This window comes from Salmo salar, unplaced genomic scaffold (genome assembly GCF_905237065.1).
Source record: "Salmo salar unplaced genomic scaffold, Ssal_v3.1, whole genome shotgun sequence".
Taxonomy (NCBI): domain Eukaryota; kingdom Metazoa; phylum Chordata; class Actinopteri; order Salmoniformes; family Salmonidae; genus Salmo; species Salmo salar.
The window spans coordinates 938-73,026 of NW_025548054.1; the positions used below are offsets into that span (position 1 = coordinate 938).

General features: G+C 41.0%; 3 gene segments (V, D, J or C); all 3 read left to right on the plus strand.

Moving 5' to 3' along the window:
- The first annotated feature begins 13,583 nt into the window (after positions 1-13,583).
- LOC106596206 (Ig heavy chain V region-like) lies at positions 13,584-14,352 on the plus strand. The segment is given in 2 exon segments: positions 13,584-13,683; positions 13,783-14,352. Coding segments are annotated over 2 exon segments (357 nt in total).
- A 17,769-nt stretch (positions 14,353-32,121) lies between these two features.
- Positions 32,122-32,654, plus strand: LOC106596752 (Ig heavy chain V region-like). The segment is given in 2 exon segments: positions 32,122-32,240; positions 32,335-32,654. Coding segments are annotated over 2 exon segments (366 nt in total).
- Positions 32,655-57,700: 25,046 nt separating this feature from the next.
- LOC106606794 (Ig heavy chain V region-like) lies at positions 57,701-58,276 on the plus strand. The segment is given in 2 exon segments: positions 57,701-57,848; positions 57,948-58,276. Coding segments are annotated over 2 exon segments (357 nt in total).
- Positions 58,277-72,089: the final 13,813 nt, after the last annotated feature.

Genomic DNA, 72,089 nt, shown 5'->3' on the forward strand with positions numbered 1-72,089 from the left:
CCCCCCTACCCTAGAGAAGTTAAACTAATGACAATAGCCATACAAAAACCATCTTGTAGAGAAAGGAAGGACTTGCACAAACACATGACAAGGGGATAAATGAGGAACAATTCTAATGATGTATCAAATAATAACACAATGACACACCTGTTAAATACATGGTGCTAGTGTTGTTGATGCACCAACAGGGGGCACTCTCTCTCCATATGATTAAAATAAAGACCAGTACTGATGAAGGCGCTAATAATACATTTTATTGCAAGAAAGAAGTATAATTTGGATGTTGATTCAAAATGCTTTAGTTTGTTAAAACGAAAGTAGTGTCTTAAATATGTTTTCATCCACCACAAGTATTAACTAATGCTGTAAATCTAGTGTTTCATATTTACCCCCCCCATTCAAAAGATAACCGGAGAGGGTCTCTGAGTTTTCAGAGTGTAAAGGTTGTGTCCAGTAATAGTGGTGATGGTTCTGCAGTGTTTCTAACCCTATTATAGATCCCTCCCCCTTTACATCAATGCAAACCCTGGTTCTCTCCCTACTTAAACCATATCTGTCTGTCCTAGTACATCCCACTAAGTCCTGGAAAGTAGAGAAGAGCAGCTCCCACCAGTTCAGCTTCAACACAAACAATGTTCCCTGCATGTCTGCTGCTGCTGGCAGCTGCCTCTCTGTGAGTCTCTAGGGATTTTTGGAGGAAAGACAAAACAAAGGAAATTGCCTGTAGTATAAAACTGTCTTCAACACAACTACTAGAATTTATATAGTGTAAGTGTAACATGTTGCTATTTTGTGTATTTGACGTTGATCATTATTTTATTTCCCAGAGTTATTTTTAACTCACTCAGCCAGCCTCTATGACTGTCCAGCCAGGTCAACCACTGACCATCTCCTGTAAGGTCTCATATTCAGTTACCAGTGTTACTACAGTCTGGATTCGACATCCTGCTGGGAAAACATTGTAGTGTATTTGGTATATCAATAATGCTGGAGACACAGCTTATAAAGATTCACTGAAAAACAGCATCACATTGTTTTCAAAAGGAGTCTGCAGACTGAAGACACAGCTGTGTATTATTGTGCTCCCCTCCACAGGGATACAAATCAGCACCAGACCTGTACAAAAACCCACCTTCTGGGTAGATGAAGTGAAGGGACTCATAAACACAGAGATGTAGTTTACTTCTCAGTTGCAATTGAATATTCCTGAACTTATACATGGGAAATGTGTAAACAGATGTATCTTCTGTGTCCCTGCATTATGAGCAAAATGTTCACAAGCACCCACTGTATGAAACCCGTACTTATCACTGGTGACATACAATATCATCTATTAAGGACCATGATGGAAATGAATATCTGACTTCTGATGTAATTAAATAACTGGAGACCATTATCACTTCTGTCTTGTGATGCAAAATTATTGGCAATAGGTTTTGATAGTATCAATATTCATCCCACTGGACACAAACTGTCTGAATCAACGTTGTTTCCACGTCACTTTGTTTAAAATAATATGATTTTTTCCATCTGTTGACATTAAAACAAGGTGGAAAACTGATTGGATTTGCAAGAAGCCATTAATGTAAAGGAATTTCTGGAATGTGTATTTCTTCCAACTTTTAACCAAAATCCAAAAACATCGTTTTTTTTGTGTGTGTGTTTGAATTCACGTTAGATGACAACTGAATCAAATGTAAATCAAAACGAGTCATTAAACTGTTGTCTGTGCCCAGTGGTTAACTAATACTCACTAGTAACAATCTAGCTTAGTACAATAGAAATTGAATATAAAAATCTGGCATAGTTATCAAAGAAAAGTTTTGATATAGTTATAAAAGAAAGGTTTACTGCTATTCCCACACCTGCCTCTTCTCCCTATGCAGATTGTACCACACTCCTCTCTTCCTCTCTTCCTCCCCACCTCTCCCTTATATAAACAGTCTCTGTGTGTGTCCCTCTGTGTCCTCGAGAGTAGAGAGGAGCAGCTCCCATCAGTTCAGCTTCAAAATTAACCATGTTCCCTGCATGTCTGCTGCTGCTGCATTATGTGAGTCTCTCTGGATTTGGGGGGGAACTTGACACATATTTGGATTGGCAGAAATATAAACAATTCTAATGTATCTTTAAGGTTGTTTGTGAACAATGTTAATATATTTGTGTATTTTATCCATACAGGTATTTACTGTGATATCACACTAACACAGCCTGGTTCAATTGTTGTAAGGCCAGGATAATCCTTTTGTAAGGTTCTGTATTTATTTTCTTAGTAAACCTTGTGTTCTTGAACATAGCCTGTTGGGCTTGAAGAGTGTTTTTTGTGTTCTTGAACGTAGCCCTGTTTCTTTGTGTTCTTGAACGTAGCCCTGTTCTTGTGTTCTTGAAGAAGTGTTTCTTTGTGTTCTTGAACGTAGCCCTGTTTCTTTGTGTTCTTGAACGTAGCCCTGTCTATCATTTTTGTTCATTGATTTCACCTGTGTTAGTTACTCACCTGGTCTCATCAGCTCATTATTTAGTTCAGTTCATTCTGTTTGTGCTTTTCTGAGGTATTGTTCGTTTTGATTCTACTAAGCCTTTTCCTAGCTTGTTTGTGAAAACCAGTTATAGCATTCAGTCCTAGTTTTGATTCACTTGCCTGTTTGCCTTCCTTTGTATGACCATTGCTTGCCTGTGACCACGATTCCTGTCTTCTGTGAAGGTGAAATAAACACCTGCTGCGCTCTGTAATCTACACCTTTATCATCTCCTGTAAGACCTCTGGTTATACTCTTGCTAGCTATAGTACTAGCTGGATTCAACAGCATGAGGGCAATGGCATGGAGTGGATTGGATTGGTTATGGGGTTTGCGGAACTGGCAGTGGACGACCAGCATAATAGACCCACTTAAGAGCAAAATCGGCTACACAGTTGACACTTCCAGTAGCACAGCGTTTCTACAAGGGAAGAACTTTCAGGCTGAAGACACAGCCGTGCATTACTGTGCTCGCAATTCCCACAATGATACAAACCATGGCCAGATCTGTACAAACCCATTATCTGGGGACACATGGAACATGAAGAGCAAAGATGTGACCTTTAGTTCCAATTTCACACTCTAGGAGGCACTTATGGATTTCCCCTATATTGAAAAGCTTTCCACAATGTTATTCAATAAAGATATTCTTCAAGGGTTGATTCAGAGAACATGGTTTCTCTCGAGTACATTTCAGCAACAGATGGTACAGAAACATTGATCCCTATCATAATAAACTAATCAACAATTTGACATTGCATCCCTTCTAGATATCATTGTTGTAAGAGAGAGTGTTTTCAACTTACCCAGTAAAATAAAGATAAATATACATAAAAGATAAAGGTGAACTGTGGGTGTATGTCAAAGCTTCTTGTGATTGGTCCTCCCAGTAAGGAGGAGCTCATGCAAATACTCTAGTCCTCCATCTTTATTAATGTCTCTGTTGAAGGTTGATTCTGCTGAAGACTGTCTCAACTACCTTTAGAGAACTACACAGATCACCATGTTTCCTACAACAAGACTCCTCTTACTGACAGTATATCTAACAGGTGAGGATATGCAGCCTAAATATAAGCTTATCACGGAAATAAATCGACACATTAGCTTTTAGCTTCAAAACCCTCTTCAACATTCTATGTATTTCAACAGGTGTTCATGGTCAGACACTGACTGAGTCTGGACCAGTGGTTAAAAAACCTGGAGAATCCCACAAACTGACCTGCACAGCCTCTGGGTTCACATTCAGTAGCTATGGAATGAACTGGATCAGACAGGCTCCTGGGAAAGGACTGGAGTGGATTGCTTATAGCCATAGTACTACTGTTTACTACTCCCAGTCAGTCCAGGGTAGATTCACCATCTCCAGAGATGACTCCAGCAGTAAGCTGTACCTACAGATGAACAGCCTGAAGAGTGAGGACACAGCAGTGTATTACTGTGGCCGGTACACACAGTGAGAGATAGTGGTGAGAGAGCTGTACAAAAACCACTTCCCCATTTAACACAGACAACCAAATGTATTTATGATGAATGGTTTAATAGCACAAGCTCAGCCATACTTTAAACACATACATACATACATACATACATACATACATACATACATACATACATACAGTGAGGGAAAAAAGTATTTGATCACCTGCTGATTTTGTACGTTTGCCCACTGACAAAGAAATGCCAGTCTATAATTTTTATGGTAGGTTTATTTGAACAGTGAGAGACAGAATAACAACAAACAAATCCAGAAAAACTTATGTCAAAAATTATATAAATTGATTTGCATTTCAATGAAGGAAATAAGTATTTGACCCCTCTGCAAAACATGACTTAGTACTTGGTGGCAAAACCCTTGTTGGCAATCACAGAGGTCATGCTGGTCATTGACCATGCTGGTCATTTATGAACATTTGAACATCTTGGCCATGTGCTGTTATAATCTCCACCTGGCACAGCCAGAAGAGGACTGGCCACCCCTCATAGCCTGGTTCCTCTCTAGGTTTCTTCCTAGGTTTTGGCCTTTCTAGGGAGTTTTTCCTAGCCACCGTGCTTCTACACCTGCATTGCTTGCTGTTTGGAGTTTTAGGCTGGGTTTCTGTACAGCACTTTGAGATATCAGCTGATGTAAGAAGGGCTATATAAATACATTTGATTTGATGATTTGATCATACTTTTCTTGTAGTTGCCCACCAGGTTTGCACACATCTCAGGAGGGATTTTGTCCCACTCCTCTTTGCAGATCTTCTCCAAGTCATTAAGGTTTCGAGGCTGACGTTTGGCAACTCGAACCTTCAGCTCCCTCCACAGATTTTCTATGGGATTAAGGTCTGGAGACTGGCTAGGCCACTCCAGGACCTTAATGTGCTTCTTCTTGAGCCACTCCTTTGTTGCCTTGGCCGTTTGTTTTGGGTCATTGTCATGCTGGAATACCCATCCACGACCCATTTTCAATGCCCTGGCTGAGGGAAGGAGGGTCATAGGCAACATTCCTCCTCCTCCAAACACGGCGAGTTGAGTTGATGCCGAAGAGCTCCATTTTGGTCTCATCTGACCACAACACTTTCACCCAGTTGTTCTCTGAATCATTCAGATGTTCATTGGCAAACTTCAGACGGGCATGTATATGTGTTTTTTGAGCAGGGCGACCTTGCGGGCGCTGCAGGATTTCAGTCCTTCACGGCGTAGTGTGTTACCAATTGTTTTCTTGGTGACTATGGTCCCAGCTGCCTTGATCATTGACAAGATCCTCCCGTGTAGTTCTGGGCTGATTCCTCACCGTTCTCATGATCATTGCAACTCCACGAGGTGAGATCTTGCATGGAGCCCCAGGCCGAGGGAGATTGACAGTTCTTTTGTGTTTCTTCCATTTGCGAATAATCGCACCAACTGTTGTCACCTTCTCACCAAGCTGCTTGGCGATGGTCTTGTAGCCCATTCCAGCCTTGTGTAGGTCTACAATCTTGTCCCTGACATCCTTGGAGAGCTCTTTGGTCTTGGCCATGGTGGAGAGTTTAGAATCTGATTGATTGATTGCTTCTGTGGACAGGTGTCTTTTATACAGGTAACAAGCTGAGATTTGGAACACTCCCTTTAAGAGTGTGCTCCTAATCTCAGCTCGTTACCTGTATAAAAGACACCTGGGAGCCAGAAATCTTTCTGATTGAGAGGGGGTCAAATATTTATTTCCCTCATTAAAATGCAAATCAATTTAGAACATTTTTGACATGCGTTTTTCTGGATTATTCTATTCTAAACCCACCATTAAAATTATAGACTGATCATTTCTTTGTCATTGGGCAAACGTACAAAGTCAGCAGGGGATCAAATACTTTTTCCCTCACTGTACATACATACATCCATCCATACATACATCCATCCATCCATCCATCCATCCATCCATCCATCCATCCATCCATCCATCCATACATACATACATACATACATACATACATACATACATACATACATACATACATACATACATACATACATACATACATACAGTATATCATTTATAAATATAATGATTAGGTGGGCACTTATATTTGTCCTAATGTATTGGAAATGTGTTTTTTTGTTGATATTCCACTCCCGCTGAGACCCTCAGAGAGTGGGGACACGGACAGAATTACCAATAATAAGCACCCATGTCATTTGAGTCCCATAAAGAATGTTTAACCATTCTAAGGAGTTACTAGATATAATATCAGTTTCATCCCCTATAAGTCTAGTGTTAAAAACTGACATTTTATCACATAATATCCCCCCATTTTGCATTGATATTCCCAGTCCTTTTATACCTGACTGTCTTCATTATGCAAATGTAATCTAACTCTCTCCCCTCCTTTCCGTCATATAAACAGGCTCTATATGTGTGTCATAATACGTCCCTATAAAACCTCTTTGTATCTGAGAGTCCTAGTGCGTCCCTCTGTGTCCTGGAGAGTAGAGTAGAGCAGCTCCCACCAGTTCAGCTTCAACACAAACCATGTTCCCTGCATCTCTGCTGCAGCTTTCTCCTGTGAGTCTCTCTGGATTTTGGGGAAAGATAGAACAATAAGCGATGGCTTTGGTTTTGTTAAAACTTGAATATGTTTTTATTTGTAGTGAGTTACATTTTAAATGCTTTGTCCACAGGTATTTACTATGAAGAACTCACTCAGCCAGCCTCTATGACTGTCCAGCCAGGTCAACCACTGACCATCTCCTGTAAGGTCTCACATATGGAATAAACATATAGTTACTTGTGTCATAATTATTATGCTTTAAGTCACACAGAAACAGCATATTTTCCAACATTTTGGTCAAACTGTATAAGAAGTAAGTATTAATGCATCCATTCTATAGTCTAAGGATTTATGTTTGATAATCCATTCTGTTCCACACAGGCCCTGCTCTCCTTTTCTCAGTAGTGTCTGTTTCTCTCACACACCATCCCTCTCTCTTCCCCTCTGTGACCCTCACAGCTGTGTGTCACCACGCTTTGTTGAGCTCCAGTCTGTCACCTGGGTGTTTCAGGGTCCCAGTTTAGCATCTCTGATGATTCAGATAGACAGTTAAAGCAGTTAAGTAGCCCAGGGACTGTAGGGACGTTCCCTAAACACTTTCATGATCTAATTCTCACTACCTTGTTTCAGCTGAGGAGAAACTGACTTTTTCATAAGCCAGCTGAACAATGCGGTTTCTCACAGCTGCCCTGGGAAATTCCCCCTAAATACTTTAGTATGTCTTGGGGAGAATGTGTTTAAGAATGGGTTTTTATTTGTCGTGTCTATCAAAATGAGCATTGGGCACAGTAGTTCAAAGCTACCCAAGCATGACTGCCCCAGGATGCACCTGCACTCTGATAAAGGCGTTTCCTTAATAAAGCATCTTGATTAACCCTAAAAAGGACCAATATATCATTGTGAAAGTGCAGTAACATGTTTAAAAACAACACACAACAGTGATGTATTGCAGATGTGGGAGAAAATGAAAAATGATTAATTGAAAAAGTCATTGAGTGAAGTTTAGCCATCTAAGTGAAGTAGTTTGGTGAAAGTTGTTGACCATGTGACATTGAAACAATTGGAATACATTCTAGGGTACATTACTTGTTGTTCATTATTGTTTTTGATGTTGTTTTATGTGTTGTTGTAATATGATTTGATATCAACTATTTCATGACTCTTCTTAATACATGAAACATAATGTTCGAATTTGAGGCGTGAAGAAGACAAAAACATTTAATTTATTGTTTAAACAATACAGAAAATGTTTCCTGATTGACAGTGATCACTGATGTCTGGCTTTGTCTTAGAATGTATTTATTGCCGTGAAACCCCGCCACCCAACCATGATTGTCATGCAAATTCTGTCTCCCAAGTTTGTGTAATATGATTTTTCCTCCAATAGGTGAATTGTCTTCCATCCTGAAAAGATGACAGGCAAACTACACCTCCTCCTGGTCTTGCTGGGCCTCTGCAGTGTGTACTCAATAATCTAGCAATTTATTGGAACAAAGTATTTTACATATAGAGATAATTATAATATCCATTGAGTTATATCTCTCTGGTCACCCCCAAAGCCAATTCTTCCTTTGGCCGTCTCTCCTTCCAGTTCTCTGCTGCCAATGACTGGAACGAACTACAAAAATCACTGAAACTGGAAACACTTATCTCCCTCACTAGCTTTAAGCACCAGCTGTCAGAGCAGCTCACAGATCACTGCACCTGTACATAGCCCATCTATAATTTAGCCCAAACTACTACCTCTTCCCCTACTGTATTTATTTATTTATTTATTTATTTTGCTCCTTTGCACCCCATTATTTCTATTTCTACTTTGCACTTTCTTCCACTACAAATCTACCATTCCAGTGTTTTACTTGCTATATTGTATTTACTTTGACACCATGGCCTTTTTTGCCTTTACCTTATCTCACCTCATTTGCTCACATTGTATATATACTTATTTTTCTACTGTATTATTGATTTTATGTTTGTTTTACTCCATGTGTAACTCTGTGTTGTTGTATGTGTCGAACTGCTTTGCTTTATCTTGGCCAGGTCGCAATTGTAAATGGCAACTTGTTCTCAACTTGCCTACCTGGTTAAATAAAGGTGAAATAAAACAAATAAAAATAAAAATATATTTGTGATTTATTGTCTTCATTCTCTTTTCTCTATTAGGGGTGCATGGTCAGAGCATCAGTACAGCAGAGTCAACAGAGGGCAGTAGAGCATCAGTACAGCAGAGTCAACAGAGGGCAGTAGAGCATCAGTACAGCAGACTACAAACTGCACACATTCCACTGAGAACCAAATCAACCAGTAAACCATAAATTGAACTGCCATTAACATGAGCATTGTCCTATAGGCAAGAGTAGAGAGTTAGAAACATTGATGAAAGTGTCACTCCACAATACATACTGGTACATTAATTGACAATACAAAATGCAGAACCACATTGTGGACCACTCAGAGTTTTGAGTCATTGTAGGTAATCATATGTAAACAGTACAGTATGTAATTTGATATTCGCTATAATACATTATAAAACGGGTTGTTTGGATCTTGGATGCTGATTGGATAAGCAGCGTTCCAGGCCGTGCTGTATTGGCCGTTACAGACATACCAATGCCTGCTGACAGTTCCATCTGAAAATGATCACTGCACCTCCATAAGAATATCATGCTGTCTGAATCATCTCTTGTATTTATCTCAACTCGCACAATATTTCCCCTTGCCTCCAACCTAGCATTTAGTTTGGTATAGCAGGGGTTAAAATAAGCCTAGCTGTCTGCCTGTCAGACCTCAGAAGATTTGTTTCACTTTTAAAATGCAAATTCCCCTGTAGAGAGAATTTTCACGTTCCCCTGCTAAGATGTTGCATGCATCAACCAATGGTTGCGTGCCACGTCATCGACTGTGTCATCGACTGACAGATTTCCATAGAGATCCTATTAAATGACTAATTCCTAATTCTATATAGATTTCTATAACATACAATGTGGTTAGCGGATAGGTAAAATACCTATCCACGCATTGTAAGATTTGACAAGCATCAGCAACGCCTGGGCTATCGCTTTGGTTCGAACAACGCCAAATACCTGTCACTGTATTGAGCACATAGCACGCCCTCTTGTGCCTTATTGCTTAATTACATCATATATACACATGTATGCATAAACAAAAAAAAGTACAGGGTATGTGAGGTGTTGAATCTCATTAAGCAGTGTTCATTCATGACAGAAAGTATAAATGTAAAATGGCCTCTTTGTTTTATTATTGATTTTGCTTAACTGCCCCATTGGAAACAGGTCCTGTGAACAGTATTGTACTGTGTTTGTCACCCATGCCCTTTATATATTGGCTTTTCAATACATATTAATTATTTCCTTGACAAATGGATGTCTATACAGCATATGCCATACGAGTCCACAATTAAATTAAATCCTGACAAAATCATCATGTTCCCCCACAGTTACTCCAGTCATTGAGTCAGTTATGTGTGTGATGAGTAGGGCCTGGAGGTTTTTCTGACTAAGTGAACTGACCAACTTTTTTCTGGTCAGGTCATGTGATAAAGGACAACCCATGGCCCTAATGATGAGCCATAAATTGACATCTGACCTCAGAGTCATCAGTCCCTCCCCCATGACATCATGATGTAAATACAGATCCCTCAGAGTTCATATATACTTATGTTCTGCTCCTGACTTGTTGTCTTGTGTGGAGCAGCTGAGTTCATATTTTCACCCTTTGTATGACGGGAAAACTCTACCTTCTGCTGCTCTCTCTCTGTCTGACCTGTGAGTTCTGCTTGGTTTTACTCCTTATCATCTGTTCTTAATGACTGAACTTTGACGTTAGTTTGTTATAACCTAAATTTCTTTACCCGCCTCTTCTACTGTATCTTTATCTTTCCATCAGCTTTAAATGGTCAGAGTATGGAGTCCATTCCCTCTAGTCCAGTCCTGAAAAAGCCTGGAGATACTCTCAGCCTCTCCTGTAAGGGATCTGGCTTTACATTTAGTAGCCATGGCATGCACTGGATAAGACAACCTGCAGGAAAAGCATTGGACTGGATGGGATTAATCTACTATGATGCCAGCAAAACGATCTATTCAAAAAATATTGAAGGAAGTATAGAAGTCACCAGAGATAATTCTAACAGCATGGTTTATCTGAAGCTATTTGGTCTGAGAGCAGAGGACTCTGCTGTGTATTACTGTGCAAGACAGGCACATTGGTGTGAGTGAGTGGAGGATCTGTACAAAAACCCCTCAGAGAATCTAACTGGCAGCAGAGTCAACAGAAGGCAGTAGAGTATCAGTACAACAGAGTAACATCTACTGAAGTATAATATTCCCCTGAGAGTTAAAACAACAGAACTACTTGTACATCAACACAAGGCACATACACTACATGACCAAAAGTATGTGGACACCTGCTCATCGAATATCTCATTCCGAAATCATGGGCATTAATGTGGAGTCGGTCCCCCCTTTGCTGCTATACTCTTCTGGGAAGTCTTTCCACTAGATGTTGGAACATTGCTGCAGAGACATGCTTCCATTCAGCTACAATAGCATTAGTGTTGTTGGGCCCTGATGTTGGGCGATTAGGCCTGGCTCGCAGTCGGCGTTCCAATTCATCCCAAAGGTGGGGCTGCGGTCAGGGCTATGTGCAGGCCAGTCAATTTCTTCCACACTGATCTCGAACAAACCATTTCTGTATTGACCTCGCTTTGTGCATGGGGGCATTGTCATGCTGAAACAGGAAAGGGCCTTCCCCAAACTTTTGCCACATAGTTGGCAGCACAGAATTGTCTAGAATGCCATTGTATGTTGTAGAGTTAAGATTTCCCTTCAATGGAACTAAGGGGCCTAGCCCGAAACATGAAAAACAGCCCCAGACCATTATTCTTCCTCCACCAAACTTTACAGTTGGCATTCTCCTGGCCTCCGCTAAGAGCAGAATCGTCCGTCGGACTGCCAGATGGTGAAGCGTGATTCATCAATCCAGAGAACATCTTTCCACTGCTCCAGAGTTCAATGGCGCTCCAGATGGCGCTTGGCATTGCACATGTTGATCTTAAGCTCCAGACGAACAGTTATTGCGCTGACATTGCTTCCAGAGGCAGTTTGTAACTAGGTAGTAACCAAGGAAAGACGATTTTTACGCGCTAAGTGTTTCAGCAATCGATGGTCCCATTCTCTGAGCTTGTGAGTCCTACCACTTTACGGCTGAGCCGTTGTAGCTCCTAGATGTTTCCACTTAACTGTACATTAACAGCCCTTACAGTTGACAGTAGGCAGCTCTATGATGGCAGAAAATTGAGGAACTGACTTGTTGGAAAGGAGGCATCCTATGACAGGACCACGTTGAAAGTCACTGAGCTCTTCAGTAAGGCCATTCTACTGCCATTGTTTGTCTATGGAGTCTGCTCCTCTGTGTTGTTCCCTATAGTAGCATTGTTTGTCGTGACGTGTTAATGTCCAGACGCTGTCCCTGTTCCGTTGCATGTCCGTCTATATTAAATAGATATATATAAATACAGTCCCTTTGGAAAGTATTCAGACCCCTTGACTTTTTCCACATTTTGTTACATTATAGCCTTACACTAAAATTTACTAAATAGTTTTTTTTCTCAAACATACAATACCCCACAATGACAGAGCAAAAACAGGTTTATAGAAATTTTTACAAATGTATTACAATAAAATAAATGGAAATATCACATTTACATAAGTATTCAGACCCTTTACTCAATACTTTGTTGAAACACCTTTGGCTGTGATTCAGGCCAAAGAGTTCAATCTTGTTTCTCATGGTCTGAGAGTCTTTAGGCGCCTTTTGGCAAACTCCAAGCCGGCTGTCATGTGCCTTTTACTAAGAAGTGGCTTCCGTCTGGCCACCATAAATGCCTGATTGGTGGAGTGCTGTGGAGATGTTTGTGTTTCTGGAAGTTTCTCCCATCTCCACAGAGGAACTCTAGAGCTCTATCAGAGTGACCATCAAGTTCTTGATAACCTCCTGCCCAAGGCCTTTCTCCCCCGATTGCTCAGTTTGGCCGGGCGGCCAGCTCAAGGAAGAGTCTTGGAGGTTCAAAACTTCCATTTAAGAATGATGGAGGCCACTGTGTTCTTGGGGACCTTCAATGCTGCAGAAATGTTTTGGTACCCTTCTCCAGATCTGTGCCTCGACACAATCCTGTCAGGGTGCACTACGGACAATTCCTTTGACCTCATGGCTTGGTTTTTGCTCTGACATGCGCTGTTTACTGTGGGACCTTATATAGACAGATGTTTGACTTTCCAAATCATATCCAATCAATTTAATTTCCCATAGGTGGACTCCAATAAAGTTGTAGAAACATCTCAAGGATGATCAATTTAAACAGGATACACCGGAGCTCAATTTTGAGTCTCATAGCAAAGGGTCTGAAATAAGGTATTTCTTTTTTTTTTTTTTACATCTGTAAAAATGTCAAAAAACTGTTTTTGCTTTTTCATTATGTGTAGATTGCTGAGGAAATGTTTCTTCTTAATCCATTTTAGAATAAGGCTATAACGTAACAACATGTGGAAACAGTCAAGGGGTCTGAATACTTTCCGAAGGCACTGTATATACAACAACAAAAAACTGGAGACCATTAACATGGTTGTGACTAGATAGCATAGCATTGACTGGAAGTTACTTTTCGTAGCAGGTTAGGAGAGCACTTTAGCTAAACCTTAACCTTTTCCTAACCTAATTCTCCTAACATGCTGTGTAAATTATCCAAACCTGCATTGAAAAAGTCACTTCCGTTCTTAGTTGTATACCACCTAAACCTATTGACACTCCTGGAGTTATGATACAAACAATATTGTCAATGTAAAGCTAATTTTATCACAGTCATGTCTAACATTGTCTTCCAGTATAAGTATGTATTTTGACATGGACAACGGAGTATTTATAGCTTGCACAGTTGCAATATTCCCAGTATTTGAATCTACTGTATCTGCCCCTACCTATGCAAATTTCACCTATCCCCTCTTCCTTTCCCTCCCTCTTTTCCTCCTTATATAAATTATCTGTATCTAAGAGTCCTGGAGAGTAGAGAAGAGTAGCTCCCACCAGTTCAGCTTCAACACAAACAATGTTCCCTGCGTCTCTGCTGCTGCTGCTAGCAGCTGTCTCCTGTGAGTTCCTGACTGTAGTCTGATCAGTATAACCTGTGTTGCTGTGATACTGATGTGACTCCTTGATTGATCTGACCGGTCTTTCCTCTCCCTCCTCAGGTGTCCACTGTCAGGTCGTACTCACACAGGCTGAACAGTCAGTCCAGGGGACCAGTGGAGGATCCCTTAAACTCACATGTGCCTGTAGTGGATTTACTCTAAGCAGCTACAGAATGCACTGGATCCGCCAGGCACCTGGACAGGGTTTACAATGGATTCTTCACTATTATTCTAGCAGTGACAATGGTTATACCCTGGTTCTGCAAGGACGATTTACAGCATCGAAGGATAGCACTAATTTCTATCTGCACATGACTCAGCTGAAGCCAGAGGACTCTGCAGTGTATTACTGTGCTAGAGACTCACAATGGTAAAAGTAATGGGAGTAGCCGTACAAAAACCATCTGGTTGAGAAAAGACGTGCACAAACACACGTATGGTATGACCAATAAACCATGACAAGGGGATGCATGAGGCACAATTCTAATGATGTTTTTAAAGTGGAACTGACAGTGTTTTAGAAACATTCAATCTTATTAAAATATGTTCATATACAACACCAGGAAGAATATGACACCTTTTTTTCTGACAAGCAAGCACTTAGATATGGTCATTTTCACGTTTTCATAAATTCATAGAATGTTTGGGAACATTTGGCATTTTGGTCAGGCATTTGTGAAAATTCTATATTAATATAGAGTGGGAATGCAACCTTACATTTGGACAATTAATAGACACTGCAGTAAATAAAACTGAATAAAAACATCTGTCCTGTCCAGGACCGGAGTGCTCCATAGCCAATCAAAGCTACAGTAGGCCTATATGCAAATTAGCAATTTGCCACATGGGCCTGCCATCATTCACTTTGAACTGGACTGTGTGTTTACAGGCTGTAGCAACAGCGTGACTTTAGATCATTAGAACACATTTGCCAAAAGCCACAAAATACACCTGAAAGGATTTCTGCATTTGGGAACTTCACAGTCCTATTGATCAAACAACCATGAAAAGGTAAGCTCTCTCTCCCTCAGATGCCTATGCACATCATCAACAACAAAATCAACAACTAATGTTAGCCAGAGCCAGATGAGCTAAAATCTAATGAGGGAACATTAGATAAACCCTCTCAAACCTTTTCAGCTTGTTGGCTGTCAAAATTGCACTGAAAAACGATGGGGAATAGTAGCCTGCTTGTCCTTCTGTAGCTTGCCTGCCAATGCATGCTTGTCCCAACCCACATTTTGACAACTGAATGGGGAACTTACCTGCCTACCTGCTCATTTGATCGATGCCAAATACATTTAATTGACAACTAAGAGATATGCTAACTGTGGATAACAGTAGTTCAAGTTCAGCATAGCTAGCTAAGCTAGCAAAGTGAATAACATTTCTTTCCAGGTAACCAAATGACACCTGCAGCTCAAGCTGTAGCCACCGAAAAACAATATTCCCTGAGGAGAAATAGTTGTTAAATCATCCACTCCTTCAATGACATGACATCCTCCAGAAGCAAACTAGATAATGTTAGGCTCTATGTTTTAGCTTGCTAAATAAATAGCTAAATACGCTAGCCTAGAGGTGTCAAACTAAATCAGCGCACGGGACATATTGAAAAAAATTATAATTCGCAGGCCAGATATAGCCTATTTGTTTTTACAAAAACACGTGCAACTGCGACCCAAACTGGTCATTGTTTTAATTGAAAACAAATTGCTTTTTATACTGTACATATGATGATGTATGTAGCATTTTAACATTAAAACAAAAGAGATAAATAATATTTGTCCAGTCATTGCTGCTATGCTTGCAGATGTACATAATATTCTGTGACCCAAATCAAAAAGTATTTAATAACTCCAAATAACAAAAATGTAGCTATAGGTTGTTTAACACTTAAACATAAAACATGTTTAAAAAAATGTGCACTGCATGGATCCCCGGTGCAGTTTAATGCAGCATTGCTGTATGGTGCAGTCAAAATGTATTGTAGTTGAGTAGCATGCGTATTGTTCAAATGTTGCTGTAATAGGTCTACGTTTCTCCTTTGCATGGATTTTTTGCAGGTTTAGTTTTTTCGTTATTCTTTGTCAAGCTTTTTAAAACTGACTGCAACATTTTAGTAGCCTAGCTAATACTTTGGCATGTGTCTGTATACTTTCCCTCTGAGTTACCTGGATACTCGAAAGCAGCGCAATTGAAGTAGAATTCACTGATGCAAGCGCATCAGGCTGTAATAGATGACTCAACTATTACCTCATTCATACTCGCTTGTGTATCCTATTTGGCCCGCAGGCCTTGTGTGACACATGCGCTGGCCTATTAGCCATGTTATGACTGACTTGCGATCCCTGCCTTGCTAGTTTGATTGTATTGACATTCCTTACTTACAGTCATCAGTTTTTTTTCAAAATATTGAGTCATTGAAACTGAAACAGTGTATCCCGAATGGGTGGAGGCAGCAAACAATGCACCAGGCCAGCTGTAATTTACAACATGACAGGTTAATAACATGAATCATGCATTGAACTGCATCCATCTATTCTGCCAACAATGTTTTATTGAACTTTATACATTTTTTGTCAAACATAACCTATTTTAAAACCTCTTAGAAAGTTGGTTTTGAACCATAAACTGTGAATTTTATATTTTTGACTGATTTTATGAATGTCTGTTTCATATCTGCAAAGTAGTTAAAACGCATGAGAACATGAGAACCCCTGTCACGTAAGTTGTTATTTTCTATGGTAGAGTGGTCAGGGCATGACAGGGGGTGTTTATCTGTTTTTCTATGTCTATGTTCAGTTCTAGTTTTTGTATTTCTATGTTGGTTGTTGTTTGGCATGACCTCCAATTAGAGGCAGCTGGTTGTCGTTGTCTCTAATTGGAGGCCATATTTAAGTTGATGTTTGTCCCACCTGTCCTTGTGGGTGATTATATTTTGAGTAGTGTGTTTTTCCCTCTCTGCGTCACGGTTTGTTGTTTTCTGGTTAGTTTAAGTATTTTTGTATTGCATCACGTTTCACGAATATAATAAATATGTGGAACACAAACGCTGCATCTTGGTCCGCACCTTATTTTTATTTTTTTTTGGGGGGGGGGCACACGGGGAGTGTTGCTAAGTCAGGTTGGAGACCTGAGCCAACTCCCCATGCTTACTGTGGGGAGCGAGTGATCAAGCAAGAACCATATTATGCTGAGATATGCACTGTGTTGCCAGTGCATATCTACAGCCCGGTGCGCTTGGTGCAAGCTCCTCACAGGTGCCGTGCTAGAGTTGGCATTCAGCCAAGATGGGTTGAACTAGCCATAAGCTCCAGACCTCCAGTGCGCCTGCCCAGCCCAGTACGTCCTGTTCCTGCTCCCCGCACTCGCCCTGAGGTGCGTGTTGCTAGTCTGGCACCTCCAAAGCCAGCCCCACGCATCAGGCCTCCAGTGCGCCTGCCCAGCCCAGTACGTCCTGTTCCTGCTCCCCACACTCGCCCTGAGGTGCGTGTTACTAGTCTGGCGCTTCCAAAGCCAGCCTCACGCATCAGGCCTCCGGTGCACCTTCCAGTCCAGTACGTCCTGTTCCTGCTCCCCGCACTCGCCCTGAGGTGCGTGTTACTAGTCTGGCGCCTCCAAAGTCAGCCCCACGCATCAGGCCTCCAGTGCGCCTTCCAGTCCAGGACGTCCTGTTCCTGCTCCCCGCACTCGCCTTCCAGTGCGCCTCCATAACCCAGTACAGCCAGTGCCTGCTGTGAGCACTCGGCCATTAGTGCGTCTTCCCAGTCTGGTGAGAGCAATTCCTGCTCCACGCACTCTCCCTCCAGTGCGCATCCATAACCCGGTACAGCCAGTGCCTGCTGTGAGCACTCGGCCCTCAGCGCTTGTCTGCAGCCCAGAGCCTTCAGCGGTGGTCTGCAACCCAGAGCCTTCAGCGGTGGTCTGCAACCCAGAGTCTTCAGCGGCGGCTTTTAGCCCAGAGTCTTCAGCGGCGGTTGGCGGTCCGATGATCCATGGTCTGGTTCCTCCGGACATACAGAAGCAGGGGGAATCAGCGGGCGGTGGGGTACTACGCCCGGAACCAGAGCCACCGCCATAAGACATTATTCACCCACCCTACCCTCCCTTTGTGTTTTTGATTTTAATTTTTTTTTGGGGGGGGTTTATTGTTGATGTTTGGTAGGTGCGGTCGGAGTCCGCAACTTTGGGGGTACTGTCACGTCCTGACCATAGTAAGTTGTTATTTTCTATGGTAGAGTGGTCAGTGCGTGACAGGGGGTGTTTATCTGTTTTTGTATGTCTATGTTCAGTTCTAGTTTTTGAATTTCTATGTTGGTCATTGTTTACCAACAACGCAAGAAAATATCTATGTCATTTGTGTCCCATAACTGAGGCCTTTTCTAACCATCTCCCAGAAGTGTAATTTCAAAACTGTCAAATTATCACATTATAATTTGGTAAAACTTCAGAAAAATGTGTTCCATTATTATAATTTAGTTGTTGTATTTTACCCTCTTTTTCTCCCAATTTCAGTCTTGTCTCATTGCTGCAACTCCCCAACGGGATCGGGAGAGGCGAAGGTCGAGTCATGCATCCTCTGAAGCATGACCAGGCAAACCTCACTCCTTAAGCGTGCAAAATAAAAAAACACAAAGCAACAATCGCCACTACATTATTATAACCTCATAACCTGTCACAGTGGAGAACAGTTTAATAAAGGTGATCATCAGAATACACATTATTACTGCTGTTTCAGTGTCTCCCTGTCAGGTCTCCCTATACAGTACCAGGACCAGAACTGTACAAAAACCCATCCTCTTGCGAGAAACTTTATAGAATATAAAGAATGAAAGTCAATGGGAAAATAAATGTTTTATCCATAAAATACCCAAGGAGAGTGTCTAGCCATCTCCTTTGTTACTAAATTAGAGGACAGATAGTCAATATGTCAAATGCACGTAAAATAATAGGACAACTTATGCTAAATTGTGACACAAAATATTGACTAGTCTTGCCACTAGGTTCTGGAACAAAACATGCGGTAGCATACCACAATTACTGAAATGATAACATTATGACAAGCAAAAGGCATACCGTAGGCGTTCATCTCCCTGGCCAAAAGATGGTGCCATGCCAACACAGTTCATCCCCGCCACAACTGGAACTCATTATTTACACATACAACATGTATTATTTGTATATTTATTTATTTGGATCCGAATTAGCTTTTGCAGAGGCAGCAGCTATTCTTCCTGGGGTCCACAGAAAAACACTATACATAACAAGTAACAAAACACTGATAGACATGGACAGTCACACAAATGTAAAATACAATGATGTACAAACAAGAAAATAAATACATGTATGTACGGATGGATGTGCAAAATATCATGAACACATTATGCATATATAATGCTTCCAGTGATGCATCAGACACCTCTCCTTGTAGGACAGACAGTACGCAAATAAACCCCCTCCCTCTGCTATATCAATGACCTATTCTGACAGAACCTTCATCACTGCAACCACCCTGTCTGGTAGTACCCAGACAGACACTGTCTGCCATACAACAGAGAAACATGTTTCTTACATCCCTACTCCTCCTGGCCTTCCTGCCATATAAGTGGGGAGATTTTATTCTTTATTTTACTTTAAGATACAGGACACCAAACATTTGAGAGATTGGGGAGAAACATCACATACCTCTGAATCCAGTCAATGCAGTTGTTTTGCTATTGTGACATGCTGTAGTTTTTGATGAATGCCCCTCATCGCTCTTTTTTCTACACTCCCATCTCTTTCAGATCTACACAGCATTAGTTTGACCTCCTCCCCTGTTCTACTCAAACCTCCTGGAGATTCAGTGAAACTATCTTGCCAAGTCTCTGGCTATGCCCTGACAGACTAAGGTACAGGTTGGATACGACAGCAGCCAGGGAAAACATTGGAGTGGATTGGGATAATCTGAGGTGGTGGATCCATCAACTCTGGAGCCTCTTTTAAGAGCAGATTCACCATCTCCAGAGACAGTAGTAATGTACTGTACAGTATTTACATTTTTACATTTTTTACATTTTTAGTCATTTAGCAGATGCTCTTATCCAGAGCTCTCTTATCCTTATCCAGAGCGACTTACAGTAAGTAGTGAGTGTATACACCATCTATCTATGTTGTGTATTTCCATTTACACAACATAGAACATAACCAAAACCCCGGAATACTCTAAACAAACACCCCTCTACATAAACACATATAACAACAAACCCTGAACCACATAAAACAAACACCCCCCTGCCACGTCCTGACCAAACTACAATAACAAATAACCCCTTTACTGGTCAGGACGTGACAGGTGCCTCTAGGGCAATTTTGAAAGCTGACTGAGCACCTTTTAACATTTATTTTTTGTCATTTAGCAGACGCTCTTATCCAGAGCGACTTACAGTAGTGAAGGCATACATTTCATACATTTGTTTTTTTCCCGTACTGAAATTAAATGATGAATGTGTTTGTTTTTCTTTACGCTTGCATTTTGTATGTATATTTTGAATTGTGTAATTTAGGTAATTCTTGGCTCATCTGTAAAAGACAACTTGGTCTCAGTTTGACGCCCTGATAAAATAAAGCTTCATTTTTATGTTATTTAAAAAAAAAATGTCCTGACAACTCTTGATCAGAGTTATTACAGCAGTATCTGTATCTTGCAAATAAGACATGAGTAAATAATGGTGTGGGTGATTCATTGTAAAAATAATTTGTTCTTAACTGACCTGCATAGTTCAATAAAGGTTAAATAAAAATACAAAAAGAATACAAATCTTATCAAAACAGAACATCTCAAGATGGCCTACCAGTTGATCAGTGGGTATTTATCAAAGCTTCCTTTGATTGGTGTGGCGGATGAATCAGAATTAGTTGGGTTACATAGATAATTAAGATGTTTTATTAGCATAATATGCTTATGTGAGATACTTGTCATTAGGATGGCTTGCCTTTTGGACTCTGGTGTTGACAGTTGTACTTTTCCCTTAGCTAGGGCTCAGTCACTTGGGGCCCAGAGAGGGGAGAAGTCAGAATGAAACATTGTCTTCATATGTGAATGTGTCTTTACCTATTCTTAAACCATGTGAAGAGATGGCGTGATTAATGGGGAACCAATTACTTGTCTCCACAATGTCTGTGCGGAAGTCACTCCCTCCTTTTCTATGTTGTGAGGAGGTGTATGGCAGTGTCTGGGACCATTGTATGTCCTCTCTCTAGATCTTGTACTTATCCTGGGATTGTGTATGACCTAGAGGCTCACTCCCCTCAGTGAGCTTGTCCAGGAGTGGAGTACAGAGGGGGTTTACTTGAGATGTGAGTATCTAGAGTTGTCAATTGATTTATGCCATTGGATGAGCTAATGGTTCTGTTCTATACTGTACCAGGGAGAGACGGTTCCAGTTTGGGGTAGGAGGACCAGATACTGGTCTATACAATGAACACTGTTGATACAGCAGTTGCTGTCTACTATGTTTTATAGATATCTTTCATACAGAACTTAACCTTTGTGAACTGTTCCTAAGATCTGTTGTTCGTCATGTACGTTGAGAGGGGTGGGTCTTGGGTATAAAAGATCTTTGTACTTTTGTGTAATCACTTTTCAATGGCATCATTGAAGGTCAAGTGCTTTTGCAAAAGCATCTTAATTATTAAAGATGTAGTTTTAAGTATAACTGATATGTGTGTGAAGTTTGTAACTCTCCTCATTTGGTAATGCAGAAATTAGCCACCACATTGGTCCTCCCAGTGAGGAGGAGCTCATGCAAAACTCTCCAGTCCTCTGTTGAAGGCTTTTTCTGCTGAGGACTGTCTCAACTACCTTTAGAGAACTAAACAGATCACCATGTTTCCTACCACAGTAATACTCTTACTGACAGTCTATTTAACAGGTGTGGATGTGCATCCTCATTATACGTTTATGAAGGAAATAAATTGACACGTTAGCTTTTATATTCAACAATGTCTATGCTTTCTATTTCCACAGGTGTTCATGGTCAGACACTGACTGAGTCTGGACCAGTGGTTAAAAAGCCTGGAGAATCCCACAAACTAACCTGTACAGCATCTGGGTTCACATTCAGAAGCTATGAGATTGCTTGGATCAGACAGGCTCTGTCACGCCCCTGACCATAGAGAGCCCTTGTTTCTCTATGGTGTAGTAGGTCAGGGCGTGACTAGGGGTATTCTAGTTTATAATTTCTATGTTGTGTTCCAGTTTATATTTTCTATGTTGGTATTTTGTATGGTTCCCAATTAGAGGCAGCTGGTGATCATTGTCTCTAATTGGGGATCATATTTAAGTAGCTATTTTTCCCACCTGTGTTTGTGGGATATTGTGTTTTGTGTATTGTGCATGTAGCACCACATAGTCACGTTTTGTTGTTTGTTTATTGATTCATTGTTTTTGCCTAAGTTTCACTTTGAAATAAATATGTGGAACTTAACAACCGCTGTGCCTTGGTCCCGTTCTTATGACAGACTCCTGGAGTGGATTGTTTTTATTAGCACGTCTACAGTAGTAGTCCAATCTCTTCCTCCCAATCAGTCCAGGGTAGATTCACCAGATTCTCCAGAGATGACTCCAGCAGTAAGCTGTACCTACAGATGAACAACCTGAAGAGTGAGGACACGGCAGTGTATTACTGTGCTAGAGAGTCATAGTGGTTAAACTAATGTTGGAAGCCATACAAAAACCATCTGGAATAGAAAGGATGTACTTGCACAATTGTATGCACAAACATTAGCTGGCCGTGATAGATGTTCACATACAGTATCATCACACAGTGACACAGCGATAACACACCTGTTAGATGTGTTGTTGATACACCAAAAGATATTCCATTATCTTAATTTTACTGATGTCTCAATACTTTAGTTAATTGAGGAGGATCTGCAATGTTTTGAAGTATCATGTAATATTTCAGTTCATATGAATCATTCATCTAGAGGTGTTCTTTTAGAAAAAATATATTAATGTAGCTGCTCCTTAAATTTTTTTGTTGAACATTTATCATTCATCATTACCTACTTTTTTGTTGCCTATGTATGTATGCCAAAGAGTTTTATGAACACGTGGATTAACCAAATTATTTAGTTTCACGTGGTAAAATCACAAACATAATCTAAAGAGGGTCTGTGAGTTTTCACATTGTAAAGGTTGTGTCCATTAATATACTGTCACGTCCTGACCAATATAAGTTGTTATTTCTATGGTAGAGTGGTCAGGGCGTGACAGGGGTGTTTTTGTGTTTGTTCTATGTTTTCTATTTCTATGTTGGAATTCTAGTTTGTCTATTTCTAGGTTGGGGTTTATTGGGTTGACCTTCAATTGGAGGCAGCTGTTCCTCGTTGCCTCTAATTGGAGGTCATATTTAGTAGGGGTGTTTTTTTTTTCCTGTGGTTTGTGGGTAGTTGTTTTCTGTTTAGTGTATGTTCACCTGATGGAACTGTTGTCAGTCGTTTTGATTTAAGTGTTTCATTGCAGTAAAGATATGAGCACTTCACACGCCGCGCCTTGGTCCCCTTTGTACGACCCGCGTTACATATACCCTTTTATATACTGTATCTCCCACCATCTCTCCATGTCAATGCAAACTCTCCCTCTGATTATTTCCCTACTTAAAACCTGTTAGGGCTAGGGGGCAGTATTGACACGGCTGGATAAAAAACATACCCGATTTAATCTGGTTACCACTCCTACCCAGTAACTAGAATATGCATATACTTATTACATATGGATAGAAAACACCCTAAATTTTCTAAAACTGTTTGAATGGTGTCTGTGAGTATAACAGAACTCAAATGGCAGGTCAAAACCTGAGAGATTCCTTTACAGGAAGTGGCCTGTCTGACCATTTCTTGAACTTCTTTTCCATCTCTATCATTTACTAAGGATCTCTGCTCTAACGTGACACTTCCCACGTCGTCCATAGGCGCTCAGAGCCCGGGAAAAAACAGAATGTCGTCATTCCAGCCCCAGGCTGAAACACATTATCGCCTTTCTCAAGTGGCCGATCAAGGGACACTGGCTTATGCGCGTGACCCCGACCGCCCCCGCCTTTGGGATTTTTTCCTCTGTTTGCCGAAAAGGAGATTCCCTGTCGGAATATTATCGCTTTCTACGAGAAAAATGTCGTAAAAATTGATTTTAAACAGCGGTTGACATGCTTCAAGTACGGTAATGGAATACTTAGAATTTTATTGTCACGAATTGCGCCTGCGCGTGACACTTCTTTACTATTTCGGATAGTGTCTGGAACGCATACGAACAAAACGGCGCTATTCGGATATAACGATGGATTATTTTGGACCAAACCAACATTTGTTATTGAAGTAGCAGTCCTGGGTGTGTATTCTGACGAAGACAACAAAAGGTAATGAAACTTTTATAATAGTAAATATGATTATGGTGAGTGCTAAACTTGCCGGGTGTCTAAATAGCGAGCCCGTGATGCCTGGGCTATGTACTTAGAATATTGCAAAATGTGCTTTCACCAAAAGCTATTTTAAAATCGGACATATCGAGTGCATAGAGGAGGTCTGTATCTATAATTCTTAAAATAATTGTTATGCTTTTTGTGAACGTTTATCGTGAGTAATTTAGTAAAATGTTAGCGAATTCCCCGGAAGTTTGCTAGTTCTGAACGTCACATGCTAATGTAAAAAGCTGGTTTTTGATATAAATATGAACTTGATTGAACAAAACATGCATGTATTGTATAACATAATGTCCTAGGTGTGTCATCTGATGAAGATGACACACAGAGGCTGCACAGAGGCTGCCTCGATATCATTCAGCTTTTTCCCGCCTTCTGAGAGCCTATGGGAGCCGTAGGAAGTGTCACGTTACAGCAAAGATCCTCTGTAATGGATAGAGATAATCAAGAAGGGCAAGAAATTGTCAGACAGGCCACTTCCTGCATGGAATCTTCTCAGGTTTTGGCCTGCCATATGAGTTCTGTTATACTCACAGACACCATTCAAACAGTTTTAGAAACTTTAGGGGTGTTTTCTATCCAAAGCCAATAATTATATGCATATTCTAGTTACTGGGCAGGAGTAGTAACCAGATTAAATCGAGTACGTTTTTTATCCAGCCGTGTCAATACTGCCCCCTAGCCCTAACAGGTTAATCTAACCACACTGTCCGATTTCAAAAAGGCTTTACAACGAAAGCAAAACATTAGATTATGTCAGCAAGTACCCAGCCAGAAATAATCAGACACCCATTTTTCAAGCTAGCATATAATGTCACAAAAAACCCAGAAGACAGCTAAATGCAGCACTAACCTTTGATGATCTTCATCAGATGACACACCTAGGACATTATGTTATACAATACATGCATGTTTTGTTCAATCAAGTTCATATTTATATCAAAAAACAGCTTTTTACATTAGCATGTGACGTTCAGAACTAGCATACCCCCGCAAACTTCTGGTGAATTTACAAAAAATGTACTAAATTACTCACGATAAACGCGTTCACAAAAACATAACAATTATTTTAAGAATTATAGATACAGAACTCCTCTATGCACTCGATATGTCCGATTTTAAAATAGCTTTTCGGTGAAAGCACATTTTGCAATATTCTCAGTAGATAGCCCGGCATCACAGGGCTAGCTATTTAGACACACCAGCAAGTTTAGCACTCACCAAAGTCAGATTTACTATAAGAAAACTGTTATTACCTTTGGTGTTCTTCGTCAGAATGCACTCCCAGGACTTCTACTTCAATAACAAATGTTGGTTTGGTCCCAAATAATCCATAGTTATATCCAAACAGCAGCGTTTTGTTCGTGCGTTCAAGACACTATCCGAAAGGGTAAAGAGGGGTCACGAGCACGGCGCAATTCGTGACAAAAAATGTCTAAATATTCCATTACCGTACTTCGAAGCATGTCAACCGCTGTTTAACCTCTATGGGACCGGCGGGACGAATTCGTCCCACCTACGTAACAGCCACTGCCATCCTGTGGCGCGATTTTCAAAATCTTCAAAATCATATTACTTCAATTTCTCAAACATATGACTATTTTACAGCCATTTAAAGATAAGACTCTCGTTAATCTAACCACACTGTCCGATTTCAAAAAGGCTTTACAACGAAAGCAAAACATTAGATTATGTCAGCAGAGTACCAAGCCAGAAATAATCAGACACCCATTTTTCAAGCCAGCATATAATGTCACCAAAACCCAGAAGACAGCTAAATGCAGCACTCACCTTTGATGATCTTCATCAGATGACAACCCTAGGACATTATGTTATACAATACATGCATGTTTTGTTCAATCAAGTTCATATTTATATCAAAAACCAGCTTTTTACATTAGCATGTGACGTTCAGAACTAGCATACCCCCCACGCAAACTTACGGGAATTCGCTAACATTTTACTAAATTACTCACGATAAACGTTCACAAAAAGCATAACAATTATTTTAAGAATTATAGATACAGACCTCCTCTATGCACTCGATATGTCCGATTTTAAAATAGCTTTTGGTGAAAGCACATTTTGCAATATTCTAAGTACATAGCCCAAGCATCACGGGCTCGCTTATTTAGACACCCGGCAAGTTTAGCACTCACCATAATCATATTTACTATTATAAAAATGTCATTACCTTTTGTTGTCTTCGTCAGAATGCACACCCAGGACGTCTACTTCAATAACAAATGTTGGTTTGGTCCAAAATAATCCATCGTTATATCCGAATAGCGGCGTTTTGTTCGTTGCGTTCCAGACACTATCCGAAATAGTAAAGAAGTGTCGCGCTTGACGCAATTCCTGACAATAAAATTCAAAGTATTCCATTGCCGTACGTCGAAGCATGTCAACCGCTGTTTAAAATCAATTTTTACGTCATTTTTCTCGTAGAAAAGCGATAAAATTCCGACAGGGAATCTCCTTTTCGGCAAACAGAGGAAAAAATCCCAAAGGCGGGGCGGTCGGGGTCACGCGCATAAGCTAGTGTCTCTTGATGGGCCACTTGAGAAAGGCGATAATGTGTTTCAGCCTGGGGCTGGAATGACGACATTCTCTTTTTTCCCGGGCTCTGAGAGCCTATGGACGACGTGGGAAGTGTCACGTTAGAGCAGAGATCCTTAGTAAATGATAGAGATGGCAAAGAAGTTCCAGAAATGGTCAGACAGGCCACTTCCTGTAAAGGAATCTCTCAGGTTTTGACCTGCCATTTGAGTTCTGTTATACTCACAGACACCATTCAAACAGTTTTAGAAAATTTAGGGTGTTTTCTATCCATATGTAATAAGTATATGCATATTCTAGTTACTGAGTAGGAGTGGTAACCAGATTAAATCGGGTATGTTTTTTATCCAGCCGTGTCAATGCTGCCCCCTAGCCCTAACGGGTTAAAATCAATTTTTATGCAATTTTTCTCGTAAAAAAGCGATAATATTCCGACCGGGAATCTGCGTTTAGGTAAAAAGACTAAAGAAAATAAAGCATGGGGTCGACTCGTGCACGCGCCTAAGCCCATTGTCCTCTGATCGGCCACTTGCCAAAAGCGCAAATGTGTTTCAGCCAGAGGCTGCCTCGATATCATTCAGCTTTTTCCCGCCTTCTGAGAGCCTATGGGAGCCGTAGGAAGTGTCACGTTACAGCAAAGATCCTCAGTCTTCAATAAAAAGAGCCAAGATGAACAATAACTTGTCAGACAGGCCACTTCCTGTTCAGAATCTTCTCAGGTTTTTGCCTGCCATATGAGTTCTGTTATACTCACAGACACCATTCAAACAGTTTTAGAAACTTTAGGGTGTTTTCTATCCAAAGCCAATAATTATATGCATATTCTCATTTCTGGGTAAGAGTAGTAACCAGTTTAAATCGGGTACGTTTTTTATCCGGCCGTGTAAATACTGCCCCCTACCCCCAACAGGTTAACAATCTAAGCCATATGTGTGATGCACTTCAAGAACTATCTGAATTGTCACCCGAGCTCCAAAAGAGAGACTGCACAATTATTACTGCACACAGGGCAGTCACCAGGGTGAGCGAGGGTGTTCAGTGCAATGGCAGAGGAGCCAGGTGACACACACAACTCAGCCAGAGGGATTCAGGATAACTCTTTCCAAGGCATCAAACTGTATGGTAGAAGACCCAGCGACAGAGTCCTTAATCAGAGGGAGTTTTTCGAGAGCTTGGCGAGGAACATGGAGGCTAGAATGTTCTCTCAAGGAGGACGGGTAGTGGACAATACAGGATACAGCCAGTTCATCGAGGAGCTGAAGGTGCTTGACGGAGGACGCAGGAGCACTGTAGGGAGAAACAGATAGATATACTGTATATATATATATATTATATACAGTATATCTATCTATCTATCTATCTATCTATCTATCTATCTATCTATTTTGTTTATCCCAGCCCCCGTCCCGCTGGAGGCCTTTGCCTTTTGGTAGGCCGTCATTGTAAGTAAGAATTTGTTATTAATGGAATTGCCTAGTTAAATAAAGGTAAAATAAATAAAAAAATGAGTAAAAAAATGAGCTTCTGCTGCTCTCTCTCTGTCTGGTTTTACTCCTTATCAACTGTTCTGATGCTGAGCAAAGACTGAAGACAATTTTCCATTGTAACCTCTATCTCCATTGCTCCTTCATGTTTTTTCTCAATATTCCAACTCTCTCCTTTCTCCTCTCCCTCTGATTCCTCTCTCTTTCTCTCCATCAGGTTTAAATGGTCAGAGTATGGAGTCCATTCCCTCCAGTCCACTCCAGAAAAAGCCTCAACCTCTCCGGCAGAGGAACTGGGTATACCTTTATAAGCTATGATATGAACTGGATACAAGAAACCACTGGAATGGATGGGCTGGATCAATACCAATACCGGAGCAGCAGGCTATACCAAAACCCTAGAAGGGTGGATTGAACTGACCAATGACAGCTCAGTGAGCATGACACATCTGAATCTGTCTGGTCTGAAGGCAGAGGACTCTGCTGTGTAATACTGTGCACGCTGGGTACAGTGATGTGAATGTGTGGTGGAGCTGTACAAAAACCCCTCAGACATAGAGATAGGCTGTGAAACATGTACAAACTGTTGTACTCCCCTGACACACTTCACTAACCCTTCTCTTCAAACAACTGGGGTAAACAATGTATGCTTTAATATGAGATGTCCTTATATCAGAAACACTGTCTATGCTTCATGAATAGGGCCTTGAGTTTTTCTTGAAATGATTTTGAGATAGCCTAGAAAAATACGACAATAAACATGCACAGGTGTGTAGGAGTAATATTTTACAATGTCCAAGATGTTGCTAACGCACCTGATCTCACACACCTAAATTAAATAAGCTGACGATAAGGACAGAGACACCTTTTCCTATACGCAGACTATGTGGTTGTTAGGGGCCCCCCGACCATTTTTTATTTTTTTTACATTTGGTATCTGGTTTAGGGCCCCCAAAAGGCTAGAGGCAACACTGCATAACGGCTTTGACTGTCAATGTCCGATGAGGTTTGTGCAAAAGCCTGTGCACCCAGAAAATTACATTACATATTGAACTTGATCACAACACTTAAAAAACAACCTCTAATTAATAACAAAGCAACATTTGACAATATACACAAAGTGGGTCATTCTCGCTTTGTTCTTTTAAGGCCAAAGGTAATCAAGGAGAGGTGTCGAGGAGAAGCAATGTGGACGAAAATGCATTTGTATGAAATGAGACTCCCTCCACTTGCACATCATCAGGCAAATTACCCCAAATATATGTGTAAAGTGATAAAACTAATTTAGCTAGTTGTGCAAGATATTTTGTAGATAAAGTAGATAAAGTAGCATATCGTTTTTTAAATGTTTGCATGCTTTTGTCCTTCTAGAAAGCAACAACTGCTTCAAAGGGGGTGTGGCAGATATCAAAGCTCTTCCGCGAAGATCAAAGGTTAGTGCTTCATTGAGCTGTGTTTTGGGTTTTATTGACATATATGCTTGCTTGGAAAATGGCTGTGGTTATTTTGGTCTATGTACTCTCCTAACATAATCTAATGTTTTTCTTTCACTGTAAAGCCTTTTTGAAATCGGACAATGTGGTTAGATTAACGAGAGTCTTATCTTTAAAATGGTGTAGAATAGTTGATTGTTTGAGAAAATTGAATTGTGGTATTTGAGTTGTTTTTGTATTTCGCGCCATGCGATTCCATTGGCTGTTGGCTGGGGTTCCGCTGTCTGTCCACAACATGGGTAACTTTGACAGGGTAAAAACATTATTGGCTTAGACATAATGTTTGCTCCAACCTTCTACATAATATAATATATAATCACAAGTTCCAACCTCACACACTCCAAACTGTGGACCCGCTTATTAAGACTTATTAAGAGCTTCACTATGCCCACCAATACAGTATACCGCTCCCTCCCTTCACCTCTCTATGTCAATGCAAACCCAGTCCCTAGTTGTTTCCCAACTTAAACAGTGTCCGTCTGTCCTTAGAGGCCCCCTGAGTCCTGGAGAGTAGAGAAGAGCATCTCCCACCAGTTCAGCTTCAACACAAACCATGTTCCCTGCATCTCTGCTATTACTGCTGGTAGCTGCCTCCTGTGAATCTCTCTGTTAATACAAATGGAGATTTATTACAACTCTGGATTGATCATTTCTAATTTCAGATGAAAACTGACAATGCTGTGTATTGATGTGTTTCTCCTTCCAGGTGTCTACTGGGATATTGAACTCATCCAGCCTGATCCAGTGGTTATAAAACCAGGAGAGTCTTTCAGCATCTCCTGCAAATTATCTGGGTTTTCTATATATTCTAACTGTCCTCACTGATATGACAAGCTGAAGGCAAAGTTTTGGAGCATGTTCGTTATACATGCAGTAGTAGTTCTTCTAGTGTAGATTCACTAAAGAGCAAGATCACTTCTAGCTATGACAGCTCAAGCAGTACAGCGTTTCTACAAGGGAACAACTTCCAGACTGAAGACACAGCTGTGTATTATTGTCCTCGTTGAACACAGTGATACAAACCACCAACAGAGCAGTAAAAAAAAAAATTCTCCAGTGATTCATTTTATAATAGCATTCATTAAATCACATAGAACAGAGATGTTTCCTCAATATAAAATGTGTAAATGAATACAAGCCCTACTTATCACTGGCTCTACTGGAAATTAGTATTTGAATTGTTTACCAATTATACTCCTTCCAGAATGATGACTCCAGACCTTGATGGTATTCTAATTGATGTCTATTAAAACATTCAATGAACTAATTCATGATCCACTACATGTTTTAATCATTCATAAATGGTGGCCTCACCAATAGAGAACGAGAAGGTCTAAGCTCTGTATTGATAAGGGAATTTATATGTTTAAAGTAATGACTAAAGAATTCCACCCTGAAACAGATTATGACTCTGAAAAAGCTAACAGGAAAGAGGGCCCTTCCAAGGCCTCTCTAATCTAGGAACTGCGAGAAACTGCCAAGGCTGGTAGAAAAGTGATAAAACTGTCTGTGTATGTAGGTGGGGGTGGGAAGTATAAAATGACTATATTTGCATTTTTGACTTCAGAATGTTCTCTGAATAAAGCCTACGAACCTTTTGCAGAAGCCGAGTCTTTGCCTAATTATTATTAAACCCAGGGTCTTACAAACCTCGGGGATTGGTCAAAGCTTAAATAATTGTTTAGATATAATCATTGGGATTGAAAATTCTCGAAACATGTTTTATCAAAAAGATTCAAATAACAAAAAATATGTTATAAATTAAAATATATACAACTAAAAAACTGGAGACCAAAATGGTTGTGACTAGATAGAGTACAGCTATGACTGGAAGTCACTTTCGTAGCAGGTTAGGACAGCATTTTAGCTAACCCTAAACCTAAACCTTTTCCTAACCTTAACCTAATTCTCCAACCCTGCTGTGTTAATTCTAACCTGCTGTGTAAGTTCTCGTAACCTGCTTCGTATGTTCTCCTAACCTGCTGCGTAAGTTCTCCTATCCTGCTGCGTAAGTTCTCCTAACCTGCTGCGTAAGTTCTCCTAACCTGCTGCGTAAGTTCTCCTAACCTGCTGCGTAAATTCTCCTAACCTGTGATGTAAAAGTCACTTCCGGTCATAGCTGTGTACCATCTACTCAAAACTCATTGACACTTCTGGGTTATGGTACCAAAAACATTGGCAGAACGTAAAACTCATTGTATCACAGTCCTGCTCAACATTATCTGCCAGTATAAGTCTGTCTTTTTACATGGACAACAGAGTGTTTATAGCTTCCACAGTTATTAAATACATTCGTTTGTACTAATATCCCCATTAATGTTACATATCCATCCTCTCCTTATGCAAAATTCACCTAGCCCCCCTTCCTGTCTCTCCTTATATAAAACCTCTCTGTATCTGAGAGTCCTAGTGCGTCCCTCTGAGTCCTGGAGAATTGAGAAGAGCAGCTCCCACCAGTTCAGCTTCAACACAAACCATGTTCCCTGCATCTCTGCTGCTCCTGCTGCTGGCAGCTGCCTCCTGTGAGTTCCTGCCTATAGTCTGATCAGCATAACTTGTGTTGATGTGATACTGATGTGACTCCTTGACTGATCTGACATTCCTCTCCCTCCTCAGGTGTCCACTGTCAGGTCGTACTCACACAGGCTGAACAGTCAGTCCAGGGGACTCCAGCAGGGTCCCTCAAACTCACATGTGCCTGTAGTGGATTTACTCTAAGCAGTACTAGAATGCACTGGATCCGCCAAGCACCTGGAAAAGGACTTGAATGGATCATTTACTATTATTCTGACACTTACAAGAGCAATGCCCCGGTAGTACAGGGCCGATTCACTGCATCGAAGGACAGCACTAATTTCTATCTGCACATGAGCCAGTTGAAGCCAGAGGACTCTGCAGTGTATTACTGTGCTAGAGACTCACTATGGTTTAACTAATGAGAATAGCTGTACAAAAACCATCTGGTAGAGAAAGGAAGGACGTGCACAAACACAGAGATACACGTATGGTATGACCAGTAGACCATGACAAGGAGATACATGAGGAACAATTCTAATGATGTATCAAATAATAACACAATGATACACCTGTTAAATACATGGTGCTAGTGTTGTTGATGCACCAACAGGGGCACTCTCTCTCCATATGAATAAAATAAAGACCAGTACTGATGAAGGCTCTGATAATAAATATTACAAGAAAAATGTATGATATGGACGTTGATTAAAAATGCTTTAGTTTGTCAAAACAAAAGTAGCGTCTTAAATATGTTTAATTCACCACAAGTATTAACTAATGCTGTAAATGTATTGTTTCATATTTACCCCACCCACCCATTCAAAAAGATAACCGAAAGAGGGTCTCTGAGTTTTCAGATTGCAAAGGTTGTGTCCAGTAATAGTGGTGATGGTCCTGCAGTGTCTCTAACCCTCTTATACATCCCCTCCCCTTTACGTCAACGCAAACCTGGTTCTCTCCCTACTTAAACCGTATCTGTCTGTCTGTCCTAGTAAATCCCTCTGTGTCCTGGAGAGTAGAGAAGAGCAGCTCCTACCAGTTCAGCTTCAACACAAACCATGTTCCCTGCATCTCTGCTGCTGCCGCTGGCAGCTGCCTCCTGTGTCTCTCCATCGATAGTATAAACTAAAAGGAAAATTAACTGCTTCAATATGCACTCAGTCATTTCCATGTTCACAGTGATACTAATTAATGGTTTTCTTGTTGTTTTCTCCAAATAGGTGTTCATTCTGATGTTCTAATTCAGCCAGGTTCTATGGTTGTTAAGCCAGGAGTGCCAATCACCCTCTCCTGTAGGATCTCCATAACAAGCGATTGTATTCACTGGATTCGACAGCCTGAAGGAAAAGCATTAGAATGGATGGGATACAAAAGCGGTATTGGGGACACTGAAACCAAAGACTTACTAAAGAGAAAAAACAGTTTCTCAGTGGACGCCTCCAGTGTTTCTGAAGTGGAGCTAAATGAAAACAGGCAAGATTAGATAAAGGATTATTTTTCTGTAACTCAAATAGGGAGCGCCAACTAAAGCTGTTGACCCGCCACATCTCTCAAGGCAACAGGAGCACTGGGCAGCCACTCTTAAATAGCACCTGGGCCAGCACAGGTTAAACACCTTCCCACTAATGAGATGGAAACCAGCACAGGTATAACACATACTGACTAACGAGGTGACACCAATTGATGCACCCTAAGTGCAAACGTGCTAAAAGTAAACCTCAAAACATACAGTGGCAAGAAAAAATGTGAACCCTTAGGAATTACCTGTTTTTTTTACATAAATTGGTCAATAAATTTGATAGGATCTTCATCTAAATCACCACAATAGACAAACACAGTATGCTTAAACTAATAACACACAAACAATTATACATTTTCCTGTCTTTATCGAACACACTGTGTAAACATTCAGTCTTTAGCTGACACTCTAGGATTCTTCTTAATCTCATTGAGCATTATGCGCTGTGCTCTTGCAGTCATCTTTGCAGGACCTCCACTCCTAGGGAGAGTAGCAACAGTGCTGAACTTTCTCCATTTATAGACAATTTGTATTACCGTGGACTGATGGACATCAAGGCATTTGGAGATACTTTTGTAACCCTTTCCAGCTTTTTGTAAGTCAACAAATCTTATAGCTTAGGTCTTCTGAGATCTCTTTTGATCGTGGTATGGTTCACATCAGGCAATGCTTCTAGTGAATAGCAAACACATTTTGTGAGTGTTTTTTATAGGACCGGGCAGCTCTAACCAACATCTCCAGTCTCTTCTCATTGATCGAACTCCAGGTTATCTGGATCCTGACTCCAATTAGCTTTTGGAGAAGTCATTAGCATAGGGGTTCACATACTTTTCCCAACCTACAATAATCTTACTGACAGTGTTTCTAACAGGTAGGATATTAACAATGTTTATCAAAGAAAAAGTCAATCAAGTTTTATTTACTTCAGCATGATCTCTGCTTTCTTTTTACACAGGTGTTCATGGTCAGACACTGACTGAGTCTGGACCAGTGGTTAAAAAGCCTGGAGAATCCAACAAACTGAGTTGTTCCACCTCTGGGTTCACATTCATTAGATACCATATGGCTTGGATGAATCTTGGACTTGAGTTTGTTGCCTTTATACACAGTGGTGGTTCGAGTCCATTGTATTGCCAGTCAGTCCATGGTAGATTCACCCAGAGATGACTCCAGCAGTAAGCTGTACCTACAGATGAACAGCCTGAAGAGTGAGGACACAGCAGTGTGTTACTGTTCCCGGTACACACAGTGAGAGAGAGTGGTGAGAGAGCTGTACAAAAAACACTTCCCCATTCAACACAAGCAGCATCAATATCCTCAGATTAATGTTGTAGAATGACAATGTTCACAAGCACAACCATGGAAATACATTTTAACAATGATTATAATTGTAATAAATTTTTTCAACATATTAGGATTACCAGCAATGCCATAAACTATCCATGTAATTTGTGTTCCATAATTTAGGCCTTTTCTAACCCCCACTATTTTCCAATAATATTGGCAGTTATTTATTCCTGTTTCAATATCTTATGGAAATTTCACTTGTCGCTAGACTCATCTCACTCTCTCCACCTTTCTATAAAGTCTCAAACTCTTTGTATAGCTATTGGACAGCTTCGATCTGACAACCTGCAGGGAAAGCACTGGAGTGGATTGGGCAAATATATACTGGAAACACAGTCTACAAGGATTCACTGAAGAACAAACTCTAGACTCCTCTAACAAGACAGTGACTATAAAAGGACAGAACCTGCAGACTGAAGACACAGCTGTGTATGTTTGTGCCAGAGACTCACAGTGATACAAACCAGGGCCAGACATGTACAAAAACTCACTCAACCCTTAACAGTTGGAGTTATATGTATCTATCAGAAGGGGACGATATCTTTATTTTTATTTCACCTTTATTTAACCAGGTAGGCTAGTTGAGAACAAGTTGTCATTTGCAACTGCGACCTGGCCAAGATAAAGCAAAGCAGTTCGACACATACAACAACACAGAGTTACACATGGAATAAACAAACATACAATCTATAATAAAGTACAAAAATCTACATACAGCATGTGCAAATGAGGTAGGATAAGAGAGGTAAGGCAATAAATAGGCCGTGGTGGCGAAGTAATTACAATATAGCAATTAAACACTGGACTGGTAGAATGTGCAGAAGATGAACGTGCAAGTAGAGATACTGGGGTGCAAAGGAGCAAGATAAAAAAATAAATACAGTATGGGGATGAGGTAGATTGGATGGGCTATTTACAGATGAGCTATGTACAGGTGCAGTGATCTGTGAGCTGCTCTGACAGCTGGTGCTTAACACAGTGTCCAAAGAAGGGCCAGAGGTATACAGAATGGTGTCGTCTGCGTAGAGGTGGATCAAAGAATCACCAGCAGCAAGAGCGACATCATTGATGTATACAGAGAAGAGAGTCGGCCCGAGAATTTAACCCTGTGGCACCCCCATAGAGACTGCCCGAGGTCCGGACAACAGGCCCTCCGATTTGACATACTGAACTCTATCAGAGAAGTAGTTGGTGAACCAAGCGAAGCAATCATTTGAGAAACCAAATCTGCTGAGTCTGCCAATAAGAATGTTGTGATTGACAGAGTCGAAAGCCTTAGCCAGGTCGATGAATATGGCTGCACAGTAATGTCTCTTATCGATGGCGGTTATGATATCATTTAGGACCTTGAGCGTGGCTGAGGTGCACCCATGACCAGCTCTGAAACCAGATTGCATAGCGGAGAAGTTACGGTGGGATTCAAAATGGTCGGTAATCTGTTTATTAACTTGGCTTTCGAAGACCTTAGAAAGGCAGGGTAGAATAGATATAGGTCTGTAGCTGTTTGGGTCTAGAGTGTCTCCCCCCTTTGAAGAGGGGGGATGCCCGCAGCAGCTTTCCAATCTTTGGGAATCTCAGACGATACGAAAGAGAGGTTGAACAGGCTAGTAATAGGGGTTGCAACAATTTTGGCAGATAATTTTAGAAAGAGAGGGTCCAGATTGTCTAGCCCGGCTGATTTGTAGGGGTCCAGATTTTGCAGCTCTTTCAGAACATCAGCTATATGGATTTGGCTGAAGGAGAAGTGGGGAGGTTTTGGCGAGTTGCTGTGGGTAGCGCAGGGCTGTTGACCGGGGTAGGGGTAGCCAGGTGGAGAGCATGGCCAGCCATAGAAAAATGCTAATTGAAATTCTCAATTATAGTGGATTTATCGGTGGTAACAGTGTTTCCTAGCCTCAGTGCTGTGGGCAGCTGGGAGGAGGTGCTCTTATTCTCCATAGACTTTACAGTGTCCCAGAACCTTTTTGAGTTTGTGCTACAGGATGCAAATTTCTGTTTGAAAAAGCTAGCCTTGGCTTTCCAAACTGCCTGTGTATATTTGTTCCTAACTTCCCTGAAAAGTTGCATATCACGGGGGCTGTTTGATGCTAATGCAGAACGCCACAGGATGTTTTTGTGCTGGTTAAGGGCAGTCAGGTCTGGAGAGAACCAAGGGCTATATCTGTTCTTGGTTCTACATTTTTTGAATGGGGCATGCTTATTTAAGATGGTGAGGAAGGCACTTTTAAAGAATAACCAGGCATCCTCTACTGACGGGATGAGGTCAATATCCTTCCAGGATACCCCGGCCAGGTCGTTTAGAAAAACCTGCTCGCTGAAGTGTTTTAGGGAGCGTTTGACAGTGATGAGGGGTGGTCGTTTGACCGCAGACCCATTATGGTTGCAGGCAATGAAGCAGTGATCGCTGAGATCTTGGTTGAAAACCGCAGAGGTGTATTTGGAGGGCAAGTTGGTTAGAATGATATCTATGAGGGTGCCTGTGTTTACAGATTTGGGGTTGTACCTGGTGGGTTCATTGATTATTTGTGAGTGATTGAGGGCATACATTTTAGATTGTAGGATGGCCAGAGTGTTAAGCATGTCACAGTTAGGTCACCTAGCAGCACGAGCTCTGAGGATAGATGGGGGTCAATTAATTCACATGTGGTGTCCAGCGCACAGCTTGGGGCAGAGGGTGGTCTATAGTAAGCAGCAACGTTCAGAGACTTGTTTCTGGAAAGATGGATTTTTAAAAGTAGAAGCTCGAATTGTTTGTACAGACCTGGAGAGTAAGCCAGAACTCTGCAGGCTATCTCTGCAGTAGATTGCAACACCGCCCCCTTTGGCAGTTCTATCTTGTCAGAAAATGTTATAGTTAGGAATGGAAATTTCAGGGTTTTTGGTGGTTTTCCTAAGCCAGGATTCAGACACGGTTAAGACATCCGGGTTGGCAGTGTCATAAGCAGTGAATAAAGCAAACTTAGGGAGTAGGCTTCTAATGTTAACATGCATGAAACCAAGGCTTTTACGGTTATAGAAGTCAACAAATGAGAGCACCTGGGGAGTAGGAGTGGAGCTAGGCACTGCAGGTCCTGGATTAACCTCTACACCACCAGAGGAACAGAGGACAAGTAGGATAAGGGTACGGCTAAAGGCTATAAGAACTGGCCGTCTAGTATGTTCGGAACAGAGTGAAAGGAGCAGGTTTTTGGGCACGATAGCATAGATTCAAGGCGTACTGTACAGACAAAGGTATGGTAGGAAGAGAGTGCAGTGCATTGGAGGGAAACCTAGGCATTGAGTAATGATGAGAGAGATATAGTCTCTAGAGACGTTTAAACCAAGTGATGTCATCGAATATGTGGGAGGTGGAACAACATGGTTGGTTAAGGCATATTGAGCAGGGCTAGAGGCACTACAGTGAAATAAGACAGTAATCACTAACCAGGACAGTAATGGACAAGGCATATTGATATTAGGGAGAGGCATGCGTAGCCAAGTGATCGTATGGGTGGTGAGTGGTTGGGCTGGCTGAGGACAGGGCGATTCAGACAATTAGCAGACCGGGGCTAGCAAGCTAGCAGTTAGCAGGCCGGGGCTAGCAAGCTAGCAGAAGGGCCTTGGAGGGACGTTGCGATGGAGGAAAGTCTGTTTTTGCCTCCCCGTGCGGTGACGTCGATAGACCAGTCGTGGATTAGTAGGGTGCCAAGTAGCAGAGGGGCCCCAAGTCCAATTGGCAAAATGGGTATTATTGGTCCAAGAAACTGGCCGATGGATCAGCTAACAGTCCAATGTGCTCTAGATAGATAGCAGGCCGCGGTTAGCAGAGTGGCCCTTCAGGGGACATCGCGCCTGAGGGGCCTGTTAGAATCCTTGGGCAGATTATGTCGGTATTCCAGTCGTGAAGGATTGGCGGGGTTTGGTGCCCCGTACCGGCAGTAGAAGGGGTCCGGATATTGTAGCCCAGGAGTGGGCTTCAGGAGTAGCCCAGGAGCCCTAACCGGGAGATGGGCCTAGCATGGGCTAGCTCCAGGCTAATTGGTGCTTGCTCCGGGACGGAAACGTTAGCCAGGAGTAGTCAACCCGGGTTGCGGTTAGCTAGCTGCGATGGTCCAGATGAAAAGGTTCAGAGTTTGTGGTAGGAATCCGGGGATATGGAGAGAAAAATAGTCAGCTCTGGTTTGAAACGCATTGTACGAACTGGCGAGAGCTTTCTGAGCTAAAGGTTAGCTGATGACCGCTAGCACTGGTTAGCTGACTGATAGCTGGAAGCTAGTTAGCTGGCTAGCTTCAGTTGAGGGATTCCAATTCCAAGGTAAATAGAAATACTTAAGAAAAAAAACAGATCCACACCACATCGGGTGAGGCGGGTTGCAGGAGAGTATTTTGAAGTTGAGGTTTAGTAAAAATTATAAAAAAGAATGCGAAGAAAAAGATATGAAAAGATATATACATGGGACAATACAGGACAAAGACAAAGACGTCTGACTGCTACGCCATCTTGGATATCATATATTAACCTTCTTTCTGTGAGAAAATAAAGTCAAATACCCCATGGAATGTTATTTTAGTTTATACTACATGGGTATCTTTGACAGGATAAAAAAATTATTGGCTTAGACATAATAGATATGTTTGCTCATTATACAATGGGTGGTTCCTATCCTGAATGCTGATTGGTTAAAACCACATTCCAACTGGTGTCTATTCCACAAGCTACCACCGGCTAAACCTATGACGTTAAAATGCCTTTTTCCTCTATTCCATCTGACCTGTTTCAATATTCAAATTCGATCTCCAGCTCTCCCAGTCAAAATCATGAATCAGCTGGCACCATTTTAATGGATATATACAAAGAAATGTCAATTGAAAGTAAAACAAAATGAAGTGCAGCTAGTTTGCAGTCTTTTCAGCTTCAGTTTGTAACGTCTGCTTCCAACTCACACTCTCAAGCACGTACTCAAACTCGTAGATCCCCTGAACGCAGCTCACTTTCCAGCCCACTTTCCAGCTCACACTCTCAAACACATAGATCCCCTGAACGCAGCTCACTCTCCAGATCCCAATCACCTGAATTCTGATCACCTGTTCACACACCTGTATGTCATTATCACACACTATTTAGTTTATTTCTTTGCACCCCATCATTGTGAGGTATTGTTTGTTTTGTGACACACATTCAGTCAGAGTGCTGTTTTTCCCTGTAATTTAATCCTGTGTATGATCGTTTTTGCCTGCCTCACTAATGATGCCTTTTGCCTATTCCTTTTGGATTTCCCTTTATCAACCTATTGCTTGATCTCCCTGACGACGTTACCAGCCTTTTCCCTGCCTGTACTGTTGCCTTGTTGGAACCCCTGTGTATGACCTTCTGCTTGCCCCTGGACCCAGCTACCTGCCTCCTCCTGTGGTCCTTTTCAAATAAACATCTGTTGCGCCCTGAGCTTGAAACCAGCTCTCTGTCTTCCATCGTGTTCATTGCAAGTTTGAAGTGTTGTGTTAGATGTGTTGTTGGCTAGCTCCTCTGAACAACAGTGTCCTGACGAGAGAACACATTTTCTATGCCAGGTAAAATTGCTCATAATTTGCTCATTGTTGAGGATGTAGGCAAATGTCTCTAGAAACAGCTTAAATAAATGCAGCTACTGTTGTAATTCTGGCTGTGACTGTAAATTAGCCGTAGTTGGCTAGCTAGCAAGCAAGGGATAAGAACGTTGCCAACCAACATTTGAGCAAATGACTGGGTCATGTCCATCGATACAGAACAAAAAGATTGAACGACTGGGTTGCGTCTCTGGCAACCGAACCGATAGAATGAATGAACAGCCGGCTTGGGTAGCAACCCTAGATTTGCGTCGGGACTGTATCTTGTGGAAGGATGAAATAGTATGAATAAATTAATCAATAAAAAATGTTATGGAAATATGTCCATTATTTGAATATGTTGGTAACACGTTGTATGAAAGTGATTGTGCCCTCAAAGCCAATGTTTGAAGGATATATTGGCATGGTTTGCTGGCACTCAACTTCATCTCGGGCCTAAAAACACCCATGCCAATATATCCTCCAAACACTGTCTTCTCTGGCATTATCACTTAAATATATAGTTACAACCTCGCAAGTTCCAAACTGTGGACCCTCTAATTAAGACAATACTATAAGAGCTTCACTATGCCCACCTCTACAGTATAACCACTCCCTCACTCCATCTCTGTACATCAAAGCACGCTCTTGTTCTTTCACTACTTAAACAGTGTGTCTGTCCTCCTCCTATATAAAAACCTCTCTGTATCTGAGAGTCCTAGTACATCCCTCTGAGTCCTGGAGAGTAGAGAAGAGCAGCTCCTACCAGTTCAGCTTCAACACAAACCATGTTCCCTGAATCTCTGCTGCTGCTGCTGGCAGCTGCCTCCTGTGAGTTTCTCTGGACATTTATTACAACACTGAAATTACAATTTCTAAATTTGGACGAAAACTGACAATGATGTGTTTTGATGCGTGTTTCTCCTTACAGGTGACTACTGTGATATTGAACTCATCCAGTCTGGTCCAGTGTTTATAAAACCAGGAGAGTCTTTCAGCATCTCCTGCAAATTCTCTGGGTTTTCTATATATTCTTACTGTCCTCACTGGATACGACAAGCTGAAGGCAAACCTTTGAAGCATGTTGGTTATACATGCAGTATTAGTACTTCCACTGTAGATTCACTGAACAGCAAGATCAGTTCTAGTAATAACAGCTCCAGCAGTACAGTGCTTCTACAAGGGTAAAACTTCCAGACTGAAGACACAGCTGTGTATTATTGTCCTCGGTGAACACAGTGATACAAACCACCAACAGAGCTGTACAAAAACCCTTCCTCCAGTGGCCTCTCGAATGGCGCCGTGGTCTAAGGCACTGCATCACAGTGCTAGCTGTGCCACTAGAGATTCTGGGTTCGAGTCCAGGCTCGTCGCAGCTGGCCGCGACCGGGAGATGCATGGGGCGGTGCACAATTGGCCCAGCGTCGTACGGGTTAAGGGAGGGTTTGGCTAGCAGGGATGTCCTTTTCCCATCAAGCACTAGCGACTCCTGTGGTGGGCCAGGCGCAGTGCATGCTGACACGGTTGCCAGGTGCATGGTGTTTCCTCTGACACATTGGTGTGGCTGGCTTCTGAGTTAAGTGGGCATTGTGTCAAGAAGCAGTGCGGCTTGGTTGGTTTGTGTTTCGGAGGACGTACGGCTCTCGACCTTTGCCTCTCCTGAGTCCATATGGGAGTTGCAGTGATGTGACAAGATTTTAATTACCAATTGGACACAACAAAATAGGGGGGTAAACAACAACAAAAAAATCTTCCTCCAGGGATTCATTCTAAAATAGGATTCATTAAATCACATAGAACAGAGATGTTTCCTCAATATAACATGTGTAAATGAATACAAGCCCTACTTATCACTGGCTCTGCTGGAAATTAGTATTTGAAGCTTGGCCCCAGTGATGTACTAGGCCATACGCTCTACCCTCTTCAGTGCCTTGCGGTCGGAGGCCAAGCCGTTGCCATACCAGGCAGTGATGCAACCAGTCAGGATGCTCTCGATGGTGCAGCTGTATAACTTTTTGAGGATCTGAGGACCCATGCCAAATCTTTTCAGTCTCCTGAGGGGGAAAAGGCTTTATCGTGCACTCTTCACGACTGTCTTGGTGTGTTTGGACTATGATAGTTTGTTGGTGATGTAGACACCAAGGAACTTGAAGCTCTCAACCTTCTCCACTACAGCCCTGTCCTCCTTTTCTTGTAGTCCACAGTCATCTCCTTTGACTTGATCACGTTGAGGTAGAGGTTGTTATCTTGGCACCACACAGTCAGGTCTCTGACCTCCCTATAGGCTGTCTCATCGTTGTCGGTGATCAGGCCTACCACTGTTGTGTCGTCAGCAAACTTAATGATGGTGTTGGAGTCGTGCCTGGCCAAGCATTCATGGTTGAACAGGGAGTACAGGAGGAGAATGAGCAAGCACCCTTGAGGGGCCCACTTGTTGAGGATCAGCGTGGCTGATGTGTAGTTACCTACCCTTACTACCTCAGGGTGGCCCGTCAGGAAGTCCAGGATCCAGTTACAGAGAGAGGTGTTTAGTCCCAGGGTCCTTAGCTTAGTGATGAGCTTTGAGTGCACTATGGTGTTGAACACTGAGCTATGGTCAATGAATAGCATTCTCAAGTAGGTGTTCAGATTTGTTGTACTTTTGTTTTAAAGTAGATTTATTTAAGACTACTAAGAAACACTCTGTTTGACCCTGATTCAACCCACTGCAGTAAGAATGTTTTAAAAGCAACATGTTCACAAGCAGGCACTTTAAGGAGCCCTTATCACTGGTGTCATACAACATCATCATAAACTGATAAAAAAAACACCTTATGGAGGAGCGGGGACTGTGAAGCAACACAAACATAGGCACAGACACATGCATACACACACACACACACGATAACATACGCACTATACCACACGTACACATGGATTTTGTACTGTATATATGTGGTAGTGGTGGAGTAGGGGCCTGAGGGCACACAGTCCCGTGAATGTATTGTTTTTAAAATTGTATAAACTGCCTTTATTTTGCTGGACCCCAGGAAGAGTAGCTGCTGCCTTTGAATCCATAATAAATACAAAGAAAAAGAAAAAAACACAAATCTATTGAGAACCATTTTGGAAATGAATATCTGACCGGAGACCCGGTGTGTTGTATTGCTAAAAATGTTGGCAAAAGGTTTTGCTCACAGTATCAAAAGAGCCTTTCCTATTATGCACCAGTATCAGTCCAGCTCTTTACAAGGACAATATAGTGTAGTATTACAATCTGGAATAGTTATCAAAGAAAAGGTTTAGTGTTATTCCCATTCTTTCCATACTGTACCTGCCACTTTTCCCTATGCAAATTGTACCATGCTCTTTGTCTCTTTCTCTCCACCTCCATCTTATATTAACAGTTTCTGTGTGTGTCTCTAAGTCCTGGAGTGTAGAGAGGAGCAGCTCCCATCAGTTCAGCTTCAAAACCAACCATGTTCCCTGCATCTCTGCTGCTGCTGCATCCTGTGAGTCTCTGGATTTGGGGGTCAAATCCCCCCGTAGAATGATGCATTCAGTTTTCACTAGATGTGTCACGTCCTGACCAGTATAAGGGGTTATTTGTTATTGTAGTTTGGTCAGGACGTGGCAGGGGTGTGTTTGTTTAGAGTGTTTCGGGGTTTGTTGGGTTATGTTCTTGTTAGTTTATTTCTATGTTAGTTTTAGTATGTCTATTTCTATGTGGTGTTTGTTGGGTTGACCTTCAATTGGAAGCAGCTGCTCCTAGTTGCTTCTAATTGAAGGTCCTATTTAAGAGGGGTGTTTATTATATGGGAATTTGTGTGTAGTTGTTTCTTGTTTAGCTGTGTGCCTCACAAGACTGTTATCGTCGTTGTTTTTGTATACGTGTGTTTTGTTTCGGTTTTTCCTTCTTTCTGCCAAATTAAAAGAAGATGAGTATACACATTCCCGCTGCATTTTGGTCTAATCCTTACGACGTCCGTGACAAGATGAGTATCTTTGACAGGATATCAAAGAATTTGCTTAGACATGATTAATTAATTAATAATTATACATAATTGCTCAGAGTTGGTGAGTAACTGATTACATATCAACTACAGTCAATAATGTAGCTCCAATCTTCTCCATCATATAACCACAAGTTACTGTGGACCCTCTCATTAAGACAATATGATGAGCTTCAGTACCCCTTGCCTCTTCATCTCTCTATGTCAATGCAAACCCTCCCTCTGGTTTTTTTCCCTACTTAACCTTTGGGATAGGGGACAGTATTTTCACGGCCGGATGAAAAAAACGTACCCGATTTAAACTGGTTACTACTCTTGCCCAGAAACGAGAATATGCATATTATTAGTAGATTTGGATAGAAAACACTAAAGTTTCTAAAACTGTTTGAATGGTGTCTGAGTATAACAGAACTCATATGGCAGGCAAAAACCTGAGAAGATTCCAAGCAGGAAGTGGCCTGTCTGAGAATTTGTAGTTCTTCTTTCTTGTCCCTTTCGAAACTACAGTATCTGTGCTGTTACGTAGCACTTTTTAAGGCTTCCATTGGCTCTCTAAAGCCTTCAGAAAGCGGATTGAGGCGTCTCCTGTCTCTGGGCAGAGTATGGTAGCTCAGTTTGTCAGTGGTCTACCTGGTGACTAAGAGATTGGAGATGCGCGTCCCCGCGACCATGCTGTTTTTTCTTTTCCTCTTTGAATGAATACACTATTGTCCGGTTGGAATATTATCGCTATTTTATGAGAAAAATACCATAAAAATTGATTTTAAACAGCATTTGACATGCTTCTAAGTACGGTAAAGGAACATTTAGCATTTTTTTGTCGCGATATGCGCTCGCGCGTTACCCTTTGGACAGAACAAAACGGAGGTATTTGGACATAACTATGGATTATTTGGAACAAAAACAACATTTCTTGTGGAAGTAGCAGTCCTGGGAGTGCATTCTGACGAAGATCAGAAAAGGTAATACCATTTTTCCAATAGTAATTCTGAGTTTAGTGTGCCCCGAAGTTGGCGGGTGTCAAAATAGCTAGCCGTGATGGCTAAGCTATGTACTCAGAATATTGCAAAATGTGCTTTCGCCGAAAAGCTATTTTAAAATCTGACATAGCGAGTTCTGTATCTATAATTCTTAAAATAATTGTTATGTATTTTGTCAAGGTTTATGATGAGTAATTTTGTAAATTCACTGGAAGTTTCTGGTGGGAATGCATGTTCTGAACATCACACACCAATGTAAAAAGCTGTTTTTGGATATAAATATGAACTTCATTGAACAAAACATGCATGTATTGTATAACATAATGTCCTAGGAGTGTCATCTGATGAAGATCAAAGGTTAGTGCTTCATTTAGCTGTGTTTTGGGTTTATGTGACATATATGCTTGCTTGGAAAATGGCTGTGTGATTATTTTGGGCTATGTTCTCTCCTAACATAATCTAATGTTTTGCTTTCGCTGTAAAGCCTTTTTGAAATTGGACAATGTGGTTAGATTAACGAGAGTCTTGTCTTTAACCTGTTAGGGCTAGGGGGCAGTATTGACACGGCTGGATAAAAAACGTACCCAATTTAATCTGGTTACTACTCCTGCCCAGTAACTAGAATATGCATATAATTATTGGCTTTGGATAGAAGACACTCCAAAGTTTCTAAAACTGTCTGAATGGTGTCTGAGTATAACAGAACTCAAATGGCAGGTCAAAACCTGAGAAGATTCTGTACAGGAAGTACCCTGTCTGACCATTTCTTGGCCTTCTTTGTCATCTCTATCCAAAACAAAGGATCTCTGCTGTTACGTGACACTTCCTACGGCTCCAATGGGCTCTCAGAAGGCGGCAAAAAGCTGAATCGTGGCTTTGCAGGCTCTGGTTGAAAAAAAGTAGCGCATTTGGGTAGTGGCTGGTTACAGTACTGTGAGACTCAGGCGCGTGCCCGCGTCGACCGAATGCTTTGTTTTCTTTCCTCTGTTTACCTAAACGCAGATTCCCGGTCGGAATATTATCGCTTTTTTACGCGAAAAATGGCATAAAAATGGATTTTAAACAGCGGTTGACATGCTTCGAAGTACGGTAATGGAATATTTAGAATTTTTTTGTCACAAATTGCGCCATGCTCGTGACCCTTATTTACACTTCGGATAGTGTCTTGGAATGCACTAACAAAACGCCGCTATTTGGATATAACTATGGATTATTTTGGACCAAACCAACATTTGTTATTGAAGTAGCAGTCCTGGGAGTGCATTCTGACGAAGACAACAAAGGTAATCAAAGTTTTGTAATAGTAAATCGGAGTTTGGTCAGGGCTAAACTTGGTGGGTGTCTAAATGGCTAGCCGTGATGGCTGGGCTATCTACTGAGAATATTGCAAAATGTGCTTTCACCGAAAAGCTATTTTAAAATCGGACACCTCGATTGCACAAAGGAGTTCTGTATTTATAATTCTTAAAATAATTGTTATGTTTTTTGTGAACGTTTATCGTGAGTAATTTAGTAAATTCACCGGAGGTTTGCGGGGGGTATGCTAGTTCTGAACGTCACATGCTAATGTAAAAAGCTGGTTTTTGATATAAATATGAACTTGATTGAACAAAACATGCATGTATTGTATAACATAATGTCCTAGGGTTGTCATCTGATGAAGATCAAAGGTTAGTGCTGCATTTAGCTGTCTTCTGGGTTTTTGTGACATTATATGCAAGCTTGAAAAATGGGTGTCTGATTATTTCTGGCTGGGTACTCTGCTGACATAATCTAATGTTTTGCTTTCGTTGTAAAGCCTTTTTGAAATCGGACAGTGTGGTTAGATAAAGGAGAGTCTTGTTTTTAAAATGGTGTAAAATAGTCATATGTTTGAAAAATTTAAGTTTTTGTATTTTTGAGGAATTTGTAAATCGCGCCACGCCTATGATTGGATATTGGAACAGGTGTTCCGCTTGCAGAACGTCTAGATGTAAGAGGTTAACAGAAGACGCTGTGAATTTTGGGCAGGCTCTGGAATATGTGATAGTTGGCTTCTAAACGAGTTGGACAAAGTGGGTTTGGTGTCAGTATGTATCAGTTGTGTCAGTATGATATATTATTGACTGATGGATGGCTGACTTGATGGCTGACTTATTGTCCATTTCCAATAAGTTTAACCTCTTGACGGTCGCCTAGGATAGGGGGCGCTACAGCGATTTTTGAAATAAATTCGTGCCCATTTTAAACGGCCTCCTACTCAAACTCAGAAGCAAGGATATGCATATAATTAATACTTGTGGATGGAAAACACCCTAAAGTTTCTAAAACTGTTTGAATGGTGTCTGTGAGTATAACAGAACTCATATGGCAGTCAAAACCCCAAGACCGATCGTAACAGGATGTGGAATTCTGAATTGCGGACTCAACTTCATCACTTTGCCTTTAATTTAACTGCACCAGAAGAAAACAAGTCAGTAGCAGAACATAAGTATATATGAACTCTGAGAGATCTGGATTTACATCATGATGTCATGGGGTAGGGGTTGATGACTCTGTCCTTTATGACATGACCTGACCAGGAACAGAGTTGTTCCTGATCAGGTCACTTAGTCAGAAAAACCTACAGGCCCTATTCACCACACGCATAACTGACTTGATTTAATTTAATTGTGGATTATTTTAAATGTTAGATATAGACATCCATTTGTCAAGGAAAGACTCCTTGTTCATCATGATGAACACAGCTTAACCTGTATGGGCTAGGGGGCAGTATTTTCACGGCCGGATAAAAAAACGTAGCCGAATTAAACTGGTTACTACTCTTTCCCAGAAATTAGAATATGAATATTATTAGTAGATTTGGATAGAAAACACTCTGAAGTAGATTATCTTGGCAAAGGAGAAATGCTCACTAACATGGATGTAAACAAATTGCTGCACAAAATTTGAGAATAATAAGCATTTTGTGTGTATGGAGTCTTTCTGGGATCTTTTATTTCAGCTCATGAAGCACGGGACCAACACTTAACATACTTTTGTTCAGTATATAGATAGAGACAGACTGTGGAACATGTAGACAATTCACTAACCCTTCTCTGCAAACAGCAGGGATAGACAACATTCTACTTTAATTAAATGTCCCGAACCCCAGGAACAATGTCTGTGCTTCATGAATAGGCTCTCTGAGTTTTTCCTTATGTTGTGACCTGTCTTCTTTTGAGAAAGAGCAGAAAATACATTAAGTCATTGTGTATTGGAGTCATCTTTTACACTGACAAGGATTTCGCTCTATCCCTAATCTAACACAACTGAATCAAAACAGCCGCCCATATGGACCTTGGCTGTCCAAAGAAGAGCATTTGCTAACTTTGACTTAACACTTAACAGTGACTTAACAGTAAGGAACATTGAATTGTGAAAAAGCATTTTATTTAATATCAAAGTGATATTTGACAACATTCCATATAGTAATACTATGTGTAGCTAATGTATGACTTTCATTTGTAGTTGTGTTACTCAAATTTAAATAATAGTGTTACGATTCTGTAAAATCACAAAAATATTAGCTGAGCATGGATTCAGCAGGAAGGTTTTTGACAGGGTAGAGTAAAAACTGTGTTGAATGCCAAGGTCAGAGACCACGAAGCAGGGTTCCACCAAGACCTCTCTTAGAAAGAGTAGTGATGGGCATAAGGAAAGTAAATCAGTATTATTCTGCACACTGCATTGATGCATACAATCCATGGTCTCTTCATGGGCTATATGATTATACATTATTACGTTTATGAGGCAATCAGTAGAGCTTACTAAATGGTAATACATTAAAACCTGTTGGGGATAGGGGGCAGTATTTGCACGGCCGGATAAAAAACGTACCCAATTTAATCTGTTTACTACTCCTGCCCAGTAACTAGAATATGCATATAATTAGTAGATTTGGATAGAAAACACTCTAAAGTTTCTAAAACGGTTTGAATGGTGTCTGTGAGTATAACAGAACTCATATGGCAGTCAAAACCCTGAGACAAAGCCTAATCCTGTAATGTGTTGTATTCTCCATCAATCACAAACAGCAATTTTATCATAGCAACACATCTCAAGATGGCCTACCTGGTGATCTGTGGGTATTTATCAAAGCCTCTTGCGATTGGTCCTCTCAGTGAGGAGGAGCTCATGCAAAACTCTCCAGTCCTCCATCTTTATTAACGTCTGTGTTGAAGGCTGTTTCTGCTGAGGACTGTCTCAACTAACTTTAGAGAATTACACAGCTCACCATGTTTCCTACCACAGGAATACTCTTACTGACATTCTATGTAACAGGTGAGACTATGTAGCCTAATGATATGTTTATCAATGACATTCCCTTTTAGGCTCCAACTTCAACACCCTCTTCAACATTTTTTATTTCCACAGGTATTCAGGGTCAGACATTGACTGAGTCTGGACCAGTTGTAAAGAAAACTGAAGAATCCCACAAACTGACCTGTACAGGAGCTGGGTTCACTTTCAGTAGCTACTGGATGGCTTGGATCAGACAGGCCCCTGGGAAAGGACTGGAGTGGATTGGTATTATACATGGTACTACTACTTACTACTCCCAGTCAGTCCAGGGTAGATTCACCCTCTCCAGAGATGACTCCAGCAGTAAGCTGTACCTACAGATGAACAGCCTGAAGAGTGAAGACACAGCAGTGTATTACTGTGCTAGATCACAGTGAGTCACAGTGGTAAAACTAATGGGAGCAGCCGTACAAAAACCATTTCCCCATTCAGCACAGACAATCTTATTTCATTTTTAGGAATGTTTTAATAGCAAAATGTTCAGAACCACTGCCATACATTTGTTTTCACAAGAATAACTTGATACTTGTAGTGTATACTTAAAAACAATAAGAAACCAATGTTTAACTATTCTAGAGTTTCATCTGCCATAAGTCTAGTGTTAGACATATTATAACATATTTTACCACCATTTGCAGTGAGATTCGCAGTACTTTTATACTTGATTATCTTCATTATGCAAATATAATCTTACCCCTCTTCCTCTCTGTTATATAAACAGGCTCTATGTCTGTCTGTCCTACACTCTTAGAAAAAGGTTCCAAAAGGGTTCTTCAGCTGTCCCCATAGGAGAACCCTTTTTGGTTCCAGGGAGAACCCATTTTGGGTTCCATTTAGAACCTTCTGTGAAAATAATCCTACATTAATAACAAAAGTGTTCTACTTGGAACCAAAAAGGGTTCTTCAAAGGGCTATCCTATGTGTACAGCTAAAGAACCCTTTTAGGTTCTAGATAGCAACTTTTTTTTCTAAGAGTGTAGTACGTCTCTCTCCTGGAGAGTAGAGAAGAGCAGCTCCCACCAGTTCAGCTTCAACACAAACCATGTTACCTGCATCTCTGCTGCTGTTGCTGCTAGCAGCTGTTTCCTGTGAGTCTGGTTTTGTGCAAAAAACACTAAACTTTTCTGTTATTGTGAGATGTTATTAATATAGAACATTATTGCTTTTCACAGGTGTGAACAGCATTGAACTCACTCAGCCATCCTCTATGATTGTCCAGAAAGGTCAACCATTGATCATCTCTTGTAAGCTCACATACTTAGTTACTGGCACTTGGACAGCTTGGATTCGACAACCTGTAGGGAAAGCATTGGAATGAAATATACTTGAGGCACATACCCCAAAGACTCCCTGAAGAACAAGTTCAGCCTCAGAGTAGACTCCTCCAGCAATACTGTAACTTTAACAGGGCAGAGTCTGCAGGCTGAAGACACAACTGTGTATCATTGTGCTCGCTATCCACAGTGATACAAACCAGCACCAGACCTGTACAAAAACTCACTCCTCCTTGTACAGTTTAAGTTATATATATCCACCAAGAGGGGGCAATCTGAATCTATCTACAACTCATTCATCCCATGCTCAGATGACTTAACAATACTACATACATTTTGCTCATGAGATAACATATGATAAGGAAGCAATATTTAAGCAATAAGGCAATGTGGTATATGGCCAATATACCACGGCTAAAGGCTGTTGTTATGCGTGACGCAACTCGGAGTGGTATATTGGTCATATACCACAAACCCCCGAGGTGCCTTATTGCTATTATAAACTAGTTACTAACGTAATTAGAACAACAAAAATACATGTTTTACCCGTGGTATACGGTCTGATATACCACGGCTTTCAGCCAATCAGCATTCAGGCCTCGAACCACAGTTTATAAAAAACAATAAAACATGAAACACCAACCTCAGAAACTGTCACTGTGGAAAAAAGTGTAATAAATGTTATTGTCAACTTACACAACTCCTGTCAAAGTTTAGGAAATAAATCATTATTTTCTGAATATTTGTCTCATACTACTGTTTCACTGTCTCCCTGTCAGGTCTCCCTATATACCCCTCTCTTCCTCCATCTCTCTACGTCAACGCAAACCCACCCTCTGGTTCTTTCCCTACTTAAACAGTGTCTGTCTGTCTGTCTGTCTGTCTGTCTGTCTGTCTGTCTGTCTGTCTGTCTGTCTGTCTGTCTGTCTGTCTGTCTGTCTGTCTGTCTGTCTGTCTGTCTGTCTGTCTGTCTGTCTGTCTGTCTGTCTGTCTGTCTGTCTGTCTGTCTGTCTGTCTGTCTGTCTGTCTGTCTGTCTGTCTTTAGAGGCGCTCCGAGCCCTGGAGAGTAGAGTAGAGCAGCTCCCGCCAGTTCAGCTTCAACATAAACCATGTTCCCTGCATCTCTGCTGCTGCTGGCAGCTGCCTCCTGTGCGTCTTTTGGGATTTTTACAAGTTTATGGACTATGACATTTTTTTCAAGTTCTGGTGAATAAATTGACCCATTAGGTTTTCGATTCTATTTCAATTAATCAATCAATCAAATCATACTTATTTATAAAGCCCTTTTTACATCAGCCGATGTCACAAAGTGCTATTCAGAAACCCAGCCTAAAACCCCAAACAGCAAGCAATACAGATGTAGAAGCACTGTGGCTAGGAACAACTTCCTATAAAGGCAGGAACCTAGGAAGAAACCTAGAGAGGAACATGGCTCTGAGGGGTGGCCAGTCCTCTTCTGTCTGTGCCAGGTGGAAATTATAACAGTACATGGCCAAGATGTTCAAACTTTCATAGATGACCAGCAGGGTCAAATAATAATAATCACAGTGGTTGTCGAGGGTGCAACAAGTCAGCACCTCAGGAGTAAATGTCAGCTGGCTTTTCATAGCCGATCAGTTTCGACAAAATCTGTGATTTCTTTCAACAGGTGTTCATGGTCAGACACTGACTGAATCTGGACCAGTTGTTAAAAAGCCTGGAGAATCCCACAAACTGATTTGTACAGCCTCTGGGTTCACATTCAGTAGCTATGAGATGAGCTGGATCAGACAGGCTTCTGGGAAAGAACTGGAGTGGATTGATTATAGTTATAGTACTACTACATATTACTCCCAGTCAGTCCAGGGTAGATTCACCATCTCCAGAGACGACTCCAGCAGTAAGCTGTACCTACAGATCAGTGGAGGTCAGTGCCGTTTATGATGAGGGAGAAAACCTTTTTTTTTATCATGAGCATGGCCTTATATCTATTAAAGCATGTTGGATGACTGTCATTCATATTCCATTCATCCAGTTCAATGTAACGTCGATAGGTTTAGGCTACTACATGACACTCAAATATTCCCTACAACCTAGCCTATGAATGAAAGTTTACAACTTAGGTGTACACAGGTTGAGAGCAATATTTGAGATGGCACATAGTGACACATGGACAGACAGTGACACATTCAATACAGCCTTGCACACTCTTGCCTGCATCTAGTTTATCTAGGGTGTAATCATTATTCCAACAGTTGCAAATAAGTTTCTAATGGACAAATTCAGGTAGTTTCGTTTGCTTCCGTTTAAGAATTTTTTTCGACCGAATGAAATAAATAATTGATTAAAACATACTTTTTTGCAATGCTCTACACCAGACTCAGCAGCACTCTGTAGGGTAGCACCATGGTGCAGCCGGAGGACAGCTAGCTTCTGTCCTCCCCTGGGTACATTGACTTCAATACAAAAGCCTAGGAGGCTCATGGTTCTCGCCCCTTCCATAGACTTACACAGTAATTATGACAACTTCCAGAGGATGTCCTCCAACCTATCAGAGCTCTTGCAATATGAACTGACATGTTGTCCACCCAGTCAAAGGATCAGAGAATTGATCTAGTACTGAAAGCATAAGCTACAGCTAGCTAGAACTGCAGTACATAAAATGTGGTGAGTAGGTGACTCAAAGAGAGAGAAAGACAATGGTTGTTAATGAATGAATTTCTTAAAAAAGAAGATGAAATTAGAGAGAGAAAGAGATTGTCATTTTTTCACTTACTTAGCTAGCAAATGCAGCTAGATAATTTAGCCTCCTCTCAAACAGGGTAAAGCTATGTTAGCTAGCTGGCTATGACTATCCAACACAACACTGGAACTCTTCCAAGTCAAGGTAATGTTTTAGTTGTACTAATTTATTGCCACTGGGGCCCGCCGGTGTACCTGCTAAACTGCTTTCTGACTGTACACTGTAACGCATGATTATAGTGGGTATACTAAATCATTAGTTGTATTAGCTATGCTGACTATGCAGTGACATCGATGTAGGCTGTGTGTAGCAGTTAGCAGTCATGATATGAATGTTTGACTTGGAAAGGTTTTTCGCCTGGTCAAAGACCTGATGTGTTGTGCACTTAAGTCCACAAGCGAAGGGAAAAGGTGAGAGGAGGAGAGCACGTAGTTAGTTGACCTTAAAGCGTCAGCCAAGCACCCAAGCTAATGTTGGCTAGCTTGCTAGCTACTTTCAGTCACAAATGAGACCACTCTGACCATTTTACTTGCCCTAGCAGAGCTGGTTAGGCTGTTTTCATGTTATCCAGAGTGCTGGTGACTGTAACTGCTGCTGGCAACATTTTAATTACGTTTTTTTGCTGACGTTTACTGACACCGACCATATTCAACGGGTTCGTTATTCTGCACTCTGGTACAAAGTGGGATCGGAGTAGCCAGAGCGAATTTACGAAAGCACCCAAATGTCCATTGAGAACGCACAATGACGGGAATTATCAAGTCAATAATCTTTGGGTAGTTAGTTAAATAGCCTATAGTTAATATACTGGTAAGTTTGATGTATAAGTTGCCAACTAACGTTAGGTAGCTTGCGAGGAACATACCGGTACATATTGCTGTAATGATATGCTATCTGGTTCATAAGGACAGCGTAGCTAACAATTTGTCATCCAACATAACGTGTAAGGTAACTTATTTGAAAGTCATTACTTTATTACATTGCTCAACATTTTCTTAACATTTGTCATAATTAGTTAAAGCTTTGAATTTGTATCCGCTCTCGTCATACTTTGGCTGCGTATTTTCCACCATTTTCTTCAAATCTGAAAACGATGTGAAGCCACGGCCATTTCCTGAAGAATTGCATTATGGGTCCTAAAGTATGTAAATCGTGTCCTCTGCGTGTATACCTCATATTTTGGTGGATTTAGTACGACATCCGGGAACTTTTGGCATATTAACCTGTTAGGGCTAGGGGGCAGTATTTACACGGCCGGATAAAAAACGTACCCGATTTAATCTGGTTATTACTACTGCCCAGAAACTAGAATATGCATATCATTATTGTCTTTGGATAGAAAACACCCTAACGTTTCTAAAACTGTTTGAATGGTGTCTGTGAGTATAACAGAACTCATATGGCAGGCAAAAACCTGAGAAGATTCTGTACAGGAAGTGCCCTCTCTGACCATTCCTTGGGCTTCTTGACTCTCTTTATTGAAAACTTAGGATCTTTGCTGTAACGTGACACTTCCTACGGCTCCCATAGGCTCTCAGAACCCGGGAAAAAGCTGAATGATGTCTTTGCAGCCCCTGGCTGAAAAACATTAGCGCCTTTGGTAAGTGGTCTATCAGAGGACAATGAGACTGAGGCGCGTGCACGAGGCGACCCCATGTTTTTATTTTCTCTGTCTTTGAACTAAAACACGGTTTCCCGGTTGGAATATTATCGCTTTTTTTTACGAGAAAAATTGCATAAAAATTGATTTGAAACACTGGTTGACATGCTTCGAAGTACGGTAATGGAATATTTAGAAATGTTTTGTCACGAAACGCGTCGGGCGCGTCACCCTTATTGTGTCTTGAACGCGCGTCTTGAACGCACGAACAAAACAGAGGATATTTGAACATAACTATGGATTATTTTGAACCAAACCAACATATGTTATTGAAGTAGAAGTCCTGGGAGTGCATTCTGATGAAGAACAGCAAAGGTAATAACATTTTTCTTATAGTAAATCTGACTTTGGTGAGGGCTAAACTTGGTGGGTGTCTAAATAGCTAGCCCTGTGATGCCGGGCTATCTACTCAGAATATTGCAAAATGTGCTTTCACCGAAAAGCTATTTTAAAATCGGACATAGCGAGTGCATAAAGGAGTTCTGTATCTATAATTCTTAAAATAATTGTTATGTTTTTTGTGAACGTTTATCGTGAGTAATTTAGTAAATTCACCGGAAGTTTGCGGGGGGTATGCTAGTTCTGAACGTCACATGCTAATGTAAAAGCTGGTTTTTGATATAAATATGAACTTGATTGAACAAAACATGCATGTATTGTATAACATAATGTCCTAGGATTGTCATCTGATGAAGATCAAAGGTTAGTGCTGCATTTAGCTGTGGTTTGGGTTTATGTGACATTATATGCTAGCTTGAAAAATGGGTGTCTGATTATTTCTGGCTGGGTACTCTGCTGACATAATCTAATGTTTTGCTTTCGCTGTAAAGCCTTTTTGAAATCGAACAGTGTGGTTAGATTAACGAGAGTCTTGTCTTTAAAATGGTGTAAAATAGTCATATGTTTGAGAAATTGAAGTAATAGCATTTCTAAGGTATTTGAAAATCGCGCCACGGGATTACACTGGCTGTTGCGTAGGTGGGACGATTTCGTCCCACCTAGCCCAGAGAGGTTAAAGCTCTATCAGAGTGACCATCGAGTTCTTGGTAAGCTCCTGCCCAAGGCCTTTCTCCCCCGATTGCTCAGTTTGGCCGGGTGGCCAGCTCAAGGAAGAGTCTTGGGGGTTCAAAACTTCTTCCATTTAAGAATGATGGAGGCCACTGTGTTCTTGGGGACCTTCAATGCTGCAGAAATGTTTTGGTACCCTTCTCCAGATCTGTGCCTCGACACAATCCTGTCTTGGTGCACTACGGACAATTCCTTTGACCTTATGGCTTGGTTTTTGCTCTGACATGCGCTGTTTACTGTGGGACCTTATATAGACAGATGTTTGACTTTCCAAATCATATCCAATCAATTTAATTTCCCATAGGTGGACTCCAATAAAGTTGTAGAAACATCTCAAGGATGATCAATTTAAACAGGATACACCGGAGCTCAATTTCGAATCTCATAGCAAAGGGTCTGAATACTTATGTAAATAAGGTATTTCTGTTTTTTAATTTTTTTTACATCTGTAAAAATGTCAAAAAACTGTTTTTACTTTTTCATTATGTGTAGATTGCTGAGGAAATGTTTCTACTTAATCCATTTTAGAATAAGGCTATAACGTAACAAAATGTGGAAACAGTAAAGGGGTCTGAAAACTTTCCGAAGGCACTGTATATACAACAAAAAAACTGGAGACCATTAACATGGTTGTGACTAGATAGCATAGCATTGACTGGAAGTTACTTTTCGTAGCAGGTTAGGAGAGCATTTTAGCTAAACCTTAACCTTTTCCTAACCTAATTCTCCTAACATGCTGTGTAAATTATTCAAACCTGCAATGAAAAAGTCACTTCCGTTCTTAGTTGTATACCACCTAAACCTATTGACACTCCTGGAGTTATGATACAAACAATATTGTCAATGTAAAGCTAATTTTATCACAGTCATGTCTAACATTGTCTTCCAGTATAAGTATGTATTTTGACATGGACAACGGAGTATTTATAGCTTGCACAGTTGCAATATTCCCAGTATTTGAATCTACTGTATCTGCCCCTATCTGCCTCTGCCCCTATGCACATTTCACCTATCCCCTCTTCCTTTCCCTCCCTCTTTTTCCTCCTTATATAAACTCTCTGTATCTGAGAGTCCTGGAGAGTAGAGAAGTGCAGCTCCCACCAGTTCAGCTTTAACACAAACAATGTTCCCTGCGTCTCTGCTGCTGCTTCTGGCAGCTGTCTCCTGTGAGTTCCTGACTGTAGTCTGATCAGTATAACCTGTGTTGCTGTGATACTGATGTGACTCCTTGATTGATCTGACCTGTCATTCCTCTCCCTCCTCAGGTGTCCACTGTCAGGTCGTACTCACACAGGCTGAACAGTCAGTCCAGGGGACCAGTGGAGGATCCCTTAAACTCACATGTGCCTGTAGTGGATTTACTCTAAGCAGCTACAGAATGCACTGGATCCGCCAGGCACCTGGACAGGGTTTACAATGGATTCTTCACTATTATACTAGCAGTGACAACGGTTATGCCCTGGTTCTGCAAGGACGATTTACAGCATCGAAGGATAGCGCTAATTTCTATCTGCACATGACTCAGCTGAAGCCAGAGGACTCTGCAGTGTATTACTGTGCTAGACACTCACAATGGTAAAAGTAATGGGAGAAGCCGTACAAAAACCATCTGGTGGAGAAAGGACGTGCACAAACACACGTATGGTATGACCAATAAACCATGACAAGGGGATACATGAGGCACAATTCTAATGATGTTTTTAAAGTGGAACTGACAGTGTTTTAGAAACATTCAATCTTATTAAAATATGTTCATATACAACACCAGGAAGAATATGACACCTTTTTTTCTGCCAAGCAAGCACTTAGATATGGTCATTTTCACGTTTTCATAAATTCATAGAATGTTTGGGAACATTTGGCATTTTGGTAAGGCATTTGTGAAAATTCTATATCAATATAGAGTGGGAATGCAACCTTACATTTGGACAATTAATAGACACTGCAGTAAATAAAACGGAATAAAAACATCTGTCCTGTCCAGGACCGGAGTGACCCATAGCCAATCAAAGCTACAGTAGGCCTATATGCAAATTAGCAATTTGCCACATGGGCCTGCCATCATTCACTTTGAATTGGACTGTGTTTTTACAGGCTGTAGCAACAGCATGACTTTAGATCATTAGAACACATTCGCCAAAAGCCACAAAATACACCTGAAAGGATTTCTGCATTTGGGAACTTCACAGTCCTATTGATCAAACAACCATGAAAAGGTAAGCTCTCTCTCCCTCAGATGCCTATGCACATCATCAACAACAAAATCAACAACTAATGTTAGCCCGAGCCAGATGAGCTAAAATCTAATGAGGGAACATTAGATAAACCCTCTCAAACCTTTTCAGCTTGTTGCCTGTCAAAATTGCTCTGAAAAACGATGGGGAATAGTAGCCTACTCGTCCTTCTGTAGCTTGCCTGCCAATGCATGCTTGTCCCAACCCACATTTTGACAACTGAATGGGGAACTTACCTGCCTACCTGCCCATTTGATCGATGCCAAATACATTTAATTGACAACTAAGAGATATGCTAACTGTGGATAACAATAGTTCAAGTTCAGCATAGGTAGCTAGCTAGCAAAGTGAATAACATTTCTTTCTAGGTAACCAAATGACACCTGCAGCTCAAGCTGTAGCCACCGAAAAACGATATTCCCTGAGGAGAAATAGTTGTTCACTCCTCCAATGACATGACATCCTCCAGAAGCTAACTAGATAATGTTAGGCTCTATGTTTTTAGCTTGCTAAATAAATAGCTAGATACGCTAGCCTAGAGGTGTCAAACTAAATCAGTGCACGGGACATATTGAAAAAAAACATTCGTCCGCAGGCCAGAAAAAGCCTATTTGTTTTTACAAAAACACGTGCAACTGCGACCAAAACGGGTCATTGTTTTAATTGAAAACAAATTGCTTTTTATACTGTACATATGATGATGTATATAGCATTTTAACATTAAAACAAAAGAGATAAATAATATTTGTCCAGTCATTGCTGCTATGCTTGCAGATGTACATAATATTCTGTGACCCAAATCAAAAAGTATTTAATAGCTCCAAATAACAAAAACATGTTTAAAAATGTGGACTGCATGGATCACCGGTGCAGTTTAATGCAGCATTGCTGTATGGTGCACTCAAAATGTATTGTAGTTGAGTAGCATGCGTATTGTTCAGATGTGTCATGATCGTCGTAAAGATGGGACCAAGGCGCAGCGGGAATGTGAATGCTCATCTTCTTTTATTAATGAAGAAAACCAAAACAAACACTTAAAACAATGACGAGAACCAGTCCTGTGAGGCACACAGCTACACACACGGAACAACTTCCCACAAAAACCCATGGAAAAACACAACTACTAAATAGGACCTTCAATTAGAGGCAACGAGGAACAGCTGCCTCCAATTGAAGGTCAACCCAATAAACTAAACATAGAAATAGAAAAACTAGAACGAACATAGAAATATACTAACATAGAACATTAACAAACAAAAAAAACGAAACACATAAAATAAACACCCCCTGCCACGTCCTGACCAAACTACAATAACAAATAACCCCTTTACTGGTCAGGACGTGACAAAATGTTGCTGTAATAGGTCTACGTTTCTCCTTTGCATGGTGTTTTTGCAGGTTTTGTTTTTGTTATTCATTGTCAAGCTTTAAAAACTGACTGCAACATTTTAGTAGCCTAGCTAATACTTTGGTATGTGTCTGTATACTTTCCCTCTGAGATACCCGGATACTCGAAAGCAGCGCAATTGAAGTAGAATTCACTGATGCAAGCGCATCAGGCTGTAATAGATGACTCAACTATTACCTCATTCATACTCGCTTGTGTATCCTATTTGGCCCGCAGGCCTTGTGTGACACATGCGCTGGCCTATTAGCCATGTTATGACTGACTTGCGATCCCTGCCTTGCTAGTTTGATTGTATTGACATTCCTTACTTACAGTCATCCGTTTTTTTTCTAAATATTGAGTCATTGAAACTGAAACAGTACATCCCGAATGGGTGGAGGCAGCAAACAATGCACCAGGCCAGCTGTAATTTACAACATGACAGGTTAATAACATTAATCATGCATTGAACTGCATCCATCCATTCTGCCAATAATGTCTTACTGTACATTATACATTTTTTGTCAAATATAACCTATTTTTTAAAACCTCTTATGAAGTTGGTTTTGAACCATAAACTGTGAATTTTATATTTTTGACTGATATTATGACTGTCTGTTTCATATCTGCAAAGTAGTTAAAACACATGAGAACATGAGAACCACCAGCCTGACGAGTGATGATACAGCAGTGTATTACTGTGCCCGAAACACACAGTGAGAGAGAGTGGTGAGAGAGCTATACAAAAACCACTTCCCCATTCAGACCCTCCGATGAGTGTTTTAGAAGGTCAATGTTCACAAGCACAACCATGGAAATACATTTTACAATGATCATCATTGTTATTTATTTTTTCAACATATTAGGATTACCAACAACACAAGAAAATATCCATGTCATTTGTGTCCCATAACTGAGGCCTTTTCTAACCATCTCCCAGAAGTGTAATGTCAAAACTGTCAAATTATCACATCATTATAATTTGCTAAAACTTCAGAAAAATGTGTTCAGACATAAGGAAGTGGATGGCTGCAAACTTTCTACTTTTAAACTTGGACAAAACAGAGATGCTTGTTCTAGGTCCCAAGAAACAAAGAGATCTTCTGTTGAATCTGACAATTAATCTTGATGGTTGTACAGTCATCTCAAATAAAACTGTGAAGAACCTCGGCATTACTCTGGACCCTGATCTCTCTTTTGAAGAACATATCAAGACTGTTTTAAGGACAGCTTTTTTCCATCTACGTAACATAAAAATCTGAAACTTTCTGTCCAAAAATGATGCAGAAAATTAATCCATGCTTTTGTTACTTCTAGGTTGGACTACTGCAATGCTCTACTTTCCGGCTACCCGGATAAAGCACTAAATAAACTTCAGTTAGTGCTAAATGTGGCTGCTAGAATCCTGACTAGAACCAAAAAATGTGATCATATTACTCCAGTGCTAGCCTCCCTACACTGGCTTCCAATTAAGGCAAGGGCTGATATCAAGGTTTTACTGCTAACCTACAAAGCATTACATGGGCTTCCTCCTACCTATCTTTCCGATTTGGTCCTGCCGTACATACCTACACGTACGCTACGGTCACAAGACGCAGGCCTCCTAATTGTCCCAAGACTTTCTAAGCAAACAGCTGGAGGCAGGGCTTTCTCCTATAGAGCTCAATTTTTATGGAATGGTCTGCCTACCCATGTGAGAGACGCAGACTCGGTCTCAACCTTTAAGTCTTTACTGAAGACTCATCTCTTCATAGGTCCTATGATTGAGTGTAGTCTGGCCCAGGAGTGTAAAGGTGAACGGAAAGGCTCTGGAGCAAAGAACCGCCCTTAATGTCTCTGCCTGGCCGGTTCCCCTCTCTGCACTGGGATTCTCTGCCTCTAACCCTATTACAGGGGCTGAGTCACTGGCTTACTGGTGTTCTTCCATGCCATCTCTAGGAGGGGTGTGTCACTTGAGTGGGTTGAGTCACTGACGTGGTCTTCCTGTCTGGGTTGGCGCCCCCCCTTGGGTTGTGCTGTGGAGATCTTTGTGGGCTATACTCGGCCTTGTCTCAGGATGGTAAGTTGGTGGTTGTAGATATCCCTCTAGTGGTGTGGGGGCTGTGCTTTGGCAAAGTGGGTGGGGTTATATCCTGCCTGTTTGGCCCTGTCCGGGGGTATCATCGGATGGGGCCACAGTGTCTCCTGACCCCTCCTGTCTCAGCCTCCAGTATTTATGCTGCAGTAGTTTATGTGTCGGGGGGCTAGGGTCAGTCTGTTATATCTGGAGTATTGCTCCTGTCTTATCCGGTGTCCTGTGTGAATTTAAGTATGCTCTCTCTAATTCTCTCTCTCTTTCTCTCTTTCTTTCTCTCTCTCGGAGGACCTGAGCCATGGGACCATGCCTCAGGACTACCTGGCATGATGACTCCTTGCTGTCCCCAGTCCACCTGGCCGTGCTGCTGCTCCAGTTTCAACTGTTCTGCCTGCGGCTATGGAACCCTGACCTGTTCACAGGACGTGCTACCTGTCCCAGACCTGTTGTTTTCAACTCTCTAGAGACAGCAGGAGCGGTAGAGATACTCTCAATGATCGGCTATGAAAAACCAACTGACATTTACTCTTGAGGTGGTGACTTGTTGCACCCTCGACAACTACTGTGAATATTATTATTTGACCATGCTGGTCATTTATGAACCTTTGAACATCTTGGCCATGTTCTGTTATAATCTCCACCCGGCACAGCCAGAAGAGGACTGGCCACCCCTCATTGCCTGGAAGGCAAAGCTTTGGAGTATGTTGGTTATACATGCACTAGTAGTACTTCTACTGTAGACTCTAAAGAGCAAGATCAGTTCTAGTTATGACAGCTCCAGCAGTACAGTGTTTCTACAAGGGAACAACTTCGACTGAAGACACAGCTGTGTATTATTGTCCTCGGTGAACACAGTGATACAAACCACCACCAGAGCTGTATAAAAACCCTTCCTCAGTGATTCATTGTATAATAGGACTCATTAAATTAAATAGAACAGATGTTTCTCAATATCAAATGTGTAAATTCATTTAAGCCCTATTTATCCCTGGCGGTGCTGGAACTAAATATTTGAATTGTTTACCAATTATACTCCTTCCAGACTGATGACTCCAGACCTTGATGGTATTCTAATTGATGTCAACTAAACATTCAATTAACTCATGCATGATCCATTATACGTTTTAATCATTCATAAAAAGGTGATACAGAACAATACGGAACAATAAGGTCTTTTGTATTATGAAAAAGACACAAAGAACAAATATGTTTTAAATAAAAAATATCCGACAAAAAAACTGGAGACCAATAACATGGTTGTGACAAGATGGAGTACAGCTATGCCCAGAAGTGACTTTTCACAGCAGGTTAGGAGAACATTTTAGCCAACATTTACCCTATTGCTAACCTTAACCTAATTATCTTATCCTTCTGACTAAGTTCTTCTAACCTGCTATGTAAGTTCTCCTTACCTGCTACTTCATTTCTCCTAACCTGCTACTAAAATGTGTATTCCGATTATAGCTTTATTCCACATAGTCAACATCCATTAACACTTCTGGGCTATGTTATCAAAACATTGGCAAAGAGTAAAACACATTGTATCGTTATCCACCAGTAATAATAACACAATGATACACCTGTTAAATACATGGTGCTAGTGTTGTTGATGCACCAACAGGGGGCACTCTCTCTCCATATGAATAAAATAAAGACCAGTACTGATGAAGGCTCTGCTAATTCATTTAATTACAGGAAAACAATTATAATGTGGTTGTTGATTAAATATACTTTACAGTTTGTCAAAACGAAAGTAAAGTGTATTAAATATGTTTCATCCACCTCAAGTATTAACTAATAGTTTTTGTTTTATATATTTTTTTGTTGTTGTTTTTTTTTACCCCTTTTTCTCCCCAATTTTCGTGGTATCCAATTGGTAGTAGTTACAGTCTTGTCTCATCGCTGCAACTCCCGTACGGACTCGGGAGAGGTGAAGGTCGAGAGCCATGCGTCCTCCGAAACACAACACAACCAAGCCGCACTGCTTCTTTACACAATGCACATCCAACCCGGAAGCCAACCGCACCAATGTGTCGGAGGAAACACCGTACCCCTGGCAACCTGGTCAGTGTGCACTGCGCCCAGCCCGCCACAGGAGTCGCTAGTGCGTGATGAGACAAGGATATCCCTGCCGGCCAAACCCTCCCTAACCCGGACGACGCTGGGCCAATTGTGCGCAAACCCAGAATCTCTGGTGGCACAGCTAGCACTGCCTTAGACCACTGTGCCACCCGGGAAGCCCATTAACTAATACTTTAACGTAGTGTTTCATATCCCCCTTTACATTAAACAAGATAACCGATAGAGGGTCTCTGAGTTTTCAGATGGCAAAGGTTGTGTCCAGTTATAGATATAATACGTCAATGCAGTTTTGTGTATTTAATGTTGTTCATTATTTCTTTTAACAGGTGTACAGAGTTATGAACTCACTCAGCCAGCCTCTATGACTGTCCAGCCAGGTCAACCACTGACCATCTCCTGTAAGGTCTCATATTCAGTTACTAGCTTTTATACAGCTTGGATTTGACAACCTGCAGGGAAAACACTGGAGTGGATTGGAAATGTATATTCTGGAGACACAGAATACAATGATCCACTGAAGAACAAGTTCAGCCTCTCAGTAGAATCTAGCAGTAATACTGTGTTTTTAAAAAAGGGAACCACTTCCAGACTGAAGACACAGCTGTGTATTATTGTGCCTACCCTCACAGTGATATAAACCAGCACCAGAGCTGTATAAAAACCATCCTCTTGGGAGACACTGTATAGAATATGGAAGCTGAAGAGCAGATGTAATGCTCCTCTTTTCCACTAATGTTATTGAAAAATGTATTATTTGTCCATAAAATAGTCAGTAGGAATGTCTAGCCCATCTCCTTTGTTAATAAATCAGAGGAGTTACAGTCAATACACCAAATGCACCTGAAATAACAGGGCAACTTATGTTAAATGGTGATCCAAAAATTTTGACTAGCCTTGCCACTAGGTTCTGGAACAATACATGGGGTAATATTCTACAATTACTGAACTTATACAACATTATGACAAACCAGGGGCGAAAATCTGATATCAACTTTGGAGGGGACAATTACATTAAATTTTCTCAAGAGCAATTCCTGAGGGGGACACCAAAAGTAGTGCTGTAACACATAGCCTACGTTTAATATGGTAAATGTACATTGAGGAACCAAAGAAATAAGGTGTTTGCCGTACTCCTAACTACCGGTACCCAAAACTACACAACTAATCACAACAGCAATACCATTGCCTTTAACAAATCTTAGTTCAGTCACCAGTTTAAGTTGAGAGTGGGGGTCTCCATGGCATTTTCCAATTATGTTCCTATTTTACAAGTAAAAAAAATTGAGAACCTTTCATAATGTTGCCAAACAAAGACTCAACAAACTTACCTGAGACTCCCTGTCTCTGCCAGTCTGTCCCTGCATATCTGTCCCCAACTCTGCTGTCTGTGTGCCATCTGTTGCCTGCTCTGCCTAATGACATCATTGTGAAACATGCCATTAGCATTTCACTTCTTTCTTATGAACATTTTAACAACTAGTCTGAGATATTAGGCTACTAAGGTTCTTACTTTGCGTTTTGGTGTACTGAAAAATACTCTGATGTCCGTCTTTTTTCTGCCATTTTTCTGCCATTTTTCTACCTGGTTGGCTACACACACACACAGTATGTAGATTATTTACAGTAGGAGATGGGCTTCTATCATCTTATCTTCTATCATTCTATATGGGCTTCGATCTAAAAGGTAGCTAGCAAATGTGAAACGGATTGCAGTGACAAGAGTTGACAGCTGTATGAGTTCACCATTTACACAACATATGCTGCAACCTTTTGTAATTTTAATCGTTTGTTTCATATTGGCTGGCTTCTAACAATAGCTGAATTTGCAAAGCTAGCGAGCACCAATTCAGTGGTGTTTGCTATAATCTTTGCTACCCAGGTTAAATAAAGGTGAAATAAAATATATAAATAAAAGTTCCCTTGCGACAATTTAGCTTTTGCAACGAGAGCATTAAATATATTTAAAACAATGGTACAATGGTACACATTAAAACAATGGAGAGTGTAGTTCTGTTCAGTTTATCGCTAACCTTATCACAGGGACTTTGAAGCACTAACTTACATGCATGCTGATCTTGGAATAAATTGACGATAGCAAAGATTCCATCTTTGACGACGCTACATAAATGGAATAGGTACTAGCTAGCTTAATAGTTAATATTTGCGCGCTAGCTCTGCATATTCAGCTAGTGTGTGTGCGCGATTGACTGGATTAACCTCACGTCAGTTACATGCATTGAGTGCCTTTCAGACAGTAGATACGACCTCTAGGTTACCTAGCAAGCTAAGGAACTGGCAGTGGATCAAACCATTGTGAGGCAAAGGGTGGGGGGGGTCGCAATCTTTTGAAACTTAAAAAGCGCTATTAAGTGTCTATAATCAGCACAATTGCTTTCATTGCGTATTATTAATATTATTTAAATTACATAGTTATGTTTCAGTGATATATTGGGGGGACAAATCATATTTTTCCCAGGTTGGGGGGTCGTGTGTCCCCCGTCCCCCCGGGATTTCCACCCCTGTGACAAACTATAGGACACAGCCGTTCATCTTCCCTGGCCAAAATATGGTGCCATGACTGGAAGTCATAATTTACAGATACAAAATGCAGGTATGTATGTGCATGTATGTATGTATGTATGTATGTATGTATTGTAATGTATTGTATTGTATTGTATTGTACATGCATATATTATGAGTACATTATGCATATAGAATGCATCCAGCGATGTATCAAACAATTGTCTTTGTAGGACATTGTAGGTGGGGGGGATTTTAGTCTCATTGAATACAGGACACCAAATATTGTCAGTTGTTTTACCATTGTGTTAGTCATTTGTTTTACCATTGGAATAGTCAGTTGTTTTACCACTGTGTTAATCATTTGTTTTACCATTGTGCTAGTCAGTTTTTTTACCATTGTGTTAATCATTTGTTTTACCACTGTGTTAGTCAGTTGTTTTACCATTGTGTTAATCATTTGTTTTACCACTGCGTTAGTCATGTGTTTTACCTTGTTTTTCCCCATGTGTATATAGAGTTTATTTTCAATTAAAGATAGATCTTGCCAATTCTCTGGCTATGCCCTGACAGACTATGGTACAGTTTGGATACGACATCAGCCAGGGAAAACACTGGAGTGGATTGGGATCATCTGGGGTGGTGGATCCATCAACTGTGGAGCCTCTTTTAAGAGCAGATTCACCTTCTACAGAGACAGTAGTAATGTACTGTACTTAGACATCACCAGTCTGCAGGCTGAGGACACAGCTGTGTATTATTGTTCTCGCTACCCACCGTGATACAAACCAGCACCAGATATGTACAAAAAACTCACCTACCCAATAAACGGTTGGAGTTATATGTACCCACCAGGAGTGGGTAATCTTTGCCTTTACATGAAATACTTCCTACTACGATCTGATAACTGTATGAACTAGATGTAGTATCAGTCACTAGTCATAACATAGGACTACTGTAGGGTATGAACAGGTATAACTCAATACCCTCTCTATTAAACATGTATTACAATTTTAATTGGGATTGATTCAGTGGTTGTTTCAGAAGTATTCCCTTTATCTTACTAAGATTGAAACTTTGCTATGTTTTCATTTATAAAGCCCGTTTACAAAAATTCCCACTGTACCTAACATCATTACTTAACTTTAGACATAGGAGTTATCTCACCCAGTCTCAGGATTGACTAACTCTGGAAATTCCTTTGGTCTCTACTGATTAAGGTAAATCAGTTTTTAGTTTTTTTTCACCTTATTTGTTGAACAATCTTCAAAATAATAATTTATGTGATGTTCTGGTGCCTCTAGGGCAATTCAGAAAGCTGATTGAGGACCTTTATATTGATCAATTTGTTTGATTTTCTTTCTGCTTGCATGTTGTATTTATATTTTGATGTGTGTAATTTATGTAATTTATGTCATTCAGGGCTTGTCTGTAAAAGACACCTTGGACTCAGAATGACTCCCTCCTGATAAAATAAAGCTTAAATAAAATACATTAAAATGGGTACAGTTATTATCATACTGTCCTGACAACTCTTTATCAGAGTTTGTGCTGCAAATGGGAAATGTCTCCTCCATCAATCTACCTGATGAAATAGATTGATTTAAAATAGGAAAGCAAAGCAGTATCTTATAACAGAACATCTCAAGATGGCCTACCAGGTGATCAGTGGGTAGTTATCAAAGCTTCCTTTGATTGGTCCTCCCTGTGAGGTGGAGCTCATGCAACACTCTCCAGTCCTCCATGTTTATTAATGTCTCTGTTGAAGGAGGATTCTGCTGAGGACTGTCTCAACTACCTCTCGAGAACTAAGCAGCTCAACATGTTTCCTACCACAGGAATACTCTTACTGACAGTCTATCTAACAGGTGAGGATATGCAGCCTAATTATATGTTTATGAAGGAAATAAATTGACACATTAGCTTTCATTTTCAACAATATCTATACTCTCTATTTCCACAGGTGTTCATGGCCAGACACTGACTGAGACTGGACCAGTGGTTAAAAAGCCTGGAGAATCCCACAAACAGACCTGTACAGCCTCTGGGTTCACATTCAGTAGCTATGAGATGAACTGGATCAGACAGGCTCCTGGGAAAGGACTGGAGTAGGTTGCTTTTATTAGCACAGCTAGTACTCCCATCTCTTACTCACAGTCAGTCCAGGGTAGATTCACCATCTCCAGAGATGACTCAAGCAGTAAGCTGTACCTACAGATGAACAGTCTGAAGAATGAGGACACAGCAGTGTATTACTGTGCTAGAGAGTCACAGTGGTTAAACTAATGTTAGTGTCATGACTTCTGCCAAAGTCTATTCCCCTCCTTGCTCGGGTGGTGCTCGGCGGTCGACGTCACCGGTCTTCTAACCACCATCGATCAGTTTTTCATGTTCTATTAGTTTTGTCTTGTCTTCCTACACACCTGTTTCCAATCCAATTAATCATGTTGTGTATTTAACCCTCTGTTTCCCCTCATTTCCTTGTCGGTGATTGTTTTTGATGTTATGTTAAGTGGGTTTGTGTATCGGTGTGCGACGGGTAATTTTACCCATTTATTTTTTGCTTTGGTTTTGGAGTTGGTTTTGTTATTAAATACTCCATATTAACCAACTTGGTTTCTCCTGTGCCTGACTTCCTTGCCACCTACATACAAGAACATGACAGTTAGAAGCTGTACAAAAACCATCTGAAATAGAAAGGATGTACTTGCACAAGTGTATGCACAAACATTAGCTGGCCGTGATAGATGTTCACATACAGTATCATCACACAGTGACACAGAGATAACACACCTGTTAGATATGTTGTAATAGTGTTGTTGAAACACCAAGAGATATCCCATTATCTTCATTTTACTGATGTCTCAATACTTATAGTTGATGGAGGAACTGCAATGTTTTGAAGTATCATGTAATGTTTCAGTTCATAAGGATCATTCTTCTATAAGTTTTATGTTAGAATAAAAACATGAATGTTGCTGCTGCTTAATTTTTTTAACCATTTGTCATTCATCCTTATCTACTTTTTGTTGCCGATGTATGTATGCCAAATAGTTTTATGAACATGTGGATTAATTCGATTATTTAGTTTACGTGGTACAATCACAAACATAATCTAAAGAGGGTCTGTGAGTTTTCACATTGTAAAGGTTGTGTCCAGTAATAGTGGTGGTGGTCCTGAAGTGTCTCTTATATACCCTCTTATATACTGTATCTCCCACCATCTCTCCGTGTCAATGCAAACCCTCCCTCGGATTGTTTCCCTACTTAAACAGTGTCTGTCTGTCCTTAGAAGCCCTCTGTGTACTGGAGAGAAGAGAAAAGCAGCTCCCACTAGTTTAGCTTCAAAACAAGCCATGTTCCCTGCATCTCTGCTGCTGACTGGCAGCTGTCTCCTGTGAGTTTCTCTGTTCATACAAATTGATATTTATTACAACTCTGAACTGATAATTTCACATTTCTGATGAAAACTGACAGTGCTGTGTATTGATGTGTGTTTCTCCTTCCAGTTGTCTGCTGTGATATTGAACTAATCCATTCTGGTCCAGTGGTTATAAAACCAGGAGAGTCTTTCAGCATCTTCTGCAAATTCTCTGGGTTTTCTATATATTCTTACTGTCCTCACTGGATACGACAAGCTGAAGGCAAAGCTCTGGAACATGTTGGTTATATATGTATTAGTAGTACTTCTACTGTAGACTCACTGAAGATAACTTCTAGTTATGACAGCTCTAGCAGTACAGTGTTGGATTGTATAATAAACGCCCCATACGGCGTTTGCCCACTCCAGAGCTCTCCCCGAGAGGCATGAGGCGAGGGCGGACACCCTTTTCCTTCCCGATGGAGCTGGATGAACGGTGGCCAGGTATAGGTCCAGCTGTAATAGGAACCCCTGGCACCGTGCTGCCGTTCCATCATACTCCCCTGGGAAGGGAGAGACGCATCCCACTGGGACTGATCCAGGAGGGACGGGTAGAGGTAACCCGGTTGTGCTGGTCGAGGCGTTGGAGAGACTTCCTGTCTCTCCTAGCGGTCATTGGTCTGGACAACGCAATCCATCGTGGCACCGAGATGTTGCAGCATTGCCGAGTGTTCCCAGACGCGCTCCTCGACTCATCGTCTGACCGGGGTACGTGCTCCTGTTGACTGCATTGGGAGTGTGGAATTCTGTCAGGTGTGTGCTTACTGGTAGCGAAGTCAGGTGCAGGAGAGCAGAGAGTTGTGAACAGGCGCACACTTTATTGAGGCAGGAGAAGCCAACAGACGGACACAACTGCGTCAAAACCTCCAGCGCATAGGCAAAAGTGCAAAACGCCGCAAAACAGTCACAATAATTTATGTTTAACAATAAACATCTTTGTGAACAATACGGTATAAGCAAACCAGTCTGGCGCGTCAAACAATTAACACGTAACACAAACAATTCCACACAAAGACATGAGGGGGAACAGAGGAATAAATACATGCAGTGTGATTGGGGAATGAAAACCAGGTGTACAGGGAACAAGACAAAACAAATGGATCAATGAAAAACGGAGCGGCGATGGCTAGAAAGCCGGTGATGTCGACCGCCGAACGCCGCCTGAACAAGGAGAGGAGCCGACCTCGGCGGAAGTCGTGACAAAATTAAATAGAACAGAGATGCTTCACCACATCAAATTTGTAACTGAATACAAGCCCATCACTGGTGGTGCTGGAAATGTATATCTGAGTTGTTTACCAATTATAGTCCTGATATGACTTGATTGTTTTCTAATTGATGTCTATCAAACATTCAATGAACTCATTCATGATCCATTACTTTAATGTTTAACCTGTTAGGGCTAGGGGGCAGTATTGACACGGCCGGATGAAAAAACGTACCCGATTTAATCTGGTTACTACTCCTGCCCAGTAACTAGAATATGCATATAATTATTGGCTTTGGATAGAAAACACCCTAAAGTTTCTAAAACTGTTTGAATGGTGTCTGTGAGTATATGTCACGTCCTGGCCAGTATAAGTTTAATTGGTATTGTAGTTTGGTCAGGACGTGGCAGAGGGTATTCGTTTTATGTGGTTCGGGGTGGTGTGTTTTGTTGAAGGGGCATTTGGTTTAAGTATTCCGAGG